At 44.0% G+C, this 60948-nt stretch overlaps 1 protein-coding gene across 2 annotated transcripts; it reads right to left on the bottom strand.

Moving 5' to 3' along the window:
- Window positions 1-644: 644 nt before the first annotated feature.
- Window positions 645-33841, bottom strand: PKM (pyruvate kinase M1/2). 2 transcript variants are annotated; one of them, XM_088446384.1, is made up of 11 exons: window positions 33712-33841; window positions 24147-24309; window positions 23741-23832; window positions 18652-18783; window positions 18022-18208; window positions 16372-16642; window positions 13667-13817; window positions 13395-13547; window positions 4232-4398; window positions 1987-2168; window positions 645-1166 (listed from the first exon to the last, which is right to left on the bottom strand). In XM_088446384.1, exons 2-11 carry the CDS (start codon window positions 24301-24303, stop codon window positions 1060-1062), a joined length of 1599 nt encoding a protein of 532 aa, XP_088302510.1. In that variant the 5' UTR covers window positions 24304-24309; window positions 33712-33841; the 3' UTR covers window positions 645-1059. The 2 variants fall into 2 exon arrangements, with proteins under 2 accessions (XP_088302510.1, XP_088302499.1); XM_088446373.1 differs by lacking the exon at window positions 4232-4398 and adding an exon at window positions 3811-3977 and having other exon boundaries at window positions 33712-33838.
- Window positions 33842-60948: the final 27107 nt, after the last annotated feature.

Genomic DNA, 60948 nt, shown 5'->3' with positions numbered 1-60948 from the left:
CATTAAACAAAAAGTATTCGTGTCAACTGTTCCCCACACCTTATATTGTAAGCTCACTTGGGTAGGACCATCTTTACCTTTTGTTTTACAGAATTGTATGTTATTTCTTGTGTCATGAGCCTCCCTCCGTATGTACAGCGCTACATAATGTGTCAGCACTTAAGATAATCTGTTCCACATGCTTTAAACTAACAAAGTAAATATGTAGAATTATCTAGTATAGAATTCACGTACACAGGAAGTAATACCTATTAGAATGCAGTGATCAGCAAGGAGCTCCCATTCAGATTACTCAAATTCTCTGCCTCAGCAAAGATCCAAGACAATCTGTAAATGGGATAAGATCGCTACCTACTATTTTATGTATAAATTAACGTGACTCTTGCCAGTGCATTTGTTTATATTAAATTAATATATACAGATGATCAACATACTAGATGCTTACCCTCATTTATTACACCATAGGCTTCCTAAAGACTTGTATTTTTAATGATGATGGAACGGTGCCTGGAGCACTAATGACTACATGTGCAGATATCCCAATGTTAACAAGAATTTGACCAAATAATGCTGTATGTGCACTGTGTATTACCTGCGACTCTTAGTCACACTAGATTGATAGTAAAAACAAGAAGCAGGTGTGCTCAGTAGCATGGTTTTATTGAACACTAACTCAGTGAACTGCTGACAGACTGATGACAAGATGGGGTTCAGACCTTCCCCTAACCACACGTCACAAGCTACACAGCTGCCCAGAGAAGACACACAAAAGGACACTCTTACAGCAAAATGCATTGGGGCACAGTAGGAGAGGAGTGTGAGAATAAACAGCACTACATATTTCCCCAAGGAGTGCAGCATTAAGAAGAAAACTGATTACTACCAGAGGGAGTGTGATGAGCAGCAGGAGAACAGTGCTGTGAACACACAAATTAATGCCTCTGTCCCACAACATGGAGTCATTGTAACTGCAATTGTGTACTTTCATAATAGGCAAAACCGTCTAAGTGCAGAAAAAGGAGGAAGGGGTGAGCGAGAGCTATTGGATGATGATGAAACTTAAGGAACTGGCACCACCCGCATTGTGTTAGTGAAACCAGATCCTGGCTGCCAGCCGGTTAACACAATGACACAATCGCCAGTCTTGAAGAAACCACGGGCTTTACCTAAAGAACAAAGAAAAAAAAAATAATAAATCAGGCATAAGTGCTCAAAAGCTCCTCAACAATTTGCCACCAATGCTATATGAAATTAGAGGCTAATCTGAAAGAAAAAAAAAAAAATTGTATTGGTACTTTATGAAATTGTACAGCTATTTTAAAAAGCCTAATTAATATTTAGTATACAACTAAATTTAAATTAGCCACCTTCACAGCAGCACTCACCATTCCTAGTTTTGGGGTGCAACATGGTATGTGACCACACTGTTTAAATAGAAATCTATATTTTCATTCTCATACTAGGGGGTAGGGTCCCAGCCAGACCTCCTATTGGTGTACTCTGGGCCTGTTCTGGGCCTTCCACTGGATGAAAACTTCAGAGGGGTGGCAATTGGTCTGGGATGCCTAATGGAGTGGTTGGGGTCCCGGTCAGCCCTCACGACGGAGTGCGCCGGGTAGAACTTTGACCCAAGGAGCTTGTTCTGGGCTTTCCACTAGATGGATTGGGATGACATCATATAATAAATCTTAACTTGAAGATTTAAACCCAGGCAACGCTGGGTACTTCAGCTAGTAGTAAATATATTCAATAGTAATATCATCGTACAGGTATGACTTTTGAATAATGTAATTTTTATCCAATAAAATCGGAGTGGATTATATTGTATAAGGTGGACCATTATATTTAATTACGTTTCTCCTATCATTCTAACATGTTGGATGGGTTCCAAACACAGAATGGCCGCAAGGGCTTCAGCTTATAGGATGCAGGTTAAACAGAATGTATCTCATACAAAGTATTTGTCTACCACCCTCCCCATCATACCAATATCCATGGCAAAGTTAACTCTGTGGTCCACGTCCTCTGCCCAGGCCTGATTCACTGGCTCTTTGTATAGTACAGGAAAGATGCCACGGTAGAGATGCGCTTGACGTGCTGTCTGACCATTACGGGTCACAGCTATTATAGGAGCACGTGGTCGATATCTAGATACCAGATGTGCAGATCTACAAAGATAATGTATAGGAATTAAGAGGCAAACTGCTTATCCTATCAAAACATGCATTCTGACAGACATTAGATAAGCGGCCACTAAACAACTGATCACCCACATGTACTTACACTGATATCTATAGACACCATTTTTGTTATAGAGGTATTCAATCCATTTTTACATTTTCTGGTAGAAATCATCCTTATAGTAAACTAACTACTTGCTATACACCAGCAATTTTCCTCCTGAATGGACAATAGCAACCACCAATCTAACATTTATTGGATTGTGTTAGATCAGTACTATCCTCTCTTACCTCTACATGTTCTTCCGTGACCCAACTACCAACCCCACCCGGATCCTGCTCTCCAAGGGGTATATTTACTAAAGCTTCTAAAACAGACAAGTGGTGATGTTGCCCATAGCAGCCAATCAGATTCTGTGTATCATTTTCTAGAATGCAATAGAGAAATGATAGCTAAAATCTGATTGGTTGCTATGGGCAACATCACCACTTGGCAATAGATTTACTAAAGCTTCTAAAACAGACAAGTATCCACCACCTTCTAAATTAGCCCCAACAAGTGCCTGCTCACTGATCTTAAAGAGTTGTTCCAGATTTGCATGTCTCTACACTTGGAGAAATTACATATTGTAGAACATATTATGGCTGCAAAGTTCATGGGCATACTCACTCAAAAATAAAAATCACCGATTAGTTAACTGGATCTATTTCTGCAGTAAAACTACTACAGAAAAGTGACAGACCCCTTTATATAACAAAAAAAACAACTTTGGATGCACATGTAATTTAGAGATACCATGTACTAAGGACATTTCATACTTGTAACATTTCATATACGGATAAACAAGTCCTTGGTGATGTGCAATATCTATTAAACAATGCATGCATTTACAACCCCTTATAATGAAACAGAATGCTTTGGTGACTTCCTAAAAAAATCCAAATATCATGCGTTTTCTATCCTGCACAGATTTTAAGTTGGAATAAGTTACTTCATCTTGCTATTGCAATTGGTTATATTTATATATGTTTAACAGTGGGACTGTAACATTACCTAATTAGCCAATATTAAGCTCCAAGAATGTGTTTGCACTAAACAAAGCTTACTTAATACTGAACTCCTTGTGTATTGTATCTGCATTATTTAAAGTATCTTCTGGAAAAGAAAGGCTTAAGTACTAGCTTTGAGATCAGGCAGTCTACAAGTTAAGATTATTCTGGTCAATTTGCCCATTATTTTACACCAGCACAATATAAGGGAACTAAATAAGAAAAAATAAAGGATAAAAACAGTTTTTTGTTAATGCTTAGTTGCCATATATAAGGACACCATGAGCAGCCTGGATGCAAGGAAAATGGTACTTTCCTATGACCCTGTAATAGAAAGCTGTAGGCTATAAATACAACCACAGAAAGGTCACCAAGTGAGGATCCACAGGAGAAAAGGTCATCTGAAATACGATCAGCAATTTCAGCTGTCCAGAGTACTGAAAAGTCAAAATCAATCAGAGATCTGTCCTCCGTTAAACCCTCCTCAGCCAAGTTCTTTATTGCTCTATTAACACATTTACCTCTCAGGTGTCTCTCCCAATAGCCACAGTACATAACTTTGCTGTAAGCACCCTCCTACCTGCCAGATTTGGTAAGCACGATGATGGCTCCACTAGAGCATTTGAATGATGCCTCCACTGCTCCAACAGCAGTCGCTTCTGTTGGATCTCGGGTCAGCGGGGACACACGTCTCAGCTCTTCAAACAGCTGCCGGTGGAAAATGGCTGCCTCTGCCTCGCGAGCGATCTAACAGTGATGGGACAGTGGTGCCGCAAATGCAGTGCAGGTAATAGGGGATCAGTGAATGAGCAAGGAGGGGAGAACAGGATGAAGTGGGAAACATTCACATCAGTCAATCTACTTTTTCTTTTTGACAGAACCTCTCTAACCTGAAATCATTCTGGCAACATTCATACTCTGACCTGCCTCAACTGTGGATTGGAAGAGCATGGGAAGCCGCAGCGCATTAGAAGAAAAAGGTGGTGCAGGCAGAACCGTACCTGCCAGACTCGGTCAGAACTATGAGTGCCCTTGCTAAACACTTAAAAGATGCTTCCACTGCGCCTACAGCCATCGCTTCAGCAGGATGCCTGGAGCTAATGTTGAGACGGAAAAGTTCCTCGAAGAGTTGGCGGTGAAAAACAGCAGCCTCGGCCTCCAGAGCAATCTATGAGCCGGAGGGGAGGAGGAAAGGAACCAGGCAAGGAACAAGAGGAGAGAAAGGGACACAGACCAGAGAAAGAAAATAAAGCAGAGTGATTCTCTGCACCAATAATCAGGAGGCAGAAGTTAGAGTGGAAGAGCAGAAAGCACTAAGGTTAGAGGAAAGAAAACTAGGATAGCATGAGAGAAAATAGGATAACAATGGTAGCCAATACCAATCAATATTAATAATCAGGCTGCTATAAACTAAATATAGAATACAAGAGTCCACTAAGATATGATAAAGTAATCACATGCCATTGCTAAGACTTTAGTCATTAGCAGTAACTGAGAACAAGAGGATGAAGAATAGGCTACATCACAATATGAACATGAATTATCTATATACAACAAATAGCATTGCAACCTGGCGACTATAGGCACAAATACAACACAAAAAGCGGTTTGTACACTCAGAGAAGATGTGATGCAGTTAGCAGTGACATCAGATTAGATGTGCTCTATACCCTGACAACATTCATTAACACTGTATTCATATAATAAACCAATGGTGTGCTAAAGGAAATAGAGCAGTTACACTTTATTAAAAGTGTACAGAAATATTTTTCTGTTAATATATTGTATTATTTCTATATTTACACCCTTAATGGGTTTCTGTTCGATTTGTAAAATTTTGTTTTATGATACACAATGTGTAATACATTATTGCTCTGATGAATAAAAAATTTATATAAAAAAAAAAAAAAAAAGAAGTACTTCAACTTACCTCCAATGAAAGGCCTTCCTTGAAGAAATCATAATTATTTTGAGGCAAGTACATTAAGTGGGATTATCACAGGAACTACCAGTGATATCTGCCAATTTACAGACAGCCCAGCTAATTTTATTGTATTCCGTGTTAATAGGGGATTGTACCAATTTTGTACCTTTTAAATGCTGTAACTAAGGATGAGAAGAGCCAAATCTATGTTCTAAAACAATGTAGTATTATATTGCTGTACTGTAAAAAGTGTAGTTGTGTTTAATACTTGGGTGTAGTAGGTTAAAATCATTGACGTCATCGCCAATAATGCTATAAGCTAGAATTTGGTGGGACACCTGGGTGTTTAGAACACTATGGTGTTCAGTCAGCAGCCAGCCAACATTTGGAAGGTGAAATGCAGTCCCTCATTAGACATAATAAATGGGGAGCTTCATTCCCCTGGCACATAGGAGCACTTCAGCTATTATCGTTCCATGTGGTTCACTGAGTTAAACGCTCCAAATCATTAGTACGTGCCAGGATACCAACTAGGTATACAGTCTGCACAGAAGGAAAACCATAGACTGTAAAAAATTAGAGTTATGGTAAAACTTATCTTTGTTAACTCTCTTTCTTCGAGGTCCATAGTGTCCAAAGGGATACCTTGGGGTTTAGGTGGAGATTAGGACCAGACACCAGACAGTTAAAGCTGTTGACTCCCAGAATACACTGGTCCTTCCCCCTATACCCCACCCCTAAGCCAGAGGCCCTTCAGTTAGTTAGCAAGCCAATGGCAAGAGGAGGACAGGAGAGAAGGAAGACTGGTACACAGAAGAAAACACACAAGGGAGACGGAGACCGGTGACAAAAAAAACAAAACAAAAAAAACAAAAAAAAACAACCCAGAGAAGCCAGGGGCATCAGGGAGGGTGCCCTGTGGACTTCGAAGAAAGAGTTAACAAAAAGGTAAGTTTTACCATAACTCATTTTCTTCTTCAGGGTCCATATGGATCCACAGGGATACCTTGGGGATGTCCCAAAGCAGTATTCAAGGGCAGGGACGCTCCTGAGATGACAGGAGAATCCGGTGCCCAAAGGCATCCTGAGAGGCAAACGTGTCAAACGCGTAGAAACGCAGAAAGGTGAGGACCACGTGGTCGCCTTACAAAGCTGTTTAGCCGAGGCGCCATGGCAAGCTGCCCACGAAGGTCCTGCAGAGTGAGTGGAATGAGCAGTGATGGTAGCTGTCACAGGGAGACCAGAGTGCAAGTAGGCCTGAGAGATAGCCATACAAATCCACCTGGCCAGGGTCTGTTTGTTAGCAGGCCAGCGCTTCTTATGGAATCCATAGAGGACAAATAGAGAATCTGTTTTCCTAAAGGAACTGGTACAGTCCACATGGATCCTGAGGGCACGGACCACATCCAAGAAAGCCTCCCCAGCCAAAACATTGGGTAAACAGAAGGCCGGGACTACAATTTCCTCATTGACATGGAATTTAGAGACCACCTTGGGAAGAAAACCAGGAAGAGTACGAAGAACCGCCCAATCTGGATGAAAAATCAGAAAGGGGGGGTGACAAGACAGTGCCCCCAAGTCTGATACCCTTCGGACAGAAGCAATAGCCAGAGGAAAGATAGTCTTTGCTGTTAACCATTTGAAATCCACTGGTTCCAGGGGTTCAAACTAGGGATGTGCAGGCTCGGATAGGTTCGAGTTTGCACGTGGAGTTCGGAGGGAAAAATCCGAACTCCACGTGCAAACTAGAACCTATCCGAGCCTGCACATCCCTAGTTCAAACTGAGGGCCCTGCAGAGCCACAGACAAATCTCAAGGAGCCACCGGAGGGACAAGTGGAGGTTGAATGCAGAGAACACCCTGTACAAAGGTGTGAACATCCGGTAATGTAGGAATCTTGCGTTGGAACCAAATAGACAAAGCAGACACATGAACTTTAAGTAAGGCCAGGCGACGTCCAAGTTCCAGTCCAGCCTGAAGGAAGGCGAGGATTCTAGACACCCGAAGTATCTGCAGGTCATAACGTCTGGCGCTACACCACTGGAAGTAAGAAAGTATGATCACACTATTGATATATCCGGGCAGAAGCTGGTTTACGCGCCCTAAGTATAGTCTGTACTACAGTATGAGAAAATCCCTTAGATCTTAAGAGGGATGTCTCAAGAGCCATGCCGTCAAAGCTAGACGACCCAAGCCCGGGTGTGGGCAAGGACCCCGAGACAAGAGATACGGCCGTTGATGCAACAAAAGAGGAGCCTCGATAGAGAGGCTCTGATGGTCTGAGTACCAATGTCGTCTGGGCCATGCTGGAGCCACCAGCAGGGCCGTGCCTCCGTCTTATTTGAACTTCCGAAGAACTTGAGGAAGGAGTGAGACCGGAGGAAACCGGCACGCCAGCCAAAAGGTCCACTTTATGGACAATGTGTCTACAAAGGAGCAGACACTGACATGGACGATATTCTGGAGGTTAAAAGACTTACGTCCAGCGTAGCATCCCCTATGTAGGAGGCTGCATCCCTAATGTGAGCCACAAGGGAAATCATGTCCTGAGAGGCGTCCTCGGAGAGGAACTCCTCGAGGGCATCTGTGCAGCCTTCAATTGCCTTGGCTACCCAAGCAATAGCCATGGATGGGCGAGCAGAGGCTCCTAAAAAGGAATATATACATTTGAGACCAGCTTCTACCTTTTTATCTGTGGAATCCTTAAGCGAGGAAGCAGATGGAATAGGCAAGGTAGAACTTTTGATCAACCGCGTGATATGAGAGTCCACAGCTGGGGGAGTCTCCCACTTCATACAATGATCAGCTGGAAAGGGATAACAATGGGTCAGTCTTTTCTGCGGCTGAAACCTTTTACCGGGTGTCTGCCAGGCAGCCACATGTTCAACTAGCAGATCAGAGATCTAAACTCTGCAGAGTTTATCTTTTGTTTCTTAAACAGAGGGTGTTTAGTCTTTGGAGCGGGTTCATCATCTTCTATGTGAAGTATATCCAACCGCTCGAATTAGGGCAGCAATATTAATCTTTACCTGTAATTCCTCTTCCCCTAAGGGAGATTCAGTATTAGACAAATCCGCCTGGACAGAGGAAAAACAGAGGACGTTTATTTTTACTGGGTAATGACTTCTCATCCTGTAATATATATTTAACAGCCGTGGATACCATCATTTCTAGGGTAGCGGGCAGAGGAGGTACTGGTATAATTTGCACCTGTTGTGGCAACCCCATAAGGGGAATTACAGCCTGTAAATGCTGTGGCAACCCCAACAAAGGAACTACTACCGGGACACTTAGGCGGTCCACAAGTGAATTTACCACCTGAGTAAAGGAAGCCCAAGGGGGCTCCTGGACAGGGGCTGGGGGAGCTGATGGGCCAGGTGTGTTATAACAGACGGCACAGAGTCCCTCTTGGATTAAATCTTCTTCATTCAATCCTGCTGCACATGACTTGCATAAGTGTAGTATGGGTGCAGCAGCTACTCTGTTACCCTTGCCTGAGTTAGACATATTGTAGAGTAAAATAGCACAAGAGTATGAGGCAGAATATCACCACTGTGTAGATAACACAAGGGGAAGGGGGGGCGGAGTAAGAGAAATGGCCAGTTCAAGCCTGTATGAAGCTGTAGAACTTTAGCACATATATGGCACTAGGTGTATTGCAACTGCCCCAGTATGCGACAACTTCACAACTCCAGTGAGAAATGAAGTATATATGGTCCCTGAGTACACTAGTATTGTAAGGGATCCAGAGAGAAAGAATGTGATAGTAAAAGTTTGACAGTATAGGAAATATCAAACAAACAGACACACAGCGCTAGCAATCGCATACAATGCAGAAAAAAAAACTGCACAATTGGCTCTAAATACAACTACTCAGACTGTAATGTCTGGTAGGCAATAGCACTACATAACCTGGCTCCAGGGAGAGGTATGTAGGGGGACCTGGACCCTGCGTTCCCTGAGAGAGCTGTGGCTGGGCTGTGAAAATGGCCACTGGACATCTGTGGGGGCGTGGCCGGAGAGGAAATGCTGCTCAGAGCAGTGTAGACCTCTGCGGAATGGCGCCGAGCTGGGGGAGGGGCCGCTTAAACAGGGAAGGCTGGCCTCCCCTGGCTGATTATTGACCCCAGGGACGCTGGTTTCCGGCACCATGTGTACCCTGGTGGTCTTAGTGGAACACGCGGACTTCCTCGGTGTACACACTCAGCGTCCTCCTGTCTGACCCCGAGTCCGGAGGAAAGACTACCCGCACACTGGTTACCACAAGCAGTAATCCGCCTTACCTGTCCCCTGTGTCAGAGTTGCAGTCAATGGTCATCCTGCGGGGCCAGCTAGCAAGGTCCCCGGGGAGCCAGTTGAGAGTACCAGACGGAGTCATGACGCCCAGAGGGGTGATGGAGTGTCAGCACAGACGTCATAGACAGTCTGATGCTGAACAATAAACTATTAAATCAAATAAATAAAAATGCTTATGGGCTGCCTAACGCAGCCCACTGTCTAAAACAGTTTTCTGACTTCTGCAGACACCAGAACTAACTGAAGGGCTCTGGCTTAGGGGTGGGGTATAGAGGGAAGGACCAGTGCATTCTGGGAGTCAACAACTTTAACTGTATGTTCCTAATCCCCACCTAAACCCCAAGGTATCCATGTGGACCCTGAAGAAGAAATGCCCATGAAGTACCCAACTTTGGGCCATATTCAATTAGAGGCGAAAAGTCAGAAAGGTTTCGCATGTCCGATTTTCCGCCTCCTTCGCCTGTTTCAGAGGCGAAAACTTTTCCTGTGCGTCCCCACTTTTCGCCGTATTCAATTCCAAACCAAGCAAAAACAGCAAGAGACGAATGCGGAACAGGAGGAAAGTACTGTCAGAAGTGGGGAAGTCAGTCTGTACCCCCCAAAAAGATGCAGTAACATAAGGAATCAATGTAGATGTGTACTATTACCCCTAATAAAAATGTTTGGGGTACTTAAGTAGTTTAAATTTCTTCTTATTAGCGTCTATGCAAAAGTGGTGAAGAATGGAATAAAGCAGTATTTTTTGGTGAGAATAAGTAGTCCAGTCAAATTTGGGGTACTTGAAAATGGGTGCAAGTATATTTAAAAATGTTTCTAAAGTGAACTCTTAAAAAATGTCAAAAAACGCACCTGCAATCCCCTAAACACCTGACTCATCCTTGCAGACCCCTAGAAGACTATTTAGCTAGTTTTTATGCTTGTCCCCCCACTTTACATTTTCGCCCCAAAAATTAAAAGTACTTTTTTTTGGGGTGTTCTTAGGTTTTTTCCCCCCCAAAGATTTGGCCTTTGGGGGGCTATGCCAAGGGTTCTGGGTCGTTTCCCCATGTTTGTACCCCAAAATAAAGATTTTGCACTCTTTGCACCAGCTATTCATAGGCGAATCTTTTTCGCCTATTACATTGCATCGAGTTTCCGCGTAGGCGGATTTCCGCTGGAATTGAGTTTGGAGAGTAGTTCCGACCAGGCGAAACTTTTTCACCGATTACGGCTTTTCGCCTCTAATTAAATACGTCCCTTCATGTCTTTATTTGAACAGCTAAAATAACCATTCAAAATGATTAGATTTTTACTGTGAAAAGACAGACAGTTTAAAGTAAAAGTAAACCCTTTGGACTCTATTCAGAGAATAACGCTAATGCTCCTGCGTCTGTAGCTGCTGTGCTAAACTTGATACATGCGCAGTGTGATTTAGACGCATGTGCAGTTTACCAATAATCACTCAACTGCGAAAATATCAGCACTGCCTACATCTCTGAATCAGGCCCTTTGTCAAGAACATCTATTGTGGATGCTATACACAACAGTTTGAGATGCTGCTTACTGGGACTTCTCAGAATTGTATTGGGGCCTCATCCACTGACCTTCAATATGGTTATGTAAACATCTGGCACCATAGTAGGGACATGGTCCACAGAATCCATTAGAGGATTTTCCACAATCTAAAACTGGTTCAGTTGACCCATTGATGGGCAATAACTATCCCAAGCACAAGAATCACTAAAGACATTTTCACAATAATGGCCAGGTCAACTAGCATTGAAGAAAATGTTAATGAAAACATATATCCTTAAAAGGTATGTCACATGTAAGCAGAGTATGTGGTGTGATGACTGCACAGACAAGGCCTCAGAGAACACCATGCAGCTCTCCAACCTAGCAATGAGTCAGACAGCAGAGTATACATGTCAGCAGAGGAATGGGGAATAAGCACACGCACTCTACCTGAATTTGCCAAGACTGCAGCGCACATGCCACCCATTTCTGCACAAACCTGCATGTGCATGCAGTGTGGGACTAGTGATGTAATATTTCATTTATGAATGAGGACCTGGAAAATTCATTGAATGAAAACTATTTTCAAGCTGTACAGGATATTTAATTGTGCCAAGATTTTTTGGTATATACTTTATTTTGGAACTCAAATCACAATTAACAGTTAATCAACTAAGGGCGTTATCCACTTAGATGCGATTGGCGAAAAACGGGGATTTTTCACCGATTATCCCTGTTTTTGGTCAATGTTTTTTTTCTTTTCACCCTATCCTATTACTTCGGTTGAAATAATAGGATATTTCTCCCGAAAACACGTAGGATCCACACTTAAGCTCGCGGACCTATGCGTTTTCACCATTTAGGTGGTGAAAAAACAACACTTATCGTGGATTATTTTTCCCGAAAAATAGCCACAATAAGTGACGAGCAGCTAACTGGACAGCCCTGCCGCAATCAATTAGTAGCGCTACTTTAGCGCTGCTAATTTGGATATCCCCCAAAGGGTTTATTCTTGCACAAAGTTGTGGCAAATTTAATTTAAGCCTATTAGTATAACAATATATAGAGCAAAACAATATATTTAAGCATGAGAAAAAGTCATGCTGGACTACATTACAAAACGCAAGAAGGTGCACCAATAACCGAAATATAGGAAGTGTGGTGAAGAGGAAAGACAGAATATATAGTACAGTACAACAATATTTAATCAAATAAAATCTTGCCACAATATAATTTTGTATAATAGGAGGTGACCACTAAAAGGAGTTTTAGGCCTAGAAAATAGGACATAGTCACTAGTTTTCAAATTAGTTGCATCATACAGTGTATTTACAGTAGAGATGATTGGTTCGGTTTTACTCGGTTATGTTCTGATCTCAAAAATGGCATCTTATTGGCTATCTAGCTGTCGTGTTTTGGATAACCAATAAAATACATCCGAACTTGCTCTAATTTGTCAAAAAAAAAAAAGTCAAACCAAACCTGCTCATCTCCAAATCAGTCCCCATTCATTTCATCCTTACAAAACATGAGATAAAAATTTAAACAGAAATATCCCTGGAATCGAACTCAAAACAAATGATGTTTTTTTGGTTTTAATGAATAGGGATATAGAATACAAAGAAGTTGAAAAGCAACAGGTGGGGGTAGGATTACATGTAGTAAAATAGTTCATTATATCTTACAAGTACCCCTGTAAAAGTTGTTAATTCCTCTACAGGCGAGTGTCTGTATATTTAGGAAACTAGCATCCTTGTAGTACAGCACATACCAATAAGTGAAACACCAAGAGAGAACGTGCAGGTATATGAACACACTGGTGCATAAGTAATGCCACTGGCTGTCTCTGTCAGCACTTTCCCACATTAGTTATCATAACATAACAATGCACCAAGGACTGTCTCAGTACCAGGCACATACTGGACACTCCTATTCCGGAGCAGGACTGCAGACAAGAACACCCTTCCCAATCTGAGCCAGCCCTCAAACATATGGCAGAACAGCATGTGATGTTGCTGGGGGATCAGTATGAAGTTTTATGCCTTAGGTGAAATAGAGGGGATAGGAAAGTAAGAGGGGAACAATCAGGTGGACGCAAAAAGTAGCTGCCAGCGCTGGTTAAGTAATCTCTATGCTATCTATGTTCTGAATGCGCAAAGCTTTAAGCAAGCAGAGTTCAGGGCAGCGCATGCCAAACCAACCACATCTAAAAACATAATGCAGCAATCACTGCACGCATTTGTAGGTTATATATAAAATAAACACACACACACACACACACTGACCATAATCACAAAGACTAGACTATAGTATGATGCAAATAATGCATGTAATGTAATATATGTAACAAATATTTGTTGTATAGTATTTCTTCTGAAATTATGCTTAATTAAACAAAAATGGTTTAGTATAGGTGTGTGCATGTGTCTCTGAAATGATAGAATACTCACAGCGTGTTGCATGCGTACTGCCTCCAGTGGATAGTCTCCTTTGGCAGTCTCCCCAGAAAGCATGATACAGTCTGCCCCATCCAGTACTGCATTGGCAACATCACTGCCTTCAGCACGAGTTGGACGTGGCTTTTTGATCATGCTCTCCAACATCTGCAGGGAAAAAAATAAATAAAATATTTCAAGCTCTGATAAATGCTTTAGAAATCTACTGCAACTCTGTTTTGTAAACTTACTCACCACATCAACTGTAAGTAAGTTATTATTACTACCTGAGTGGCACAAATCACAGGTTTTCCTGCCCGGTTGCAGCGTCCAATCATCATCTTCTGGGCAAGGAATACTTTTTCTGCAGGTATCTCAATACCAAGGTCTCCACGTGCTACCATTATGCCATCACTGGCTTCTAGGATTTCATCAAATCTATGGGTAGGTATTTGAACACAGCATATAATTTTGAATCAACTCACTATTTAATTTTTCTTTATATAAAACACAATACATTTTTTATAAAATAATATATATATATATATATATATATATACATACATATATATATACATACACACACACACATACACACTGTATATACATATACACACTGAAGGGGAGAACAAATCGCTGTATACTGTAGTACGATCAATAATTTAACAGCACAATGCACATGGATGCATACCGTATTAATCAAAATTAATAGGCATGTGGTGGTGTCTTTTCCTGGATTCACATCAGTAGTGCAACCACTGCATACAACGGTTTCTATATGTGCCTCCCACTTTTTAAGGGGCCAAAAGTAATGGGACTATCAACTCAAAAGCTATTTCATGGACAGGTGTGGGCTATTCCCTCATTATTTCATGATCAATTAAGCAGGTAAAAGGTCTGGAGTTGATTCTAGGTGTGACATTTGCATTTGGAATCAGTTGCTGTCTACTCTCAATATGAGATCCAAAGAGCTGTCACCATCAGTGAAGCAAGCCATCATTAGGCTGAAAAATCAATACAAACCCATCAGAGAGATAGCAAAAACATTAGGTGTGGCCAAATCAACTGTTTGGAACATTCTTAAAAAGAAAGAACGCACCAGAGAGCTCAGCAACACCGGAAGACCACGGAAAACAACTGTGGTAGATAACAGAAGAATTATTTCCCTGGTGAAGAAAAACCCCTTCACAACAGTTGGCCAAACCAAGAACACTCTCCAGGAGGTAGGTGTATATGTGTCAAAGTCAACAATCAAGAGAAGACTTCACAAGAGTGAATATAGAGGGTTCACCATAAGATGTAAACCATTGGTGAAAGTGGAATGTTATGCAATGGCCAAGTCAATCCCTTGACCTGAATCCGATTGAGCATGCATTTCACTTGATGAAGACAAAACTGAAGGGAAAATGCCCCAAGAACAGGCAGGAACTGAAGACATTTGCAGTAGAGGCCTGGCAGAGCATCACCAGGGATGAAACCCAGCATTTGGTGATGTCTATGCGTTCCAGATTTCAGGCTGTAATTGCCTGCAAAGGATTTGCAACAAAGTATTAAAAAGTGAAAGTTAGATTTAGAATTGTTTAGTTTGTCCCATTACTTTTGGCCCCTTAAAAAGTGGGAGGCACATATAGAAACCGTTGTAATTCCTACACCGTTCACCTGATTTGGATGTAATTACCCTCAAATTAAATCTGAAAGTCTGCAGTTAAAGCACATCTTGTTTGTTTCATTTAAAAGCCATTGTGGTGGTGAATAGAGGCCAAAATATGAAAATTCTATCAATGTCCCAATATTTATGCACCTGACTGTATATCTCTCTCTCTCTCTCTTACACATACTAATTACAACCAGGTGAAATGGAGTCTGAGCTCATCATCTGTGTAATTGATATGTATCTTCAATTAAAGGGATGATATGACATATATACACACACCTACATATCTCTCTATTTAAAAGTATATATCTAAAAAAATATTATATCTAAAAGATAAATGGTTTCATATAGATATCGAGATGTTCCCAATGCATTTTGTTCTCCTTGCACTTCCCACATTGAAGTCAATAGCAATTAATAAATCAGTCTGCAACCTAAATAACTAGTTACGCAGACAGTGGCTGAAATGACTGTTGAAAGCTGGCATATGTATTTTCAAGCAGTTGGATGTACTTTCGCACCCCTCGCGGCCCGCTCAGAGCCCAAATTCGCACAATTTTGCTCGGAGCCCTATAGGGCTGCGAGCACTTTTGTGGAAGTTCGGGCTGCCATCAAGTGCGGCTGTTGTCGCGATTACTAGCATCTGTGAGATCGCAGAAAATTTGATTGAGCCCCTTGTATTACTGTGAACATGCCTGTGAAGTAGACTCTAAAGCACCTGAGCATCCACTTGTTGACACCTTCCCACAGGTTCAGGAGGTGTGACCACGTGGACATCTTCCCCGGCTGCATGTGCAGCTTCAGCAAAAGACAATGATACGTGCGCAGTGTAGGAGTGAGTGCACAAGGCAAAAGCAAGATACTTGTCTGTACACTTGTTCTTCCCCACCCACAATACAAGCTCATATGGGGCTGGACAACAGCATTGTGCCATTATTATAATTTAGATGTTCACACTGACTACAGGGGACATTTTACTCTTGCTTACACATGAACATGTAGGAGTTGACCGAACTCAAATCTGTCCTGCTATTAACATTCCTCCTGCCCATCCATATGTGAAGGTAAATAATTAGCAAATAATTGGGGGTAGATTTATGTTAAGTAAACATATATAGCCCCATGCAGCAAACACTGTTTGCTAACAAAGTATGAAAGAACTTGTGACCTGGCCATACTTGTGTGAGAATCATCCTGCGAGTGCCTTGAATTTGACAATGTAATATGAAGTAAAGTGATTTCACATCTGCAACATATTTGGACATCTTAAGTTCCATCTTACAGAAAAAACACATTTTCATGTAACCCTTTAAGAATCCACCCATCTGTCGTTCCTACCTTCGTACTCCTTCATGGTTCTCAATCTTGCTGATAATTTTGATGTTCTTTCCTTTCTCCCCCAGGACTTCTCTAACAGCATGAACGTCAGACGCCTTGCGGATAAAGGACGCAAACACCATATCTACATTCTGCTGTACTCCAAACTGAAGGTCCTGGATGTCCTTTCCAGACACAGCAGGCAGGTCTACAGCTGCTCCAGGAAGATTAACACCCTTCTTGCTACCTAGGGATCCACCATTTTCCACCTCTGTTAAACAGAAGTCTGGGCCTAGATACAGGAGGCAAAGCATTATCAAACAAATGAGAGTTCATTCAAAGTTCTGTACACCAAACTATACTATTAAATATAGTTTGGCTCACTAGCAGACATCAGTTAGGTACTTTTAGCAAATCTAAATTAAAGTTGTGTAATAAGGGACAACTGCTCAGATCAACCTTTGTAATAATCCAGTATAGGAATATAACAAGATCAGACCTAGAAAACTATTTTATAAATACAGATCATTATCACCCAACACAAAGTACAGAACAGCACAAATTGCAAACATGATGTGACAGACAATCATCTTAAAGGGGCCTATCCATTAGCAGATAAAATTGAACGATATATTGTTCAGTCGTTCAATTTATCTGTCATGGATAGGCCCTGAACGTTGACAGATGTGCACTCCCGCGGCCGACAAATTGTGTCTTTCATCTCTCCAACATGTTGGTCAATTATCGCTTATCGCTGACAGATATTAGAAATATCTGTCAGTTTATAAGCGGTAAACGACGAACGATATTTTTTATGAAAATGAATAGAAACATAAAAAAAAAAATCCACTCCTTGAATGATGTCATGCAATATCGTTCGTAAAAATCTATCATGTACATGACAGATATGCCACTGCAGCCCCAGGAATTTTCAAGGGATAAATCTTATGTCTTTCATCGTAGAGAAAGATCTGCTAATGGATAGGCCCCTTAAGGCACTTATTGGCTCCAGCAGGTCACCTGGACACCACTGAATCAGGTTTTATTTAACTGGGCTTAGTATATAAATAGTATAATTATTAAGCTAGCCTTGTTCTACAGATCTGTATCCAAATTCTTAGGCATACACTTTGTTTGGACCTAACTTAGAGCGATGTCCATTCCCCCAGATTCTAAAATAGGTCTCCTGTGTTGATAGAATAATGTTAAGATCTAAATAATGATAAATTAGCTGTCCATTGAAGAAAACATAAATTTAAACTATGGGGTATATACAAGCTATTGAGTACCACTGACATAGTGTGTAATGTTTTGCAAGTCGCTAGACATTAAAATGCCTGCACTAATGGGGCTCTCTCACTCAGAGTACATATGTATAACAATGTTTTAATATTTCAATGAATCCACAGAATATGCATGGTTGGTAAAGCCTCAAAATCTGTTGGAGTATTAATAATGAATAAAAAATAATTAAATCAATAGTAAACGATTCTTCTATGCAAGATTAGTATTTTCATTGTTGCTCTTCAGCTGGATAGCCCTACACTGTGTAGTCTTTGATAAACAGATTCTAAATAAGATCAAGGGCCAAGTATTTATCTGCCATCACATTCAAGTTACCCACTGCCGGAGCAGGATGTATATACACGAATTAGATTATTATCTACTAACCAATCTCCTTAACCAGCAGGGAAATAAGTCCATCATCTACGTAAATCTTGCTGCCTGGCTGCACCACTTTGGTAAGGTTCTTGTAATCAACCCAAAGCACCTTCTCGTCACATTTTTCCTGGAAGGAATCATCCAAGGTGATCTTCAGTGTTGCCCCTTTCTTCAATTCTACCTCTGCTGTGCCACTCTGCAAGAATGGAACAAACGGTGTGAAGAAGCCAAAATGTACTGCAACCATCCTGCTAATATGGTGGATGAAGCTCTTCAGTAACAATGCTACAATTATCTTACATAGATAGTTTCCATTATAATGTACAGTAATGCCTTCAAAATCGTGGTAAACTATAGCAGTACAATCAGTCCATATGACAGCACAGAGATAGGACAGGTCTTGTTTAACATGCCAAGTCTTGAGTATAAACTATATACAACTTCCAGTGGACAAACATTATTATTTTATTTAAAGGCAGCAGGCACTGATCTCACAATGTATTAAAAGACGGCAAAATCCTATCTAGTCTCTCCAACTTGCCCACGGTTTACTATCAGAACACAGATGCATTAGGGGCCTCTAGCCCTTTGCGCACTTCTGAATTTTTAGCCTGTGGATGTTATATGTACAATACTCACGCCTTTGATAAGCCCTGTGCGGATTTCTGGTCCCTTGGTGTCCAAAGCAACAGCCACAGGTCTATAAAGAATGGGGTTAGAAGCAAAGCTCTCCGTGGCTTCACGAACATTTTTGATGGTGCCAGCATGGTACTGTTATAAAGAGAAAGATCAGAAATTGTTATAATACTTTGAAAGAGCAGCACTGCAAACATGCTTTGAAGAACTACTACTGAAAGAAGGGTAGAAATTCTGTGTAAATTTCTGCCTATTTCTGTATAGGAAGCATGAAGAGCGACATAATGGATAAGGTATTCGCAGACTGCCAGCTGGCCTAAGTACTGATGAGGCAAACCCCACCCATGGCATACATCTGGCGATTCCAAAGCACTATGGCACAGTGGTCACAATTACTGCGTTACAGTGCTGAGATCGTGGGCTTGAGGCCGACTGGGGACCTCTGTGGGAAGTTTATATGTTCTTCTTGTGTTTGCTGTACTAAGTCCACTGCATGTTGTTACAAGGAATAAATGAAAAAACATATGACACACAACAGTTCAACTTTTTAAAAGGGGTGGGAAAAATACAGTCCATGGGCAGTAAGTGGCCCAGACTGATGCGTCAGAACTCTACAACCTCTATGCAGCCCAATCACACCCTGAAGGGGGGTGGGGGGTTCCAGATGCCCGGAACTCCCCTTCTTCCTGCAGGTGCTAGTTAAATCAAGATATTCTGTGCGGGGGGTGATGAGGTTAACGGAACTGGGTCACTCAACCAAAGTCAGTCCAAGTCAGTCAGTAGCATCTCCTTTTTTTTTTTTTTATTTGCTTATCACCCAGTATCGGACATAAGATCTAAACTACTAGAAACGCATAAATTATGCAATACACTTTGCTATACTAATCTGTTGTGGACTGCTATCGGACTGGTATAGTGGGATTTGTTTTGAATTGAATGATGTAATGAATTGATTGTTTATTGCAGTTTAAATAGAAGAATATCAGCCCCAAATGCACTTGCTAGTAACAACCTATGTAGGAACGGAACATTTTAAAGTTATTTATATTTTAGAAGTATTGAAGAAAAATGTTTTTATGTAATATACAAGTTATTATATTAAATGGAGGCGATTTATATAGATACACACACACACATCACGGATTTCAGCATACTGTGCACGCGCCAAAGAAAGACATCTGTGCCGGCACATATGCCAGATTAGCCACTCTCACACAGATTGAGATTGCATGTGCATTGATCGGTCCGTCAACGGACCACACTTTTCATGATATGAGCGATGACCATGAAAGCACACAGAACTTTTCCTCTTATGGGAGTCTTATGAGTATGTATGCAGGCTTCCATGTTCCATCGTAGTGTGGACTAAAATTAGACACCTGCTTCAGACTGAACTTTTGCACCCAGAATAGGGTGAGTGCAAGTCCAGATACAAGTGATGATGGCTGCAGCTTGTGGACGTAAAAAAAGTGGGTGGGACAGGCTTCCACATGCAGACACACGGATCTACAGTGTATACCGACAAATGCTCATCTTAGCACAAGGACTTAGGTAGCTGCAGCCTCGAATGCGTCAGACTCGGGCGCATTACCCCCTAGATAAAGGATGGCCCGATGTGCAGACCTGAATGCAGAAGATCATTCTGCTGACCCACTTCCCACACCAACAGGGGTATTCAATATGGGAGTGAAAACACCGTTTTTGCGTTAATATCGCACTTATGACGTCATTATCGCAGGTTTTAGTTTTACACCGTATTCAATTTCAAAGACTTTTCGCAGGTTCGAAAAGTCTGATAAAAAACGGGGATAACTTTTCACCATTGAATAGGTGTCGAAAAAAAGTGCAGAATTGGGGTTTAGGGGTGCAGGCTTAAAAAAAAATAGCCTGCACCCCTGGGAATGACATTTAAAAAAGAACTGTGTCAAAAAAAGGAAAAAAAAAAAAAAAAAAATAGGGACACCCCAAAAAATTAAAAAATTGGGGTGAAAAAAAAAAAAATGGGAAAAAATTGTTAAACAATAGGGAAATAGGTTCAGGGCTATTCTGCAAGTATGCGGCAGGTGTTTTCTAGAATAGATTTATAGCGGCAGGTGCACAATTGCAGAATTTTTAAAAACTGACTTTAGGGACTTAAAAATATGCTAGTACCCATTTTCATGTACCCCAAATTTGATGGGACCACTTAAAAAAAGAAAAAAATAACCTAAGTGCTCTTCTGCAACACTTCTTCAATGTCGGGAAAAAACACCTGCTGCGGCTATTGAAATCCCCGACTTTCATTTAAAGCTAAAACGGGGGTACCCATAGTGATCCCCCATGTTTTTACAACTTTAGGGGGGTCCTACAATTTTTTTAAGGAAAAATTCGTAACTTTACGCAAACCAACTTCGCAGGCTCCTGTTTTCGTTAATTTCATATTGAATACGGGGATAAGCGGGCGCGCACCCGATACTTTAACGCAGGTAAAAGCTCCGATATGAAACGTAAACTTCGACAGCGAAGTTTACGTTTCATATTGAATACCCCTCCAAGTCACTTTATTGAAGTGAAGACAGAGTCTGAGCACCAATAGTTTCTGTACTGTGATGTATAAATCTCATTATTATGGTAACTGGTGTGATCAGGATCACCTGTAGAACACATTGCAGCTCTAAACAGTATTTTTTGTCAGAGGTCCCTGGCTTAAAAAAAGGGATCTCCATTGGAAACAAGATAATTTACATAAATAGGAAGCAGGTTTCATTTTTTATTTTTAAGAGGGCGTCTAAAGTCATTGAATTGCAGGGAAATTGACATCCATTGCTAATAGAATATACAGTCAGGTGCACAAATATTGGGACATTGACAGAATTTTCATATTTTGGCCTCTATTCACCACCACAATGGCTTTGAAATGAAACAAACAAGATGTGCTTTAACTGCAGACTTTCAGATTTAATTTGAGGGTAATTACATCCAAATCAGGTGAACGGTGTAGGAATTACAACGGTTTCTATATGTGCCTCCCACTTTTTAAGGGGCCAAAAGTAATGGGACTATCAACTCAAAAGCTATTTCATGGACAGGTGTGAGCTATTCCCTCGTTATTTCATTATCAATTAAGAAGGTAAAAGGTCTGGAGTTGATTCTAGCTGTGACATTTGCATTTGGAATCAGTTGCTGTTGACTCTCAATATGAGATCCAAAGAGCTGTCACTATCAGTGAAGCAAGCCATCATTAGGCTGAAAAATCAAAACAAACATTAGGTGTGGCCAAATCAACTGTTTGTTTGGAACATTCTTAAAAAGAAAACGCACCAGAAGACCACGGAAAAACAACTGTGGTGGATGACAGAAGAATTATTTCCCTGGTGAAGAAAAACCACTTCACAACAGTTGGCCAAATCAAGAACACTCCAGGTGGTAGGCGTATGTGTGTCAAAGTCAACAGTCAAGAGAACACTTCACAAGAGTGAATATAGAGGGTTCTCCACAAGATGTAAACCATTGGCGAGCCACAAAAACAGGAAGACCAGATTAGAGTTTGCCAAACAACATCTAAAAAAGCCATTACAGTTCTGGAACAACATCCTATGGACAGATGAGACAAAGATCAACTTGTACCAGAGTGATGGGAAGAGAAGAGTATGGAGAAGGAAAGGAACTGCTCAAGATCCAAAACATACCACCTCATCAGTGAAGCATGGTGGTGGTAGTGTCATGGCGTGGGCATGTATGGCTGCCAATGGAACTGGTTCCCTTGTATTTATTGATTATGCGACTGCTGACAAAAGCAGAAGAGTGAATTCTGAAGTGTTTCGGGCAATATTATATGCTCATATTCAGTCAAATGCTTCAGAACTCATTGGACCCCGCTTCACAGTGCAGATGGACAATGACCCGAAGCATACTGCAAAAGCAACCAAGGAGTTTTTTAAGGCTAAAAAGTGGAATGTTATGCAATGGCCAAGTCAATCCCCTAACCTGAATCCGATTGAGCATGCATTTCACTTGATGAAGACAAAACTGAAGGGAGAATGCCCCAAGAACAAGCAGGAACTGAAGACATTTGCAGTAGAGGCCTGGCAGAGCATCACCAGGGATGAAACCCAGCGTTTGGTGATGTCTACGCGTTCCAGACTTCAGGCTGTAATTGCCTGCATAGGATTTGCAACAAAGTATTAAAAAGTGAAAGTTAGATTTAGGATTGTTTAGTTTGTCCCATTACTTTTGACCCCTTAAAAAGTGGGAGGCACATATAGAAACCGTTGTAATTCCTACACCGTTCACCTGATTTGGCTGTAATTACCCTCAAATTAAATCTGAAAGGCTGCAGTTAAAGCACATCTTGTTTGTTTCATTTCAAAGCCATTGTGGTGGTGAATAGAGGCCAACATATGAAAATTCTGTCAATGTCCCAATATTTATGCACCTGACTGTATATTTGAGAATGGAAGAGATCATTTAGAAAAATTAACCTTGTATAATAACTTTCTCTGCTGAATTTCAAACACCACGTTTAGATATGATTACATTCCCCTAGGCTAGTAGAACTAATGATGAAACCTATTCACCAGATTATTCTACTTCTTCTATGCAATCAATTCTTTGGTGAATCAGGTTTGAAAGTGTCACTCCAGTTGTTTATGAAATAGAACATTCAGGACAGAGGTAACATGGAGCTTGTTCAGTTTATAAAAGTATACCAAGCATATTACTCTGCCAACAGTCTGAATTCTGGGAAAATTATAGAAAAATTGGGACACATGTAAATGCCATAGCAATGTAAGACAGGTGAGAAATCAAATATTAGATGAGTAAATCCATTTAATATTGTATTCAAGCAAATTAACATAAACTTATTTTTATTGCTGGTCCTACCACATGCCAAGAGAATAGGTCATGACTACAGTAGGTGGATGGATGAATACAGCAAAAATCTGTTTATTTATTTTGGATAATCGGTTATGGAGCTTTAAAAGAAAAAAAAAAAAATGGGAGAAGACTAAATACGCTATTCTATTTTTAAAGCAAACAGCTGCAGAAAGAAGAAGATTGGATTTCTTAAGTGACCTTCTACACTGGACCAGAGAGAGAGTCAAGTCCTAACCTCATGTGTTCCATGGGAGAAGTTCAGACGAGCGACGTTCATTCCAGATTTTATCATCTCTTTTAGAATTTCCACTGAGCAAGATGCTGGGCCTAGTGGAAGGGAATAGGCAAAAACACCATGAGTAAGAAAGCACTGTCAAAAGCTTTTATTTTACTATATTGAATATAAAAAAAAAAAAAAAAAAAAAAAAAAAGAAGATCTTGCTATATAACAAAATGACTTCTAGACATTAATTTACACCTTCCTCTCCTAGTTTTGTGTAGCCCTCACAAGGTAATATATAGTATCCTTATATTTATACATTATACAATTGAGATAACAAAATACAACGTGTAGACATTTTGAATCCAGATTACATAGTTTTTTTCTATGTGATACATTTCCACAGTTACCAAAAACATACCAATGGTACAGATAATGCCCGTGTTGCGCGCCACTATTGGCTCTGAATCAATATCCAGCCGGCACATGTGCTCCAAGAAGGTATCTGCCATTGCGGCGTGCAGCTGCTGCGTCTGGATGAAGGCGCTACCGGCCTCAGATACTGGGGACTTCGACATGGTTAACTGTGGAAGTAGTAGGGTTAATATTTGCTCTATTAACATGTTACATTTTCATTTTAGCTTATATAAAAATAGTATTTATAAGTTTTGCAGCACACACAGAATACTACTCCAAGTCCTGCATGTAAGATACCATGGTTACAATATTCGCACACACTACTACTAGATAGAATAGATTACAAAATGTTATGCGATAACTTACTGTAGAGGCGACATGGGGAGGGAACATAAAATCTGCATTAACACCTAATGTGGAAACTTAATCCTTTCAAATCCCAAATTCAAAATCAAATTAGTAAATTGCTGCTAGAATAGATCAGATTTTCTTTCATACCACATGTACCAAGCGTCTTTTATTTAGGAGGTCAGAAGTTAAAACTTTTTGATTTAATGTGGTTTACAGACAGGAAAGCCACATGAAACAAAACCTGTAAATTATTTTTTTTTTAAAAAGGGAAGTGTGTGGGACTGCCCACATTTAAGAGGTCACAAATTAATCCTTGCTCAATGATAAGATGCATTTTGAAAGCACATGGCAAAGGGCACTTTTTGCAATTAATTAATTTACAGTGCCCTCTCTGAGCACGTGAAATGTTGGTAGGTGCACACACTATTAGGATGTAATATATACAAAATTTGGTCTTAGCTATATACCACCAAATTATATTAGTGTAGAGAGGTTACCTCTTCCCTTGTAATCATTCTGTTTACTACTTTCTTCATAATAAAAGGTAGCAAGCAGAGAAGGGGTGGGATTAGTATGTATTAACAAGATTTAACCAACATGCCATATTAACAATATAATCATGGAGATATGTTATTGCTCAAATCCAAATGTCATATCTATTTTATTTTATTTTTTTTTAGCCGGTCCATGCCCTCTAGGTCTTCACATCGAAGATGAGCTCGCATCGACCTGGGTCCAGCTTATGTGTGAAAGATCCGACCCAGGTTGACAGTCCCGAGTCTGCGACCCTGGTAGCCATCAGGGTTTTCCCCAGGATGACAAACAGGCTTGTGTGTGAAAGGTGCAACACGGGTCACGCCTAAAAGAACGTAATTGGCCAGATGGACAGCTGTCAACATGTTATGTGAATACAGAGAGGAGGAGGAAGGAAAGTTTTAAAGTTGGGCAGCACAAACAGAGTAATGGTTAGCATTACTGCCTCACAGTACTGAGGTTGTGGGTTCAATTCTCACTATGGCCCTAACTCTGTGGAGTTTGTATATTCTCCCCGTGCTTGCGTGGGTCTCCTCCGGGTATTCCGGTTTCCTCCCACATTTCAAAAATATACTGGTAGGTTAATTGGTTCTCAAGAAAAATTTACCCTAGTGCAGAGGTTCCCAAACGCAGTCCTCAAGGCTCTCCAACAGTCCAGGTTTTAGAGATATCCATGGTTGAGCACAGGTGAATTAATTAGTACATCAGTCAAATTTGATTGAACCATCTGTACTCATTCATGATACCTCCAAAACCTGTACTGTTTGGGAGCCTTGAGGACCGCCTTTGGAAACCTCTGCCCTAGTGTGTATGTGTGAGAGCATGTGGTAGGGCACAGATTCTCAAACTCGGTCCTCAGGACCCCACACAGTGCATGTTTTCCAGGTCTCTTCACAAAATCAAAAGTAAAATTATAACCACCTGTGGACCCTTTAAAATGTGTCAGTGAGTAATGAATACACCTGTGCTCCTGCTGAGTGACCTGGAAAACGTGAGCTGTGTGGGGTCCTGAGGACAGAGTTTGAGAACCACTGTGGTAGGGAATATAGATTGTAAGCTCCACTGGGTCAAGGACTGATGTGAATGGCCAAATATTCTCTGTAAAGCGCTGCGGGATATGTGAGCGCTATATAAATAACAGATAATAGTAAGAAGAATAAGTACAGAGGTCATACCAAAACCTCTCGGTTCACTAAAGTATGTGCCATGACACTGTATAGAATTAGAAATCATTTATAAAAGCCTGAAGAAACAAATCAAGGTAATAAATGTAAATGCTAACGATCTTGTTCTAGCCAGTGATTTTGGTGGTAAAATAAATATTGAATTACTACTATCTTGCACCTGTTTACTGTAGAACTGAATGTATCACACAAAATAAAAAATGCTACAAATACAGCATATTACTACCAAGCAGTGACGGGGAAAAAAATAAAAAAAAAGCCAGTTGAGCTGTTTGAAATGACTAAAAGCAGAAATTCCATTACAGTATTATAGCATGCATCACCTCTCTGAAAAAGATTAGTCACTTCCTAACTACAGAAATCACTGTTCAAATTCCCAGAATAAAATCAATATAAAACAAACAGCTAATGGAAAATTAGAATATTCAGTGCAGAGTAGTCAGAAATTAGGCTTACCATGTATGTCCCTTTATTCAATAAATAAAATATGCAGCTCACCTAATTAACATGATTATAGTGACTGAACAAAGCATCTTGCTACAATATAAAACAAGCATTTTCAGTATTATTGGGTATAATAATCTACTACTGGCCCCAGAAGTGTGCAAGATGTACCTGATAAAATGCCTGCTGTTCTGTTCCTGGATAACTGGCCTGCTAGCATCTCATGTGTGCCTGTATCACCCCCTCTTGTAGGATATGCCATCAGGAAGCTCCTCCCTCCCCCTGTAAGCCCCACGACGTGCAGCTGCACACGACAACCTCAGATGGAGAAGGGGAGACAAAAACCTACAGTTCTAGACCAACTGCTGTATTCAACACACACACACACACACACAAGTAAATCAGGCTCTCACCTACATTGTATAAGGATTTAATTTAGCAGTGCTCAATGTCATTTACTCTTTTCAGTTTAGGTAAACACCAGAAAAACAAACCCTAAGTAGGGAAATTTGAATTTTTTTTTTAATAATTCCAGATAAGCTTCAGTTTATACAATAATGTTATACAGTAAATATAAAATACTTTTGCATAAGTATACCATGCTTTTTAAGATGCAACACTTATGCAATCACATTCAAAACCACTGCCACAGTGGGACAAAAAAGTATTTGGACAGCCACCGATTGTGCAAGTTGTTGCACTTTAAAAGATGAGAGAGGTCTGTAATTTCCATCATAGGTACACTTAAACTGTGAGAGACAGAATCAGAACCAAAAATTCCAGAAATCACATTTGTATGATTTTTAAACAATTTATTTGTATATTCTTGCGGAAAATAAATATTTGGACACCTACCAACCAGCAAGAATTCTAGCTTTCACAGACCTGTTACTTCTTCTTTAGGAAGCTCATCTATGATGGAAACATCATGCTTTGGGGATGCTTTTCTGCAAAGGGGACAGGACGACTGATCCGTATTACAGAGAGGATGAATGGGGACATGTATCATGACATTTTGTGGAAAAACCTCCTTCCCTCAGTAAGAGCATTGACGATGCAACGTGCCTGGGTCTTCCAGCATGACAATGACCCCAAACACACCGCCCGGGCAACTAAGGAGTGGCTCTGTAAGAAGCATTTCAAGGTCCTGGATTGGCCTAGCCAGTCTCCAGATCTCAACCCAATAGAAAATCTGTGGAGGGAGTTGAAAGTCCGTGTTGCCCGGCGACAGCCCCAAAACATGACACATATAGACAAGATCTGCACTGAAGAGTGGGCCAAAATACCTGCTGCAGTGTGTACAAACCTGGTCAAGAACTACAGAAAACGTTTGACCTCTGTAATTGCCAACCGAGGTTACTTTTTAACGTTTTGATTGTCCAAAATTTTTTTTTCCGAAAGAATATACAAATAAATTGTTTAAAAATAATACAGTATGATTTCTGGAATTTTTTGTACTGATTCTGTCTCTCAAAGTTAAAGTGTACCTATGATGGAAATTACAGGCCTCTCTCATCTCTTAAAGTGCAACAACTTGCACAATCGGTGGCTGTCCAAATACGTGTGTGTGTGTGTGAAATATATATATATATATACACATACATACATACATACATATACATACATACACACACACACTATTAAATAAACCACTGAAGGGGAGATGTATAAAACCTTCGAGAGAGATAAAGAAATGTTGCCTAGAGCAGCCAATTAGCTTCCATCAATCATCTAGCACAGTCTATAAAATGACAGTTAGAAACTACTTGCTATAGGCAACTTCTCCACTTTCTCGCTTTCAAACGTGTGATACATCAATGATATCATTCAGACGTTCATTAAACTGTGCAGATCCCACACTGAACGATATATCGTTCAGTGTAGGCACCCTCCCTCATTTCTGAACATGGTCAATCTGTCGTTATCGGCAGGATTGACCGGCATGTTCTGGTGATGACTGATGTTGGAAACAACCAGCGGGAGCGTGCATTGCTGGTCGTTTCCGACATTTTAGTGTCTGATTCATGCACGATTAATGAGCGATTGAACGATAACGATACCGTTATCGTTCATTAATATCACCTAGTGGATGTGCCCCTTAAGTGAAAATAACATTTCTGTAAACTTTCTCACTATAGGTACCTGGCTGGGGATGTCCCTCCTGCACTACATACTGCAGAGCTGAGTTTTCTGAAGGATATTACTCAGCTATTCAGTTGCATTTCAGAATACAGGAAGTCTCGGACTAAGCCACAATTATGAGAAAAGTAGTTTAGTAATAAAATGTTACAAAATTTAAGTTGTGTTATATGCATACATCTTTTTCTTACACCCTGACCTTCAAGACAAGGAAAAGAAAAAAAAAATTACACATGGCTAGCAACAGAAATATTTCAGGGAGGGAACAATGCAAGAACACACTGACATTTAGCCATTGATCCCTTTTAATAAGTAGTGGTGAAAATGTCACACCTATCCTTCTACGATATTTGTAGGGTAACCATTAATGGTTTTATCTTGACTATAAAATGAAGCTCTCTTCATCAAATCAGCATGAAGGTGAACATGGGGCAGGGTCAATATTTGTGATGCTCAAAAACATTACAGGTAAAATCTGTATTAAAGCCAATAATTTGAATGTATAATTTATTGAATATTAGCGCTCCCGTCCCCCGCTCAGCTTCGCACGGGAGCAATAATTTAATCTCGCCAAAGCCCCTTGCATCTCATAACAACCTATGCCATGTCACCACAGTCCCCTGCATCTCACCACAACACCCTGCTTCTCACTCTTGTCCCCTGCATCTCACCGGTGTCACCACAACACCCACTGCTGCTGCCCTGCGGCTGACTGGGGCCCAGCCACTGGGATGTGCTGGGATGGGCAGGAGGATCATGGATGAGAGATTTGTAAGCATTATCAGCAGCATATCCCCGGGACTGGGGCACCTGGTCATATTTCCGCAGCCTCCATGCGCACCTCTTTGCACAATGTACCCTGTATTTCCTGTTGAGATTCCTTACTGTGGTGCCGCTATCAGACAACAGCGCTGACTTCCATGGGAGCTGCCTAATGTTCAACGAGGGAGTGTGGCTGGATAAGCGGGAACATCACACTAGAGAGGGAGCACATCACGGTGGAGGAGTGGTGGCTGGAGTCTGCCTGCAGGTTCAGCATAGGGATGGACATCGGAAGCCGATGGTTACTAACCAACTATGTTTTTGTTCCGATGAGTGTTTTCACCATGTGATGCTGGCTGTCCAATGTTTGCCACCATCAAATGGAAATCATTTGATGGTTTTCTGATGGTTGTTTGCCTCAGATGTGACCCTACTCAGGGCCAGATTCACTACCGATCACAACTGCAATAGCGATTATGTACAAATTTCAACTTCGATAGCATGCTAATCCATTACGATCGCTATGCCGCCTCAGCACAACATAAGGACGCCCACTCTACCTTAAAACATATACACGTAATGTTTAGTAAGACTGTAAAACCATCGGTACAATCAAATACCATCACAGCCTCATGCACACTTGCACAAGCTCTGACCTTAAACAGAAATTGCTAACTTCAGCGCACACTATTATGTCCTCAGGCTGCGGAAGGTATCGCAGTGGATAATTTATGCACGCCCATGCAACGGCGTTCAAACGCACTGGCACGCCTTTATTTCCCAGTCACCACCCACAAATGGCACTTCCTGTCAATCACTCTGTGATGGGTCTACATCAGTGATTCCCAACCTCGGTCCTCAAAGAACACAAACAGTCCTGGTTTTAGTGATATCCATGATTGTGCACAGATGGTTAAATCAAAATAACTGAGGCACTAATTAAGTCACTTTTGCTCAAGTATGGCTATCCCTAAAACCTGGACTGTTAGTGTGCCTTGAGGACCTTGGTTGGGAACCCCTGGTCTACATGGTCACTGTATGATCACCCGGTCGCAGTGGCCAGTTCGTGCACTGCGATGCATACGCAGTATGTAGCAATCTGCCGATTGCATGCGTATTAACAACTGCGATCCAAGCTGAATCAGGCCCTCAGTCCCCGACTCCGTCCCCTCTCTAGGCTGCTGCTAAGCAACAGGTCACATTGCTAGCTCTAACTGGCTCTTACGGTCTCTTGCTGTTTCAGCACCCTGGCCAGCCTCTATACAGCAGCTTGATGCAAGATTTTTTTTTTCTGTGACTTTGCTTCACTAAAATAGTCTCTGCTCAGCTCCCTTTTGTCACAAATGGATGGTTCATACACCTAAAACTTCCTCGACCAATGCTGTATAGCATGGGTGGCCAGACTTTTGGACTCAGATCTACTTATAAAGCTAAATATCTTTTGTGATCTACAGGGTATGTGTATTTGCGCGAAAAAAGGGGGCATGGCATGCAAAAAGGGGGCGTGACCTCACAGCAAGGGGCATGGGAAATGTCTTGCCAAAATCACACATTGGTCCCCACATTAAAAAAATTAAACACATTGGTCTGCTCCTCAAAACAAAAAACACACACACACACACACACACACACACACACACACACACACACCAAAAAACCCAGTCACAATGTCCCACCACAGGGAAAAAAAAAAAACAAACGAGCTGGTGAGAACATTGTTACATTTTACACAGATGCCAGCACGGAGGACAAATTTATAAATCACTTCTCATCCTCAGCCATTAGTAACCACGTCACTGCCTGCAATAATTTTTGTGGTCTACTAATATCCGGTTATCTTACGGGTAACCCAACACTGGGATACTTACAGGCGACCAAAGTGATGCTCAATGACCCAGACCTTACCGGGTCCTGGCTCTTGGTACTGGCACAATGGAGGCTGTTACATGTGACAGGCTAAGCCAATAAGAATCAGCCTGATTCTTATTGGCTATTGTTGTCACAGCCGACAGACAGTCGTGGCCTTAGCTAGCTGCGGCTTCAGTTTGGCACAGCAGCTAATAAGAATCACACTGATTCCTATTGGCTGCTGGTGATAGACCTGACCGCGGACTCTTATTGGCTGCTGCTCCCGGACATCCACCATGATTGACAGGCCACGTGTCTGCGATCGATGCTTTGACTAGAGCAAGCGGCCATATGCCTGTGCTACGGGTTTCTGGGAATTGGACAGTGTGTGTAATGGGCCCCTATTGAATTCTCAATTCAGAGGAGTCCTGCTTAGTAGATGAAGGGAAAATTACATTTCCCAACATCGGCGCAATAGAGGTGCAAGGAATATCTTGCAATGTCTGCACTACCATAAAATGACTGATATGTACGCAGCCGGGCAGCACAGTGATGCCCGCGCATCCCACCGAAAAAGTGCAGCAAAACTGGATATGCATTTTTTTTTTTTTTTTTAATTTGCTTCCACACGCCCACAGGACTCCAAATTGAAAAACAACAAATTGGGGTCCAACAGCCATCACGGTTTTGATTATTACAGTAGGTGTCAACACACTGATGTTATACATAGAGTAGCAATGAATATTTATATAACAGAAAGCAGTGTCCTTGAAAAATTACATCCACAAGGCCAGATGTAGGATACCTTTCTTTTAGTCACACCATTTGTTAACCCATTACTCATGATTTGAGCAGATCTTATTAGAGTAAATAACTGGCCTTAGGCATTCACAGTACAAGTGACCTTGAAAAGGGCACAGTGCATCATGCTGCAGAATGCTTAATATAGATGCACTATAGATATCCAAGACTGTAGTCACCTCTAAAAAGCAATGCACTGAAATGTCAAATGAGCTTAAATATAGGTATAATTTTAGTTACTTACAGACATACACAGTGAGTCTGTGGATGTGATTGGGGCAAAAACGAAGGTTGCTTCACAACAAGATTTTATTTGAATCCATTTAAAAGCAAATCCAGTCTTAAAACCAAATAAGGCCTGAGCATAGTAACAGCAATAAATCCTCTGTACGCAGCCTTTTATATCAACTATGACTTATATTTATTTACCTGTCATTTTTAAACACTGAAGAAAAAAAAAATAAAAATAATAATATATATATATATATATATATATATATATATATATATATATATATATATATATAAAAAATACAGGAAAAACAGAAACATTTTCAAACAAAGCATTTGTAACTTTTTTTGTAACAAAAATAATAGTATGAAAGTAGTGTCTATGGCAGGACTACTCTTCTGATTATATCTGCAAGTTGGAACAGTTTGCTACAAAGGGAATCCTGCCCTGGAAGCTTTTATTATGTAATGCTGTTATTAAAGGAGTGTGCCTGCCAACCTAACCTATATATGGAGAAAGAAGGTAAGGATTTATATTGTGCATGTTTTAGGCAAGATAGAAAAAAATATATAGATCGCATGAAAAGTCAAAATTATTCAAGCTTCAAACACATGCAGGTCCAAAACAAATATTTTAATGATCTGGTATAAGCTATATGAAATAAAGAATAAGAATGTGAACGCAAAAATTAGATTAAAGAGTCATATACAGATTAACCATAAGATATAGTTTTGCAATAAGGATCCCTCAATTATAGTATTTAAAAAAAGAGCCTCTTATTTGAATTCCCTGTAAAAGGGGGAACTTTGCGGCCACTGGGTAGCAATCTAAAGTACTCCATAAAGAAGGCCAGGCAGTCATATTTGTCCCTCTAGCTGGCATAGAGCACACCTCCACACATCTCCATAGTAACCATTGATGCTGCAGTTTATGGGGAGCAGCCATCTTTAAAATCCCCAATTTCAATAAATGAATATAGATTAGATCAGAACTTAATATGCAGTAATGAATATATGAATTCCTCCAAGTACAAGTAAACATCTTAAAAAAAAAAAAAATCACAAAAACAAAACGACGAAAACGTGTCGTGTATATACCAGCAGAAAAGTCACTGCATAGTATATATATATATATATATATATAATATATATAGATTTAATATAGCATTAGATTGGCCATTAATATGTATATATTGGTTTAGACAATCGCCTGCATAATCCCCGTCCTAGTACGGCACACACTCATGCACACAAGTAGCGGTAGCTACTCATTACCTGTGTATGCTAGGTGTGCCTGCCTGTATGGGTTACTGCTCTCTCTCCACCGCCCGTCTGACAGTGACAACAGCTAGCAGCTACTCTCTCTGAAGCCAAGTGATCCCGCATAGCCGCATCACTGTCCACACCTGCCGCACAGATCCCTGCGCCGTCGCCGCTCTAGTTCAGCGCCTACACCACGCTTAATCTCATACAGACAAATCAGATGGCCCTCTCTCGCGGATAAAGGTATTTTTTATTTTTATTTTCAAATAATGAACTTATTCGTATTCACATTATAATTATAGAAATTGGGGAGGTAGAACTACTTTTTTCTTTTGCGGAGCAATCAATTTAATTAAGCGTATCAAGCGGTGACGCAGTTATTTAGTGGCCAATCAGAATGCAGAAAAGAAGCATCTGCCGACTGCGTGCAAGAAGTCCTAAAGTGCGCAAGCGCAAACCATCAGAATGAAGTGAGAACCGCAGCATCATAAAGTGTCATGATTATGGATTGGAGAGCCGAGTGCTGCGTGTCTTTAGGGCTCCTACTCCTAAACAAAATTATGAGCAAAGTTTATCACAGTGCAGTAGGTTGTGTCATGAGCTGCTATATTGCTATCATTACTTGGTGTATATTACATAGTTATTTGGCTAAATCTGTATATTGTTCTAAGAAATTATAAAAACAGTATAACATATGATATCTGTTTTTGTATAAAAATGTTAAATGTAGATTTTCAGAATGCATGGGGCCTTATTTAAAGTTGCAAAATGTATGGAGAATAAATGTAGCATCTTTAATACCTATTGGGGGTTGGGTACGGAATGCTGGTGCTGTGGATCCTGGTGCTCAGAATTCCAACTCCGGAATCTTGACTAGGGGCCGGATTAAATTAGTGACGAAAAGCCGAGGTTGGCGATAAGCGCAATGTTTTTTGCCTCATTCGCCTGTTATGAGGAGAAGTTTTCGCCTACTTACACAATGCAAGCTCCCGCTTTTTGCCCTGTTCACTTGCAAAACAAGAAAACGCATATGAGCAAATGCAGCAAAAAGGACATGGATTTTTGGGTAAATCAGTCTGTACCCCCTTAAAAAGCCTAACTGACCCGCGGAATCAATATAGAAGTGTATTAATAGCCCTAATAAAAGTAATTAGGGATCTTATTTTGGGTCAAAGGGTTGTTATATGCATATTTGCATAAGTGTTGAAAAATGATATAAAGCTATTTCTTTTGTGAAATATAATTGCTGTAGTTAAATAAATTGGGGGTACATGTAAATGGGTACTAGTATATTTTTGTGTCTCTAAAGTGCAGATTTAAAAAATGTTACAAATACTCCTGCTGCAGCCTTCTGCAATCCTAAAAACATCTGTCCCATCCATACAGCACCCTGAAATACCCGACCCAATACTTAAAACCCATTTTCACCCCAATATGACATGCCTTTTTTAGGGGGTATTAAGAAAATTGTATTTTATTTTTTTTTTTTAAATTCTTTTTATTGAATCAGAGACATATAGACAAACAATTCAATTCAGCATTAAGTAAAAATTTTTTTAAAAATATGAGATATGGTAAGAACTTACCCTTGTTATCTCTATTTCTACGAAGTCCATAGGGTTCCACAGGATACCTTGGGGTATAGGTGTGATGTCAGTCATCGGGCACCATAGAGTTAAGCTTTCAGCCTCCCAGGATGCACTAGGGTCCCCCTCCTATACCCCGCCCCCGAGCCAAGGCACCTCAGTTAGTTACCAAGCCATATGCCGGAGGAGGAGAAGGAAGAGAGAGAAAGAAGATCTGGATACACACAAGAATCACACTCTCACCAGAGGGAGACGGAAAAACCGGTGACCAGAGCAAAGCCCATCTGCAGTACAGGTGCGACAGGGCGGGAGTCCTGTGGAACCCTATGGACTTCGTAGAAATAGAGATAACAAGGGTAAGTTCTTACCATATCTCATATTTTCTACTTCAGGGTCCATAGGGTATCCACAGGATACCTTGGGGATGTCCCAAAGCAGTATCCTTTAAGGGTGGGGACGCTCCTGTGCAGAAAGGAAAATCCGCCGCCCGAAGGAAGCATCCTGAGAGGCGAAGGTGTCAAACCTGTAATACCTCACAAAGGTATGGACAGAGGACCACGTAGCAGCCTTGCAGATCTGGACTGCAGAGGCACCACGTCGAGCTGCCCACGAAGGACCCACAGACCTAGTGGAATGAGCCTTCACAGAAGGAGGAACCGGCAGGCCTTCATGAAGATAAGCTTCAGAAATAGCCATACGGATCCAGGCTGCCAAAGTTTGCTTTGAAGCAGGCCAACCCTTTTTACGGAAGCCATAGAGGACAAACAAGGCGTCCGACTTCCTAAACGAAGAAGTGCGGTCAACATAAGTCCTTAAGGCCCGCACAACATCCAAAGAGGCCTCACCCACGGAAAGACTAGGTGAGTTAAAGGCCGGAACAACGATTTCCTCGTTAACATGAAACTGGGAAACAACTTTGGGAAGAAACTCGGGCTGAGTGCGGAGCACTGCCCTGTTCCCATGAAAAACCAAGAAAGGGGGTCTACAAGAAAGAGCCCCTAAATCAGAAACACGTCTGGCCGAAGCAATAGCCAGAAGGAAAACAGTCTTAGCTGTTAGCCATTTAAGATCCACTGAGCCCAGTGGTTCAAACGGCGGTCCCTGGAGAGCCCTCAGGACCACAGCCAAATCTCAAGGCGCCACAGGTGGAACAAAGGGAGGCTGAATGCGGAGAACACCTTGCATAAAGGTACGCACATCCGGGATTGTAGCAATCCTACGGTGAAACCAGACAGACAGGGCCGAAACCTGTACCTTCAAAGAAGCAAGGCGAAGCCCATGATCTGGTCCCGCTTGTAGGAAGGCGAGTATCCGAGACAGACGAAACTCCCGCGGTGCATAACCTCTCGGTCGACACCACTGGAAGAACGTATGCCACACGCGATGGTATATCCTCGCGGAAGACAGTTTCCGAGCTCGTAACATGGTACGCACTACAGAACTGGAAAACCCCCTGGACCTCAGCATGGCTGTCTCAACAGCCACGCCGTCAAAGACAGCCGAGTCAGGTCCGGGTGAAGACAAGGACCCTGTGACAGAAGGTCCGGTCGTAGCGGCAACCGCAGAGGACTGTCCACGGACAGACCCTGAAGGTCTGAGAACCAGTGCCGTCTGGGCCACGCGGGAGCTATCAACAGGAGCGTCCCTCCTTCCTGTTTGAATTTCCGGATCACCCGTGGAAGAAGGGAGACCGGAGGGAACAGGTATGCGAACCGGAACGTCCACCGGACGGACAGAGCATCCACCAGAGACGCCTCTTCGTCTCTTGTGCGAGACCCGTACACCGGCAACTTGTTGTGCCGGGACGCCATGAGGTCGATCTCTGGAAGACCCCATCTGTCCACCAGCAGTTGAAAAACGTCCGGGTGCAGGGACCATTCCCCCGGATGAACGTCCTGGCGACTTAGAAAGTCCGCCTCCCAATTTAGCACTCCCGGAATGAAGACCGCTGATATGGCCGGAAGATTGCGCTCCGCCCATACCAGGATCCGAGAGACCTCCACGAGAGCCGCCCGACTTCGGGTTCCTCCTTGCCTGTTTATGTAGGCCACGGTGGTAGCGTTGTCCGACTGGACCTGTACTGGACGACCCTGGAGAACCCGATGTGCCTGCTGGAGAGCATTGAAGACCGCACAGAGTTCCAAGATATTGATTGGAAGCTCCGCTTCTGTCGGCGTCCACCTGCCCTGTAACAAGTGTGGACCCGAAACTGCTCCCCAGCCCCGAAGACTGGCGTCCATTGTTAACAGGACCCAATTTGGAACCCAGAACGGACGTCCCTTGCTGAGATGGGTCGTCTGTAACCACCAGGCAAGGGACAGACGAACCTCCGGGGTGAGCACAATCGTCTGGGACTTCAGAGACTGAGGCAGCCCGTTCCACTTGGACAGGATCAGGTGCTGCAGAGGTCTGGAGTGAAACTGGGCATATTCCACCATGTCGAACACCGACACCATGGAGCCCAGTAACCTCATCGCTGAGTGTAGAGACACCCGGCGGCTGTGCAGACAACTGCGCACCCTCGACTGTAAAGCAGAGATCTTTTCCCCCGTCACGAAGATCCTTTGCTGTTCCGAGTCCAATAAGGCTCCAAGGTGCAGAATCTGCCGAGACGGGATTAGAGTGGACTTCTGCCAGTTGATTAGCCAGCCGTGCCGTTGCAGTAGCGCAATGGTCAGGTCCAAGTAGCGTAGAAGGAGCTCTGGAGATCCCGCCACCAATAAAAGGTCGTCCAAGTACGGCAACATGCGGACTCCCTGCAGCCGCAGAGAAGCCGCCATGACCGCCATCACCTTGGTGAACACACGTGGTGCTGTCGCTAGGCCAAAAGGTAACGCCCGAAACTGGAAGTGGTCGCTGCGGATTGCAAACCTGAGGAACTGTTGATGGTGCAAAAGAATAGGGATATGCAGGTAAGCGTCCTGTATGTCCAATGACACCATGTAGTCCCCAGGTTCCAGCGCCAGAATGATGGACCGTAGGGTCTCCATCCGAAACTTCCGTACCCGCAAAGACTTGTTGAGAGCTTTGAGGTTGAGAATTGGACGATACGACCCATTGGGTTTCTGTACCAAAAAAAGATTTGAATAGAAACCCTGGCCCCTCTGGGAGAATGGAACAGGCACTATAACTCCAGCCTGGAGCATAGTATGCAATACCTTCCGCAGCTCCGTAGCCTTGTTCCGGTCTGATGGTAGACCCGTGGTGAAGAATCGAGACGGGGGTCTGTGCCGGAAAGAGGGCGAACTGCAGCAGGCGGCCTCCCACTTTGGGATCCCCCAAAGGAAGGCCCGGACCGTCAGGCCGCAGGCTTATCATCTGGCTTAGGGGCCGGACGTCTGGTACTCCATGCCTGCTTCCGGGGCTTGGCCGATTTCTTAGGGCCAGCCTGTCGAGAAAAAGACTGTGGTTTGGGCCTGCCCTGGGCCCTATAAGACCGAAAGGACGATGGTCCAGAACCAGAAGGAGCAACGGCCGACGGGAGACAAGCCGATTTGGCTACCACCATCGTGGCCACAATCTTGTCCAGATCCGGACCGAAGAGAACTTCTCCGGTAAATGGCAACGCCTCCAAACCCTTTTTGGAATCTGCGTCTGCCTTCCAGGATTGCAGCCACAAGGTGCGACGAGCAGCCACCGCTGCTGAAGAAATTCTAGACACCAGAGTACTAATGTCTAAGGCCGCCTCGTTGATATAAGTGGCCGAATCACGGAGATTACCAATCAACTCCGCCTGTTCGGCCGGACAGTCGGAATCAAAATACGCCTCTAATGAATCCGCCCAGCGCTCCATCGCTCTGGCAACCCAGCAAATTGCCCCCCCCGCAAGGGAATAAGCGGACTTCAGGCAGATCTCCACCTTGCGGTCCGTAGCATCCTTAAGGGAGGACATGGATGGCATCGGCAATGTGGCACTACGGACAAGACGGGTCACGTGAGAATCCATCTGTGGAGGGGATTCCCACTTTGCAAAATAATTATCCGTGAACGGATAAGCCACTGCCAGGCGCCTCTGCGGCTGGTATCTTTTGCCATGCTGTTTCCACGCCTCCTCTAAATGGTCCACTAATTGACCCGAAAGAGGAAAGACTGTGGCATCGCCCTTCACATCTTTAAAAAAGGCATACTTGGATTTAGCCGCTGGGGGAACTTCGTCCTCAATCACCAAGGCTGTGCGGACTGCCCGAATAAGTCCAGGAATATATACCTTGGACTTAGCGTCAGCGTCCTTAGTATGGAGAGGTTCCTGATCGTAAGGATCCAGAATCTCCCCATCATCAGACGTCCCCTCGTCATCCTCATAAGGAGCCGACAGAGACGCCACCGGCCGTTTATGTGGCCGCATCACAGACTCCCCTTGCAACACATCCGACAAGTGCTGTACAGAACTCGTCAGGGAGTTAACCCACGCCGGCTCCTGAGAAACCGGGAGCGGGGAAATAGGGAGACTGTGGGGTACCACCAATTGTCGTGGGAAACCCTGCATGGGTGACGACACCACTGACTGCTGGGACAAACCCATCGGCGTAAACGCGGGCTGCGGAGCTAACTGGCCCACTAAGGTTGTAAGCACTTGAGCGAAACAAGCCCAGGGCGGCTCCTGTACCGGTGCTGTAACCGTAATAGGCCGCACCATAGACAAACACTGCCGGCAGAGGCCCTCCGCACTACCCTCCCCCTCCGCTAACGGTACTTTACACGTAGTACACTGTAGCCGGAGAGGAAAATCACTTTCAGACATGATGGCACCAAGTATGTGACCCCTCTCACCAATTATATATTAAATAGGCGAGAGACCACCCTGCAGCACCGCACCGCAAGGGCTTAGCAGAAAGGACAGGGACAGTAATAAAGCTCACAGTTAGAAGAAAAGTTACAGGCAGCAGCGCTAGCACACTCACATACAATGCAAAGAAAAATCAAGTCCTGCACTAACAGCGCTGATCACTCAACTACGCAGACACAGGGCCTGGTAGGACACAGCGCAGCATACACAGACCTGACCCAAATCGGAGGAGAGGTATGCGGGGGGACCCAGACCACGATGCTTCCGTCCAGTGCTTCCAGCAGCGTTCACCATGCGTTGAAAAGATGGCCGCCGAGGAGCAGAGAAGAGGCTGGCCTGGGGGAGGAGCGCTGCTACAGGACCTGTCGGCAGTGTGCAGAGAGGGCTGTGTGCAGCAGGGGAGGCACCGGCTGTGAGACAGGGAAGGCGCACTCCCCTGGCATGCATTTAACCCCCGGGACGCCGCAGCGCTACCGCTCTGCTGCAGTCCGCTGTCCCAGGGGGGTAGTGGAAGCGCAGGTTCTTACCTGGCTCCACGCTGCAGCCAGTCCCCAGGGAGCCCCCTGCCTGGGGACTCTGGACCATGTAACAGCGGGGACCCACCGCGGGACCCCGCTGCTTACCTGCTGTCCCCCTTGAATCCGGCCATGGTCCGGAACATCTGGGGTCACCGCTAGCTGTGACCCCAGATGCTCACCAGCATCCCCGGATCGGTACCGGCGTTCTGGTACCGGCGGGGGTGTAGGGAAGACAGCATGGACGTCAGGACTGACTGTTCATCCAGATGTGCAGCCACAGCTGCATGAAGAAAGAGCTTCAGGGGCTCTTCTAGCCCCCACTCCAACAGGTGTACCCGACTCCGGCCGGGCACCAAACGAAACTGAGGTGCCTTGGCTCGGGGGCGGGGTATAGGAGGGGGACCCTAGTGCATCCTGGGAGGCTGAAAGCTTAACTCTATGGTGCCCGATGACTGACATCACACCTATACCCCAAGGTATCCTGTGGATACCCTATGGACCCTGAGGTAGAAAAAACTGATTTGTGGATACAAATTATCAGACAGTTTCAATTTGATATAGTGAAAATATCAGGACATATACGATACAATATATAGATAACATTGTATTGAAAATAAAATTATTATAGATAATGTAGATAATATAGGTGAAGGGTGCATCGTGTGGGATACCATTATGGAGCTACTGGAGGATCGTTGTCAAGCAAACGTAAAAGGTACCACGAAGAAGAAGAAAAACATGTACTAAGAAGTTGAGTAGTAATTGGGTGTGTAGAAATATAGCTCTCCCATACTTCAAAAAAAAATTTCACCCTAGATTCTTTGTTTAAAGAAGCCTCCACCCAATCCATTTGGAACAAATAATATAACTTCTCTTTAAATAGTGAAAAGGGGGGTGTACCTGGCTGATTCCACACCTGTAAAATGGTTTTCTTAGCGGCCGCGCTAACCGCCAGCAGCAGTTTGCGACAACCTTTTGTTATATGTTGATCTTGGGGAAAAATACCCAATACTGCCCATAAGGGATCAAATGGCACAAAATTAACTAAATTATCCATAGTATATCTGCGAACTCTCAGCCAAAACATTCTGACCAGGGGGCAAGACCACAGACAATGAAAAATATCTGCATTTTCTTCCCCACAGCGGCGACGTGTGTGAGGTCGAGGATGCCATCAGGAAGCTACAATGTGGGCTAATATATGTTCTGTGGTAGACATTAAGAAATAATTCTTGATAAGAGCTAGCAGATATAATTCGACAAGAGTCATATAAATTTTTGAGCAGAATATCAGGTGTGAGTTGGGGGAATTGGCGTATCCATAAGGGCAAACCAGTTTGAAGAGTGTTGTAATCTAAGCTATCTCTCAAAAATAAGTAATGGTGGGATATCGCTTTACATGAAGGTGGGGGGAATGATAGTAGTGCATCTAAATTGTTGACCCAATCTTTTTCTGAAAAGTATTTAATGACTTGCTTTATATAAGGTTGTACTTGGTAATAAGCAAAAGGAAAACAAGATAAAAACTAAAATTTTTCTACCGCCCTATGGAACATAAGAGGACCTCTAAGATCAGAATCCACCAGACATCGTACAGACTGAATAGCCCGGGCATCCCACATTGAAAAAGGGAATGTAGCACTCCCATGCTGAAATTCTGGGTTTCGATGTAGGGAGACAAACAGAGTTTATGGGCATTCAATCCCTGCTTATGCCTTAGTATGTGCCACATCCTGCGTGTGGTCCAGGGGCGGATTGGGATGGAAAACCAGCCCGGGAAATTGCTGAAGCAGCCCTAAATGGGAGGAGGTGAAGTCTGTGAAGGGGGCAGGATCTGATGACATATCTAAATGGATCGGATGGTATATAGGGGGCAAGTGGAGGAGAGACAGCAAGAAATCTCAGAGAGAGATTGGGGGGAGAGAAACAAACGAGAAAGAGAGAGACAAAGCTGTTTTTTTCTTCATCATTTATCAATGTACAATCCCATCTCCTCTATATAATAATAATAATAATGCCACATAGTGTATGATGGGGGCTGTTTTATTCCCCTTCACATCACTGTATAGTGCCTTCACCTCAATATAATATTAATATCATACATCAGTGTGTGCTGGTGGCTGTGTTATTCTCCATTCTATATCACTGTACTGTCCCATGTCACCTATAAAATAATAGTACCACATATCAGTATGCTAGGAGCTGTATTATTCCCCCTCATATATCACTGTACAGTCCCCTCTCCCTTATATAATAATACCACATATCAGTGTGTGATGGGAGCTGTGTTATTCCCCCTCATATATCACTGTACAGTCCCCTCTCCCCTATATAATAATACCACATATCAGTGTGTGCTGGGGGCTGTATTATTCCTCCTTTTATGTCACTGTACTGTTCCCTCTCCCCTATATAATAGCAATGTCACATATCAGTGTGTGTGTGTGCTGGCAGCTGTGTTCAGCCCCCCCAGAGGGTCACTTACCTTACCAGCCTTTATCCAATCCTGGTCTCACTGCTCCACCAGCCGTGTTCAGATCGAAGAGCAGTTCAGCCAGTGACGATGCGCAAACTGTGCTGTTTAATGAGGAGGCCACACTGGAGTGAGACACCTGGTGGTGGGGAGAGGTAACTGCAAGGCAGTGTTACTGGCAGCCCTGAGAGACCGTGCTGTCTGCACAGACCAGCCGCCTGACATCTTCGGCTTCTCCACCGCCGCCGCTTCTAACATGCTAGGCCACAGCAGTGAAGGCCCTGACGGAGCTGCTATTGTCAGAGATGTCCGGCCCAGCGGGAAGTACCCCGGTTTCCCGGCGGCCCAATCCGCCCCTGGTGTGGTCCATAGAAGAGGGTTAGCTTTTTGATCCAAGGTAACTTCACAGTCATGAAGATGTAAAAATGAGATCAGATTATAATCTGTTAGAAAATTATCTTCCAGAGCTAAATCAGTGTAAATAGATGTGCCGTTCAACCAATCTCGTAAGTGGCGTAATAAAGCAGAATGGTTATAATGAACGATATTTGGGAAATTAATTCCCCTGTTGGATTTGCATTGTTGGAGCCGAACCAGACCAATTCTACTTCGCTTATTGTTCCAGATAAACCTAACAAATGATGTGTTGAGTTTTTTAACGTCTTCTTGAGACAGTAGTAACGGTAAGGATTGAAACAAGTATATCAATTGGGGAATCGCTATCATTTTAAGCAAGCTAGCCTTCCCCAGGTAAGAGAGCCAAAGATGCCCCCAACCACTTAGAACCCAAAGTAAAGTTTTAATAGCCCTTGATATATTGGTATAATATAGGGATGAGGGATTTTTAGTTTTGTATTTATTTTGTTTGCCTAATTAGTCATTAGGAGGGGTGCCCAAACTTTTTCGACTGTTTTTGCCTATGGAGTTGTCGCCCAGGCAAAAACGTCCTGGAATTGAATATGGCGATACTTTGGAAAGTGGCGAACACCGCGCATTGGCAAAAACTTTTCGCTGTCCGCAGCTTCTCACCTCTAATTGAATACGTGCCTTGGTGAGAATGCCAACACACGCAGGTAAGTTGGGTCAGGGTTAGGCTACAAAAAGGGAGGGTTAGGGGGGAGGGAAAGTATACTTACCCAACCCCTGTCAGGATATCAACCATCGGGATGCTGCTGTCAGTATTTTGACAGGAGGCATCCCGACAGCCGGCATTACATACCGATTCCCATCCTGTACCCATATATTATACTCCGCTCTCCCGAGTCCCCAACGGTGCTGCACAAATCACCATGAAAATGACATTATCATTTTCCAGGAGATTTGCGCATGAACAGTAAAGAAATCACAGAGAACATGGCATGGGTGCCGAGTCTACTCACAAGTGCATGGAGAGAAAAGGGGCCTACACTGGGACTGCCCATGGGCCCTATCCTCTCTTAAACTGGCCCTGTATCCAAGTTACTTGGATTATGTAAAATGAAACCAAAGAAGATGCAACTAGGAAATATTTGTATATATATTTGTATATATATATTTTATTTATGATGGCACTAAAAAATATATCTGTAGACTTTCCATTCCCCCACTGAGTATGAAGCATTCTTTAGTTGTGTAATCCAAGGGCGCACTGCACTGTAAAGTCAACGTTTAATTAGGGATGACCGTCGGTGGGGTGACCATTGATGGCACAAAGAAAAATCTATGGTGAACCATCGATGGTTTGTACCCCCTTGATGGCCACTGCTGCTGGGGGCACTGTGGGCTGCGAGCCAATCAAAAATGGGGGTGGGGCTTAGTGGTCTCTAGGGGCTGGGGCTAAGCTCCACCCTGCCAAGAAAAAAGAAAAAAAAAACGACTCCGGCTCATCCATCGATGGTGGAGAACCTTTGGTTCTCTGCCATGGATGGCAAAACTAGTTACCATCGGTAATCACCATCGATGTTTTGAAATCATCGATGGTTGATCCTACATATAGGGCCTGATTCAGACCCACTCGCGAGCGGCTGTCCGCTCGCAAGTGGGTCGATGGTGTGCACTGCGCATGCGCACGACGGAGGGAGCTCCATCATGCACATGCGCGAGACGCGACGAGCGAAGGACTTTCCTTCGCTCGTTGTGTCTGATCAAAGGGGGCGTGCTGTCGATGTTGATTGACAGCACGCCCCCTTTGGTGGGCGTGCCGGGGGCGTGCCTGCCAGACGGAGACGTTCCCAAGGGAACGCCTACCATCAGAAGCCAGCCCCACTGACATCACTAGTGATGTCAGTGGGAGTGATTTTGGCTCTGATAGAGCCAAAATCACTCCTGGCCTTGCGGTTGATAAACTCAACCGCAGGCTTCTGCTTGCACTGGCGATGGTCGCGATGGTCAAGACCACCGCGACCATCATCCTGCACGCTCGTATAGGCTGTGGGTGGTGACCCACAGCTATACGAGCGTCCAGGAGGACGCTCCATATTTATGGAGGTGGGCCCTGATTCAGAGCGAGCGCTCTGGTCAGAGCGTCCGGCTCTGAATCAGGGCCATAATCACTTGCAGCAGATTTAGGGCTTGTGCGTAAATGGGTGTGTTTTCACTTTGTGCAACCAGTCGCACGCAGTCATCAGCATATGTTACACTTACACCAGGATGAGAGCATCTGTAACTCAGGGCTTCATTCAGAGCCGCTCGTAAGCTGCCGCTCGTTCGTTCCAAGCGATGTTCGCACAACTGCGCATGCGTACGAATTGTAATACGCATGCGCGAACCAGTCAGTGCGGCCGAAAATCGTTTGTTCGCTAAATAGCGAATGCCTGCTATTTTGAGTGACAGAATGAGGCGTATGTGGGTGGTAACAGGGGAAGGTGCTTGAAAACGGGGAGTGGAATTCAGAACGCAGGTGTGCTTAAAGGTCAAAATGGGCATTTTAAGGGTGTGCATATTTAAAACAGCAGCGTCATTGACCACGTCACTTGGTTATTTTATAGCCAAAACTGCTCGCAAGATAGCGGTAGGAAAAACCAACCACAAGAATAGCGAGCAGTTCATACGCTGTTCGATGTACTCGATTAATCTAATAAATAGCGGACATGACGTATGATGCGAGCGGCCAGGGGCGTATTTTTCCAAAAAACGTCCGCATGTTTTGTTAGTTCGTTCAGACCTAGAGGCGTCAACAGACCGCAAAGAGCGAACGGTTCATTTGAATAGCCACCCACTTTTTCTGAATGAGCGAGCGCAAATAGCGTCCGGCTCTGAATCAGGGCCTCAGACCCCTCTTGGCTACATTAGTCATACTTCAAGACTACACACCCTCACTACATCCTTGCTGTGCACCCACCCCAGCCCTGATTCTGGTCTCCTAGTCATACGCAGTCAGTTATGCTGTGTATGCATGAAAAAAATATGTGGATAGTGAAAACTTGCGCATGCCAGTGGCATACTTATAATGGGTGCAGGGGGGGGCCTGCACCACATACACTGTGCCCATACTTTTTTCTTTTTATACTTACCTCTCCGATGTCCCACAGAGTAGCGCTACAGAAAACGCCTGCCACAGTCATTTTCCCAGCGTTTTGCGCATGTGCCATAGGAAATCACCGGCACATGCACATTACAAAACTTAGTGGTGAATCTAACTTAGAAAACTTAGATTCACCACTGTTCTGATATTATTACAGGGTGTAAACCCTTTTATGTTCTTTTGAGGTGAAGAAAAACTAGGGAAAGGCAAAAAAAAATAAGTCAAACTTTTCTTTTTCTGAGGACAAAGTTATGACAGATGCAGTTGAGATGGTGTGTTCATACGCTGTAATCTGGGAATGTTACCAGTAAAAATATGGAAGTCTTTACAGCAGATATACAATTGCATACGTGTCATAACCTCTAATAGTACCTTAGGTAGAGAGAGGGGGGGTCCTTGTGCAGTCTCCGTGTGGTCCCCCACCTCTTTAGCAGCCTGCGCATGTTTGTAGACTCTGGCACTGTGCCAGGAAAATGGCCATCACAACATCTCAGTGATTTGTGCAGCGACGCTGCAGGACTCTGGAAAGGTGAGCATTAAACATGGGTGCAGAATGCAGGCCCCATGTTTAATACTCACCGTTCCGGAGTCCCGCAGTGGCGCTGCACAAATCACAGAGAAGATGGTGTGGTGGCCTTCCCAGCCATTTGTGCATGCGCAATTGAAAAATCACTGGGAACATGGCACCAAGTGGAATTGTTGTGTCTAAAGATGCACAAAGTGAGCATCCCAGTCCTTGCACAGTCAGATGCACACTTGTACACCAGGGGAAGGTATTTACTTGTAGCATAGCAGATGCGACTACGGCAAAAGACACCAAAGCGGTACCAGTAGCAACTCTAAATCAGCCCCAAAGTCTCCAGCAACTCAACCTTTTGTTACAATCTCCTAGGACTCACCATGTAAGACCTCTAGAATCACCAGACGAGGTCTTCACCAATAACAGCCACCTGCTGTTCCCTTAGAACTGGACACGTTCACCGGTACTTAGGTGGCCGCCTGGACTTAACTCGAGATAGTAGAGGCTTACACGGTTATCCTAGGACCACTAGATGTTATGCCTCAGTTTGAGGACTGGAAAGGTGAGGCAATCTTGATGAAGTCTACAAGGTAGAGCTTGCCTGGTTGAGAAGTGGCTAGGTCAGCCGAGATGCAGCTAGAGAGCTGAGGGGTGGCCTTGAGGCCTGAGGTGCAGCTATTACTGCTGGGATGCGACTTTGAGAGCGCAATCCAATGCGCTAATCTGCGTATTCACAACACATTCACTGATGCACATAATGCACACACATATAATTGTATATATACTTATATACACTGACGCTCATATGCGTACGCACCATACTCACACATGGACGCTCATTTGTATATAGTTGCTATTTCAATATGCGGACGCATATGTGCAAGATGGTTCCCCACACATTATTGTTATTAACTAGTGTTATTAAAGATATTATTGTCTAATAATTATGATGTAATATGTACTTAAATGAGATCTAAGGTTTAGAGCATGGTGGACATGTCATGTTTGGTATCATACTAAATCCCTGTTTATTTGCAGACTCCCGTTCCTAATGCAGAGGAGTCGCATCTTGCGTCTGCTAGTTATGGATGTTAGGGATTTACTGCATTGAATGTTAGTATCTATATGCAATGTTGTAGCTAGTATTAACCAGTTGTTCGGCGGGAAACTACACAAAGAGACCGTTGGAGAACTGAGACATGCCCCTGATGACACCGTATGAAGCACCCAATGACCAGATTATCCAGAAGCAAGAACCAATGGAAACCTGTAAACTAGTTCCTTTGTTAACGTAGAACTCTGTAAGGTATATAAGCAGTGACCCGACCCCAGTGTACAGACATCCTCTTTGATGATCACAGACTTCTGTATTGTTGACTGTATACTGGGACCAGTGCACATGCGTATGTATCGGCTTGTACTATTATTGATTGCTTTTTACTCTAATTGTTAATTCTTTCACTGTGTTACTTTTTCTTTACATAAATAACTTTTTGTGCTTTGGAACCACACGATTGGACTGGAAAGCAATTCTTTCTTAAGCGACTTGCAGAGCTAAATAGCGACTAGCGACTATTAGGAATCAATACATCAGACTCTCCTCTTGGGAACGGAACATCAGACTTCTCTTTCGGGGTCTGTAAATCGAACTCCCCTCTTGGTGTCTGTACGTCACACCTCTCCTCTGAGGTTGGTACATCAAACTCCTCTCCTGGGAGCAGTACTACAGAGACCTCTTCTGAGGGCAGTACATCAGGCACCTTTTCTGAGGTCGATACATCAGATTCCCCTGCTGGTGTCGGTACTTCACACCTTTCCTATGAGGTCAGTACATTAAACTCCTCTCCTGGGAGCGGTACTACGGAGACCTCTTCTGAAGGCGATACATCGGGCACCTTTTCTGAAGTCGATACATCGGACTCCCCTCCTGGGATCAGTACATAGAAAACCTCTTCTGAAGTTGGTACATCGAGTTCCCCTCCTGGTGTCAGTACTTCAGGCACCTCTTCTGAGGTTGGTACATCGAACTCCCCTCCTGGGGTCTGGATGACTGAAACATCGAGAACTCCTTCAGGAGTAGGTACATTGACACCTCACTTGAGGTCGGAACATCGAAGTCCTCTCCTGGGCTCTGGATGACTGGAATATCGGGAAATGCTTCAGGAGTTGGAACATCGGCCTCCTCACTTGAGGTCAGGACATCAGACTCCTTTACTGGAGTTGGTACTTCGGACATCTCTTCTGGTGTCGGTACATCAAATACCTCTTCTGAGGTGGGGACATTGGTCAAATTTTCTGTACTCACAGTTGAGGTCAAAACATCGATTTTAATATCGGAAGTTCTTCCTGCAAAAGAAAACACTGAACCTTTGCTGGAACAATGAGAGTTTTTATTTAAGTGGTTCCCAAACATGAGATTTGGTCCTCTAGTGATGGGACCCCAGTTATAAATAACTGACTGTTCTTGGGGAACCTTGGCACCTATATCGGGAATTATGGAGTCCGCGGCATAAATAGGCTTACAAGGTGAATTGCTAACTTGAAACCTAGGACTTTGAGGCTGGTCATTCCTCCTGGGCTTACATAAAATACAGTCTCCAATAAAATGATCAGCACTCCCACAGTACAAACAGAGGCGATCTTCCCTACACCGTTGCCGCTCAGCTTCAGAGAGCCAGGGTCGTAAGTAACTCCGATATCCACCTTCCTTCTGCTTAGAGGATGGTATTGCAGAAATAGGGGGAACCGAATCTGTCACCTCTTTTGCTACTGCTGGTAAGGATGAAATACTTTCAAAGTCCGGAGAATTCCCCAAAATTTTTTGTACTAACAGATTAGTACTGCAGAACAAATTTTGCAACTGTTCGTTCTTTAAATTAAATTCCTGTAACAGCTCAGGATTCATAAATTCAATAGACTGAGTTGGTCTTGAACAGTTTCTAATTGGGGTGCCATCCAATTTTTCCTCTCTAGATGGATTCTTGCAATGGGTAGTTGCGTCCAACGAATTTTGGGAGGCTTGAATTATTTGCTGCTGCAGCACATCCACACGAGATGACAATCCAAGGAAGGCTTGTAGCAGCAACAATTGCATACTCTCAAGGTTCAGAACTTTGGGCCTGATTCAGACCCGGTCGCAAGCGCTGAGCTCTCACAAACGGGTCGATGGTGGCCCAGAGCGCATGCGCGCGACGGAGCCGGCTCCGTCGTGCACATGCATGAGACCCGGATAGCGACGGGCAATCCGTAGCTCCGGGTCTCGCACCAAAGGGGGCGTGCTGTCGATGTTGAGTGACAGCACGCCCCCTTTGGTGGGCGGGCCGGGGGGTGGCTGCCCAGACGGAGGCATTCCCATGAGAATGTCTACCATCTGGGGGCGGCCCCACTGACATGACATGATGTCAGTGGGAGAGCTTTCGGCTCTGTTTGAGCCGAAAGCTCTCTGGGGCTTGCGGCCACGAGACCCTACCACAAGGGTCTCGTCGCAAGCCCGATGGTCGCGATGGTCTTGACCATCGCGACCATCATCCTGGCCGCTCGCATTAGCTGTGGGTGGTAACCCACAGCAATGCGAGCGGCCAGGAGGCCGCTCCATAAAAAAAAAAAAAGACGGCCTGATTCAGAGCGAGCGCTCAGTCAGAGCGTCCGGCTCTGAATCAGGGCCTTTATTCGTTAGTCCCAAATCTGGGTTCATAACTGAGGTCTGACTAGGCAAGACCTGAACTGGATTTGACAGCACTGAGACCATAATGAAATACTCCAGTAGCATCTGTTATTTGGCCGGTTATAATGTTACGATTCCCACACGATTATGGGTTCGGTATGAGGACTACTGGATTGTTGCTGCAGAGAGATGGCGATAGCAGCGGCAGATACTATGGCCCGATAAATGTCTTGAGACTAATGGCAGAAATGACCAGGACTGTAGCTAATAGCAGGATTACAAGACAAGACTAGACTGACAAGGACAAGATAGGCAAGACTGGACAAAAGGGCTGAAATGCAACTTAAGACATTACTAGAGAACTGAGGTGCAACTAGAGACTGGACTTGAAGACAGATGAACAGAATGCTTGAACACTGGCGTTGAAGTGAATGCTTGAACACTGGAGTTGAAGTGAATGCTTGAACATTTGAGTTGAAGTGAATACTTGAACACTGGAGTAGAAGTGGATGCTTGAACACTGGAATTATAGTGAATTGAGTTGAAGTGAATGCTTGAACACTGGAGTTGAAGTGAATGCTTGAATACTGGAGTTGAGGTGAAAGCTTGAATACTGGAGTTAAAGTAAATGCTTGAGTACTGGAGTTGTAGTGAATGCTTGAAGACAGGAGTTGAAGTGAATGCTTGAATACAGGAGTAGAAGCGAATGCTTGAATACAGGAGTTGTAGTGGATGCTTGGAACACTGGAGTTGAAGTGAGATATGGCAAGTACACTGGAAGCAGCGTGGATGAGAACACTGCACACTTAGCTTTGGTGAACATAAACAGACATGGCAGATGATCAGTGTATATGCAGGCTGTTATTTGGCCTAGCAGGCTGAGATGCAGGAACCATATGGCAAATGGGAACACCCAGACACGGTAGGAATGCAGGCTGGATGACACACAGGCAAATCCAAGTCAGACAGACAAGTACTGGATACTGGAACAGCAGAACTAGGTTAGGACTCAGACTTTTTCTGAGCACAGAACAAACATATTACGGACGTCAGACAATATAACCGGCATGGAGTGCAAGGCTGGCTGAAACTTAAAGGAACCAGGGTCCAATCAGAACCAATTCCTGGAGAGAGCACTTCCTAATCAAAGGCATGTGTGCACCTGAGCTCTACACCCAGACAGCTAGTAATTAGTGGAGCACATGATACAAACACACAGACAGACATGAATGACAGGCTATGATCACCACCCACAGCATATACGAGCGTGCAGGATGATGGTCGCAATGGTCTTGACCATCGCGACCATCGAAACTGCGAGCAGAAGCCTGCGGTTGAGTTTCTCAACCTCAAGGCCAGGAGTGATTTTGGCTCTATCAGAGCCAAAATCACTCCCACTGACATCACTAGTGATGTCAGTGGGGCCGGCTTCAGACGGTAGGCGTTCCCTTGGGAACGCCTCCGTCTGGCAGGCACGCCCCCGGCACGCCCACCAAAGGGGGCGTGCTGTCAGTCAACATCGACAGCACGCCCCCTTTGATGAGACACTCCGAGCGAAGGAAAGTCCTTTGCTCGTCGCAGTGCAGACCATCGACCCACTTGCGAGCGGACAGCCGCTCGCGAGTGGGTCTGAATGAGGGCCAAAGACAGGACATGATGCAGTATACCAGTGACAACTATGACTGGGAACTGCCACCAAGGTGATTTGCTAACCGCAAATCCTAACAGCCCCTCTCAATGTGGGGACACCACTGCCAATGCCCAGATGGAGACTCCTGATCTCTTGGCCATCATGCAACTCCTTAAATCATTAGCAACCAAACAGGAGCTCCCTCTAATTTTGAATTGCTTCAAGTTAAAATACGTAAAGAGGTGGCTGTCCTCAAGGATGACTTTTTCCCAGCTGATGACCAGACTGGTGACTCTGGAAGAGGGCAGGGAAGCCATGATTGAGGATTTACAAAACTTACAGGACTGTGTACATGCCCTACTCCTCCTACAACAGAGTGGACGACTTAGGCAACAGAGGTCATTGAAATAGCCTCAGGCTCCTGGAGAGCTTTTCAACTGGTGCGGAAGGCAACACAAGCGTAGGCAGCCTGCTCTTTCACCTGATGACACCTTATTGTGGTAATATGGTTTGTGTTTTCACTTTGCCTTCCAGCGGTTATCTCTGTTGAGTAATTCAATCCATATGACTTGCCCTATACCTTTCATTAGCAATGTGGAAGTAGTTTAGTTCATCTTCCTTGTATCGCTCAGGAACTTTTTATATTTTTGCCTAATATATATATCTTATGATGCAAGGCTTGTTGTTTATTTGCCAGTACAGTACTGTCCTATAGATTTTTTTTTCAGATTTATATATGTCTACTGTCTTTTCATAACCATTGTATTTATTTCTGCATATGTTTGATAGAACATATATATTTGTAGTTGTCTGTTGCCATCGTTGGAGCTGATACCCCAGTGCCCCTTTTCTGCCAATGTAAATCCTAATCGTGGGAAGTTCTTTGCTTTCCACGCCTATTGGGAGCAGTATTACGTTTCTCTATTTTCTTTTGCTTTCAGATACTATTTTTTAAGATTGTTATTTATCCATTTTTCATAATTTTTTGTGTTCTACTTCCTCCTTCTGCACCTTTGCCTTTCTCCATCCTTTCCACCTCCGGTTTTTGGATCTATTTATTGCAGTGGCAAACGCAGGATTTTGAAAGGGGGATTTCCAAATCATTGGTTACCGAACCAATTAAAAAACTTCTAGCAACAAATAAATATTGTCGAAGCCGGATAATTGGCTGAGACAGGAATGGTTTAAAATTAAATCTGCACTACGCCATTTTGCGAATGGCAATGAGACGCCATTTTGCGACTGGCCGCCAAGCGCCATTTTAGCGAATCTCGCCCATTATAAGTACATACAACGATGCTATTATTTAGCGTCATGCGATTCCAACGCAATACAAAGATGTTAAAAGTCCTCAACATATAAATACAGACAGTCACTAAAACATATAAAATGATCAACCCTGCAAAACACGTACCATGGTGTACTCCACAAACACGTAGTCGCACAATGCTAACTAGTGTCTTTTCCCAATACCCCAATACTTACACACTGCACACTATTATAAAAAGGTTCCCTAACATTAAAGTGTAATATTCAAGGTTTATTCAGTATTAGTAATGTTGTGAAATAAATGTTATTTGATAGCTAAGGTTTAGTACATGGTAAGCAGACCATGTTTGGTGTTGTTCTGATCCACTGTGTCTTTGCAGATTTCCGGTATCATCGGTGAGAAGATCGCAACATGTGTCTGCAAACTATGGACCATAGAGAGTTAAACATTAAAATGTACTCTGTAATGTAACCAGCTTAGATTTATTATGCAGCGGGAAAAAGGACACAAAGAGCTGTTGGAGGCTGGATTGTGTCCATACGAACTGACCTATGAACTATACTGTAACAGAAGAACCAGGAAGAAGAACCAATGGAATCATGCCAACCTGTTCTATTGTATTGCCTACCTCTGCTAGAGTATATATGCATGCTCTCTGAAACTGGATGCTAGTCTTCTTGCTTTGCTGTTGACGGAGGTTTCTTCTTTTGATGCCGGGATATGGGTCCAGAGCGCATGCGTATGTAACGACTGTAACTTGGGTCTATATGATTTATTTGCGCTAATTGTATTTAGATCACAGCATGTAACTATCTGTTTTTATGTTGAATAATAACTTTTTGTGCTTTGGAACCACAATCAAAGTCTGAAAGCAATTATTTCTTGTGCGACTCATAACGCTAAACAGCGACAATTATTTTAGAGTGTATACCTGACTTCTCTTTGTGTCTTGTCTCTGCCAATCATTTCCAGCATTCCCATATATTCCCTGAGTCCACTCTGCTCTTGTCTGTACAATCTCCAGTATATGTCTGTGTTCTTTGCTCAGTGTCTTGTCTCTGGTAATCAGCTCCAATCATTTCTAGCATTCCCATATATTCCCTGAGTCCACTCTGCTCTTGCCTTTGCAATCCCCAGTATATGTCTGTGTTTTTCTGTATACTTAACTGTTTCCAGTCCATGCCTGTGTTATAGCATTCAGTTCCATTTCCAGAGTTCATTCATTCCATTCACCTCCAGTGCTATTGCATTCATTATAGTTTCCGGTCTTCTGCCAATTGGAGGGGTCACTGGAGAAAACCACCAAGTGAGTTAGACTCCGCGCCTCTGGGCAGGTCTAGCCAAACCTGGGTTTGGCCGCAACTAGGAGACCTAGTCTAGTCACTCCCCTAGTCAACCTAACCCCTCGGCTCACCGTCCTCCACAGAGGAATTATTGCACTGGATCGTGACAAAACCGTTGTAATTCCTACACCGTTCACCTGATTTGGAAGTAATTACCCTCAAATTAAATCTGAAAGTCTGCAGTTAAAGCACATCTTGTTTGTTTAATTTCAAAGCCATTGTGGTGGTGAATAGAGGCCATAATATGAAAATTCTGTCAATGTCCCAATATTTATGCACCTGACTGTATGTATCCCTGAAGCCGGAGGGCTGTCCCCGAAACGTTGGATTAAACTACTACTTTTAAGTGCATTTTTACAAGTCTGTTGAGCGCCACTTAGTTCACCTGTGTATTTGGATGGGCCGTCATCCTAGAAGGGCACCACAGCAATTCATCTAAGCATTACACCCAGGAGTGCCGGACTTCATGTCTTTGGTGTATGTATATATATATATATATATATATATATATATATATAGAAACAGCTCGCACAGGATTTAAGACAACTACAGCAAAATATACCACGCAGCCTATGACGGGGTACACACACACTGACTGTCACAGACACACACACACACACCTCTATCACTAAAAAATATGAATGCAGCAGGCAAATAAATACAGCCAGCATGATTTATTAAAGACTCCCTTATACAATGCCCCCTCTACAGTGCCCCCAGTAGTGGTCCCCTATGCAGTGCCCCCAGTAGTGGTCCCCCTATGCAGTGCCCCCAGTAGTGGTCCCCCTATGCAGTGCCTCTTACACAGTGCTCCCAGTAGTGGTCATTCTATGCAGTGCCCCCAGTAGTGGTCCCCCTATGCAGTGCCCCCCCTATGCAGTGCCTATACAGTGCTCCCAGTAGTGGTCATTCTATGCAGTGCACCTTATACTGTGGTAGCGGTCCCCCTATGCAGTGCCTCTTATACAGTGGCTCCTATGTAGTACTCCCAGTAGTGGTCCCCTTATGCAGTGCCTCCTATGTAGTGCCCCCAGTAGTGGTCCCCCTATGCAGTGCCTCTTATATAGTGCGCTTTATGTAGTGCCCACAATAGTGGTCCCCCTATGCAATGCCCCTAGTAGTGGTCCCCCTATACAGTGCCCCACTATGTAGTGCCCCCAGTAGTGGTCCCCCTATGCAGTACCCGCATACATACACAAAGACACACACACTGACACATACACACAGACACATACACTAACACAGACACACACACCGCAGCCAGTGCTTACCTAAAAACACAAATGCAGACTAATGGTGCATACACACGATCAGATTTTTCCTTCAGATATGAACGATAACGATTTAAAAATCGTTCAGTCGTTCATATCTGAAGGAAAATCGTTCATATCTGACATGCCTGAACGATGGACGATCAACGATGAGCGTTCCCGTTTGTCAGATAACGATATCTGACATCTGATGGGTTTGCAGTCAGACTTGGACGATTCCATTCATTTTAATGCAGTCAAAAATCGTTCAATCGTTCAAATCGTTCAAAACTTTGGTAAAATCGTTCAATCGTTCAGTCGTTCATCTGACAAATCTGACAAGTCTGACAAATCTGACCGTGTGTATGCTCCATTAGCCAAATAAATACAGCAGTCTGGCACCACCCGCTCGCCAGTGCCAGATTAATGTTGACAAGGGCCTGGAGCTGAAATTTATGAAGGGCCTATTGTGTGCTGCTGCAAGGGGTGTGACCAGCACTGTCGGATTTACCAAGCTACAGAACGTGAATCTTATAGTAGTCTACATTTGCATGCAGATGCACCCGCAGTCTCACATAGAATATAGGCATGCAGCATATCATTTTAATCAGCATAAGCTGTTTGTGCATCCTATTTGCATTGCTTTGTGAATAAGATGCATTTTAAAGGGAAAAAAGTTGCATGCAAAAGATGCTCGGCACTATCAAGTGCTGTTTAACGCTCAAAGAGGCTAGATGAATGTGGACATATCTGTAATACAGAAAGCATCTCAGTGTCCGCCATATAATACAGAGAGCATTGTAGTGACTGTTATATAATACAGAAAGCATAGTGACCGCCATATAATACAGACAGCATTACAGTGACCGCCAAATAATACACCAAGCATCCAAGTGACTGCTAATACACAGCTACACACCATGGCTCCTCCATTGGGATAAATCATACAACAAGCTGCTGGCAGTTCTATATACGTATAAAGGGGCAAATGCAGGATCTCTAAAGGGGGGGTTTCCACGTCACACCACTAAAGTGGGCATGACCACCATGCAAGGGGGTGTGGGTATATTTATGGCTAACTCTAGGGCACATCCACATGAAATATGATGCCTTAAGCTAGGTATCCACTAAAGCAACTAAGTGGCTGAACGGCAGCCGGCTGACCAAGTGGCCAATTTGGTAAGTGATACATACTTACCAAAGGGCCGCTCGATGTCTAAAAAAACAACACAACTTGGCGGGCATTTAAATTTGCCCGCCCAGTTGTGATGTAGGGGCGGATCTAGACTTTTCTTTTAGGGGGGGGGGGGTTCCTCCCATTTTCAGGCAATAACCTTACGTCATCGCTTTGTGTATCCATTCCTGTCTCCATCTATTTATCTTTTTGCTTCTTCTTTCCTTTTTTTCCCCTTTCATTTTCAATTTTACACTCTGCTCCTTTGTTATTATGTGACATGTATGCTGTGTGCATGGCTGCAGTAAGAAGGCCCCCCACATGAAAATACCAAACATAAGGGCTTTGCATAAAAGAAAGAAAAAAACACATAGGCCCCAGCATGAAAAAAAAACAACAAACATATTCGCTACCACATGAGAAAAAACCCATAAAAAATTAAATAAAAAATTTCGATCAATATCCATCACACTTACTGTCAGCCTGATTCTGTGAGCTTGTGGTGGGCTGCTGTGGCATCCTTAATGTAGCTGCTTGGCATTGGTGGCTAGTGCAGATTCAGGGGGAGCAGTGACAGTCCTCTCCTCTGAGCAGTCCTCTCCTGGCACTAAGCAGTCAGTGCCAGGAATCCCTGAATGGTTCCTTGAATGTACTGCAATGCATTCACTGCCACAGCGCAGCCACCGCCTTCCTCCACTCAAGAAAGCGCCACATTGAAGCTCAATCTTGGGACAGTGAGTCAGAGCAGACTGTGTGTGGGCCGCAGCTGATGCCTGTGCCTGCCCCCTTAGTCCTCTCCTCCTCTGAGCAGCCTCAGTGGCAGGCTGTTAGACAGAGAGGCAGGTGGATCACTCAGTGATGTGGGAGGAAGGGCTTGAAGTGGCAACCACGGGTGCCTCCACAGCTCACCCCGGCCGTCTCCGTCTGCCCTGCCTGGAGCTGCACTGCTGCCTGCAGGATCAGCAGGTGGGTGGGGTTGAGGCTGTTTGTTACGAGGGGCGTTCGCACTTCTCACCCCCACACCCCCCCGCCCGATTCGCCACTGTTGTGATGTCAGTATGGGTGGTTCCTACGGCTAGTGCGTGTGTTGTCAGTGGGTCACCTGTACACACAGGCAGAGATACCAATATATAATATGAGATATGGTAAGAACTTACCCTTGTTATCTCTATTTCTACGAAGTCCATAGGGTTCCACAGGATACCTTGGGGTATAGGTGTGACGTCAGTCGCAGGGCACCAAAGAGTTAAGCTTTCAGCCTCCCAGGATGCACTAGGTCCCCCTCCTATACCCCGCCCCCGGGCCAAGGCACCTCAGTTAGTTACCAAGCCATAGGCCGGAGGAGGAGAAGGAAGAGAGAGAACAAAGATCTGGACACATACAAGAATCACATTCTCACCAGAGGGAGACGGAAAACCGGTGACCAGAGCAAAGCCCATCTGCAGCACAGGTGCGACAGGGCGGGAGTCCTGTGGAACCCTATGGACTTCGTAGAAATAGAGATAACAAGGGTAAGTTCTTACCATATCTCATATTTTCTACTTCAGGGTCCATAGGGTATCCACAGGATACCTTGGGGATGTCCCAAAGCAGTATCCTTTAAGGGTGGGGACGCTCCTGTGCAGAAAGGAGAATCCGCCGCCCGAAGGAAGCATCCTGAGAGGCGAAGGTGTCAAACCTGTAATACCTCACGAAGGTATGGACAGAAGACCACGTAGCAGCCTTGCAGATCTGAACTGCCGAGGCACCACGTCGAGCTGCCCACGAAGGACCCACAGACCTAGTGGAATGAGCCTTCAGAGAAGGAGGGACCGGTAGGCCTTCATGAAGATAAGCTTCAGAAATAGCCATACGGATCCAGGCTGCCAAAGTTTGCTTTGAAGCAGGCCAACCCTTTTTACGGAAGCCAAAGAGGACAAACAAAGCGTCCGACTTCCTAAACGAAGAAGTGCGGTCAACATAAGTCCTTAAGGCCCGCACAACATCCAAAGAGGCCTCACCCACGGAAAGACCCGGTGAGTTAAAGGCCGGAACAACTATTTCCTCGTTAATATGAAACTGGGAAACAACTTTGGGAAGAAACTCGGGCCGAGTGCGGAGCACTGCCCTGTTCCCATAAAAAACCAAGAAAGGGGGTCTACAAGAAAGAGCCCCTAACTCAGAAACACGTCTGGCCGAAGCAATGGCCAGAAGGAAAACAGTCTTAGCTGTTAGCCATTTAAGATCCACTGAGCCCAGTGGTTCAAACGGCGGTCCTTGGAGAGCCCTCAGGACCACAGCCAAATCCCAAGGCGCCACAGGTGGAACAAAGGGCGGCTGAATGCGGAGAACACCTTGCATAAAGGTGCGCACATCCGGGATTGTAGCAATCCTACGGTGAAACCAGACAGATAGGGCCGAAACCTGTACCTTCAAAGAAGCAAGGCGAAGCCCATGATCTAGTCCCGCTTGCAGGAAGGCGAGAATCCGAGACAGACGAAACTCCCGCGGTGCATAACCTCTCGGTCGACACCACTGGAAGAACGTATGCCACACGCGATGGTATATCCTCGCGGAAGACGGTTTCCGAGCTCGCAACATGGTACGCACCACAGAGCTGGAAAACCCCCGGGACCTCAGCATGGCCGTCTCAACAGCCACGCCGTCAAAGACAGCCGAGTCAGGTCCGGGTGAAGGCAAGGACCCTGAGACAGAAGGTCCGGTCGTAGCGGCAACCGCAGAGGAATGTCCACGGACAGACCCTGAAGGTCTGAGAACCAGTGCCGTCTGGGCCACGCGGGAGCTATCAACAGGAGCGTCCCTCCTTCCTGTTTGAATTTCCGGATTACCCGTGGAAGAAGGGAGACCGGAGGGAACAGGTATGCGAACCGGAACGTCCACCGGACGGACAGAGCATCCACCAGAGACGCCCCTTCGTCTCTTGTGCGAGACCCGTACACCGGCAACTTGTTGTTGTGCCGGGACGCCATGAGGTCGATTTCTGGAAGACCCCACCTGTCCACCAGTAGTTGAAAAACGTCCGGGTGCAGGGACCATTCCCCCGGATGAACGTCCTGGCGACTTAGAAAGTCCGCCTCCCAATTGAGCACTCCCGGGATGAAGACCGCTGATATGGCCGGAAGATTGCGCTCCGCCCAAACCAGGATCCGAGAGACCTCTACGAGAGCCGCCCGACTGCGAGTTCCTCCTTGCCTGTTTATGTAGGCCACGGTGGTAGCGTTGTCCGACTGGACCTGCACCGGGCGACCCTGGAGAAACCGCTGTGCCTGCTGGAGAGCATTGAAGACCGCACGGAGTTCCAAGATATTTATTGGAAGCTCCGCTTCTGTCGGCGTCCACCTGCCCTGGAACAAGTGTGGACCCGAAACTGCTCCCCAGCCCCGAAGACTGGCGTCCGTTGTCAACAGGACCCAATTTGGAACCCAGAACGGACGTCCCTTGTTGAGGTGGGTCGTCTGTAACCACCACGTAAGGGACAGGCGAACCTCCTGGGTGAGCACAATCGTCTGGGACTTCAGAGACTGAGTCAGCCC

The sequence above is a fragment of the Taudactylus pleione genome, unplaced genomic scaffold (genome assembly GCF_031769625.1).
Source record: "Taudactylus pleione unplaced genomic scaffold, aTauple2 ptg000019l, whole genome shotgun sequence".
Taxonomy (NCBI): domain Eukaryota; kingdom Metazoa; phylum Chordata; class Amphibia; order Anura; family Myobatrachidae; genus Taudactylus; species Taudactylus pleione.
Note: the sequence above shows the minus strand (reverse complement) of the source record. Positions and strands in the feature narration are given on the sequence as shown.

What these genes read in the sequence shown, in the direction of transcription:
- PKM (XM_088446384.1), bottom strand. Translation starts at nt 24,303, where the DNA reads ATGTCGAAGTCCCCAGTATCTGAGGCCGGTAGCGCCTTCATCCAGACG. An exon ending in GCACAGGGCTTATCAAAGGC is followed by an intron (nt 18,209 to 18,651) that starts GTGAGTATTGTA and finishes CCATTCTTGCAG; the next exon opens with AGTGGCACAGCAGAGGTAGA. An exon ending in TAACTTTGCCATGGATATTG is followed by an intron (nt 1,167 to 1,986) that starts GTATGATGGGGA and finishes TTTGTTCTTTAG; the next exon opens with GTAAAGCCCGTGGTTTCTTC.